Below are 72,089 nucleotides of genomic sequence, written 5' to 3' on the forward strand. Positions count from 1 at the left end.
AACTTTAGTGGGTTGGCTTTCTTAACTTGTGCGGGTTGGCTTTCTTAACTTTCGTGGGTTGGTTTTCCTAACCTGTGCGGGTTGGCTTTCTTAACTTACGTGGGTTGGCTTTCTTAACTTGTGCGGGTTGGCTTTCTTAACTTTCGTGGGTTGGCTTTCTACGTGGGTTGGCTGTCTTAACTTACGTGGGTTGGTTTTCTTAACTTTAGTGGGTTGGCTTTCTTAACTTTCGTGGGTTGGCTTTCTTAACTTACGTGGGTTGACTCTTGTAACTTTAGTGGGTTGGCTTTCTTAACTTACGTGGGTTGGCTCTTGTAACTTTAGTGGGTTGGCTTTCTTAACTTGTGCGGGTGGGCTTACTAAACTTTCATGGGTGGACTTCCTTAACTTTCGGGGGTTGGCTTACTTAACTTATGTCAGTGACCCTACTAAATTTGTGTGGGTTGGCTTTCTTACTTTCGTGGGTTGGCTTTCTTAACTAAACTCTTTTTGGGTGGGCTTTCTTAACTTTCTTTGGTGGGCTTTATTGGTTGGGGTATAAGTTAACAGTTGCAGCTAGCTCAGATGGACAGGTGGAGTTTACACACACTGGATGAGAATGCTGCATGCTGAATGTGAGTAATAACAGTACAATGATTCAGAAATCCCTGTCAACATGCATTCATTAGAGAACAGTTTAATATTCAAACTGACCATTTTTATTTTTCTGGAAATAGACACGTATTACAAATGATTCCAGGAGCATGTTCCACAAAAGTTGGGGCAGAGGCGCATTTCGCAAGGCCTTTATTGCAGACCTATTCACTGTCAGACTCATAAACGTGTACTTCATATGTTCACTTTTTCATCAAAACTACAATACAATTTGTCATTCTTCCAGTCCAGCTTGTTTAAATTACAGCTTTGATTTCAGATTTCCCCCCTGTGTTGTCTCCAGGTGGATAAAAGCTGCCTCGAGGCCTCCAGAATTTCAGGTGTATGATTGATAAGAAGAAGAAGTGGTAAATTTGTTTGGGAGTTTACCAGCAAAGCCTTTATTGAAAAGGGTGCCTCAAGTAAAAGACTAAAAAAGTCTGCTAACCCCACAGATAGCATCACTGACCCAGGCTGGGAAGATGTTTGTGCAACACATTTAATCTAGCAACTATAAAAGGTAAACTTTACCTACTGAGTCAGAGGAATGTTGCATTTTGTACTGCTGGGAATGTGCTGTTCTTATTTACAACTGATCAACACGGTGTTTGGAGTCATGCTGGGTTTGCAAACCTGAATTATCTCACTGAAGCAGCGTCAAGATGCTAGAGCACAGCAGGATACTTAGGAGCACTTGTGCTTCTAAAAACTTTTGGCGAAACCTGAGTCACTGAACAGGTGCACAGGGAAACAGTGTTCTGCTACAGGCACATTAGAATCTATTAAGAAAAAGGTGGTTAACTTGTGGCGTGATAGCACTGAAGGCCCAGGTTTGAAATGTAAGGCACTTGGCTCTTGCATAAAAATGTATTCATGAACCTAAATCACTTTAAAAGGGTTTGAGGTCTCTCTGAACAGCTTTGAACAGCTGTACCATGGAGTCCATCCATGCTTCTCTCTGCTGCTTGTCCCTGATTTTAGCCAGAGTCTGAGCGCTGTACACCAGAGTCAGAACCGTCCTCTCAAAGTCCTGCGGGCTCAGACGCTGCCGGCGCTGTGAGAGCTCCTCTATCAGACGGCGAATGTCAGAGAGCTTCTTGGGCAGGACGTCGTCACAGATGACCTCCAGTTTCTCCACGCTCCTGAGAGAGGCCAGCTCCTCATCTGGGATCCACATGTTGTGTCCGTCATCTTCGATCTGCAATCCAGCCAGCAGGATCTGAAAGACACAGGCCCATTAAAGAAATATACAGGAACGCCGTCCATGCATGGCCTTCCCATCAAAGGAATATCATACTGCAGCCAGAACTCCAAAAATGTCAGGGTGACGTGTAAAATGTAGATCAAAACAGAATGCAGTTATTTGCAAATCTCAAAACTCCATATTTTATTCAAAATAGAACTTTAGAAACATTTTTCCCACTTATCTTTGCTACTCTTAACCCATTGTGTTTTCTGGTACATTTAACTCATTTTTGTCAATTACTTTTGCCACTTCTAAACCACTTTTGCCCTTTTTGTCACTTCTAACCTATTTTGCCACCTATTTTTTACGATGTGTAACCCATCCTTTCTGCTTTCTCCCAATTCTAGACCCTTTCTTTGCCATGTTTAACCAATTTTTGCCTGTTTTTTGCCACTTGAGTTTTCACATTTTTACCCATTTCTGCCACTTCCTCTATTTTACCACTTTAAACCCATTTTCTCACAATTTTCTTTGCTATTTTTGCTTCTACTTTTTCTAGTTTTACCCATTTAACTTCTTTTTTTTTTTTTTTTTTTTATCAATTTAGCCTTTTTTTGCCATTCTTGATCCATTTTGCCACTTCTTTGAAACTTTTGTTGCCTCATATGACTGTTTTTTTGGATTTTTTTCCACTTTTGCTACTTGTTGATTTCCATTTTTGGACCATTTCTGCCACTTTTGCCCCATTTAGCCTCTTTTAACTCATCTATGCTCTTTTTTCCCCACTATTTTGCTACTTGGAACCCATTTTAAACACTTTTTTTAGCCACTTCAGCTTTTCTGGTGTCTTTTCATCCATTTTTTGAACCATTTATTCCTCCTGCTACCCCTTTCTGCCACTTTAAACCACTTTCTGCCACTTTTAGCTAATTTTTGCTACTTCTTTTTGTGACTTCATCCATTTTTGCTAATTGTCATTCCTTTTGAATTCTTTTGCCATTCATTTCTTTTTTTGAAACTTTTCCTAACCTGTTTTAATAATAATGATAATAATACATTTTATTTAAGGGCGCCTTTCATGACACTTAAGGTCACCTTACAAAAAGTACAAAAAAACAGCATAAAAACAGGAATAAAAACAAACAGTAATACAATAGACAGTGCAAAAGATCAGAGGGAGTAGGAGAGTTTGAACAGATGGGTTTTGAGTCTGGTTTTAAAGAGGGGTAGGGAATCAGTGTTGCGGAGGTCAGGGGGGAGTGAGTTCCATAACTGGGGAGCCCAGCGGCTGAATGCTGGCCCCCCCCCATGGTGACGAGGTGAGCAGAGGGGACAGAGAAATGGACAGAGGAAGAGGATCGGAGGGTACGGGTAGGGATAGAAATGTTAATGAGGTCAGAGAGGTATGGAGGGGCGAGGTTGTGGATGGCTTTGTATGTGTGGAGCAGGATTTTGTATTGAATGCAATATGTGATGGGGAGCCAGTGGAGCTGCTGCAGGATTTTTTTTTTTTTGCAAATGTTTGCCACTTTTTTCCCCATTTTGAACTATTTTTGCCATTTTGCCCTGCTCCTTTTTACCCTATTTTCCCCCTTTTAACCCATTTGTAATACCTTTTTTTGCGACTCTAAGCTCATTTCTGTTGCGTCTTTGACAATTTTTGACCCATTTATTCCCCATGCCCTTTTCTGCAACTTTAAACCCATATTTACCACTTTTAGCTCATTTTTGCTACTTCTTTTGCAAGTTTCTCCATTTTTGCTGTATTTTTTATTCATTTTAACCTCATCTTTGCCATTCTTAATCAATGTTTACCTGTTTTTGAAACTCTCCTTGCCATATTGGACCCAATTTTTCCATTTTTGTTAATTTTTGCCACTTATTTTTTCCCATTTTGATCCGTTATTGACCACTTTTTGCCCTACTTAGCCCCTCTTGACCCATCAAAACAATTTTTTTGCCCTATTTTGCCAGTTTTAACCCATTTTTACCATAATTTTTGCCACTTTTACCTCATTTTTGCAACTTATATGCCCATTTTGTCTCTTTTTGTCACTTTGTTTTTTTTTTTGGCCCGCTTCTTTTTACCACTTTTAACCTCTTTTTTTGGTCTCTTTTCACAATTGGTCATTTTCTTAATTCAAGTTGCCTTAGTTTACTTTGCCCCGGCATCCTGAAATTTATACACATTATGGACTAGATACAAAGTCTGACATTACTTTCTTAACGGTTTAGTTCACTGTGTCCATCCACATTGTTAGCATTACTAATAAAAAGGTAATCCTGTTGTAAGAAAAGTGTTTCTATTTTCAGAAAAGGTTATGATGTGCTCCAGCATGAATTCATAAAATTCGTATTGTGTTGCTTTGATAAGAGCAGTTGTTATTCAGGTTAAAAATAAAATATTGTTATCACGACAATGGACCATGATTTTGCTGACCTCGGTGAGCTCCTAGTTTGGCCTTGTCCCCTTTATCCCCATTTATGGGTGACCTTGCAAATACTGAGAAACTTAACTTTCCTTTATGCAAAGAAAAGATCTTTCTTTCTTGCTAGGAGTTGACAGGGAGACTTACCAAGATTTAAACAAATTTTCTCTGAATTCACACAAGAAAACTTTGGTTTGTCTCAAACTTGACAGAAAAAGTCCTCAGTGTTTAGAATGAGTTGGCCAACTCTACTGGAATGTGACGGCTTATACTAAACCAATACAACTCCCATCTGAGCCTACAAGCATCTTAAAGTTTCAGACTGTAATTTCCATGACTGTTTGGCATGAAATAAAGTGCTGCAAAACAAACTCAATAAAGGGGTTGAGTGGGATTGGGGGTCAGCTATATTTTTTGTGTCTGTGGATTATGAGATTTTCTAAATTCCTGTTGAATTTTTCTTATACATATGCCCATATTTTCATCAATAAAATCATATTTCTGCTCCTCAAAAGCAGCCGTGCAATCTGTGTTTAATCTGGAGCTACCAGCAGCATAAAATGGACCGAAAATGTGTGACCTGGAGACTTTTTTTTTGCACATTCCCAGCATGTTTAAACTGATTTCCATTAATGACCTTAAAGTATTCAAACCACAGGATCTAAACTAACCTCAAAAAGCAGGTTCACGTCCTCCATGGATTGCTGAAATGTTGGGTTGATCAGTGAATAAGTCCCACGCTTTATCCTATATGCTGAAGGATACAGAGCTACAACACACAAAGACAGGAAATTGGATTAGAGGATCTCCTTTGTATTCAAAGAATTTGACATGCATGTGGGTGGGCTTGGGTTGCGTAAACACAGATATATTACTGCTCAAATATTATGCAGGTGAGATAGAATCTGGCTCCAGCTGCGTGCTGGGTAATTGGTCTTTGACCGAGTCACACATGCTTCTGTATTTACAAGTGGCGATGGCTGGTACACCCTCAGGTGAGGGAGCTGAGCTTAGCAGTCAAGGCAGGTGTTGCTGACCTGATTTGGTCAAATTTCAAAGTGTGACTACAGATATGTGGTAGGCTGTAATCTGAGGTCTCCTGATACAGTTTGAATGAAACCTCTCACTCTCAGCTATGGGAAACAGTCACTGGTGCCAAATTTCAATCAGTGAAGGCACAGTTAAGTCAAGCTACTGTTAGAGCTTGATGAGGCGTTTTAATTGGATTGCTGTCCTTGTCCCGGTACAAGTGTTGGGGAGAATTGATTTATTGACAGAAATATGCCACACTCTGCTACAGTTGTTGGCAATGTGCCTCCTTCAACCCCCACACCCCCCACCGGTTGACCAAGGGTGGTTGTATTTTTCAAAACTCCAAAGTAGGACACATTAGTTTTACTGCAAACCCACATTTTTCATTAGAGCACCTTGAAAGTGCCTGAGCTGATGAAAAAAACATGTTCCTGAGATCAACCAATACTTTATTTGGACAGATGTGGTAATAGAAGAGAATATGAGAGCAGAAATTATATAGCAGAACCCCCATATCAGGCCTTAAAAGTTTGCTTAAAGTCTACATAAAAGTTGGGTAAACCTTCCTTTTACAGTCCCAAAATCATCAAGAATATATCTGGTTATAAGATAGACATATAAGAGTATTATGTGTTCATACCACTGGCAATATGGGGGTAATAACATAGACAGTACAGCCGACGTTACATAGAAAAACTTACAGTCTGTGTTTTCATTTAATAAGGGAAAAAGCCATCCATCTACACTATGCCATGATCTAAAAAAAACAAGAACAGATGAGAAATTGAGTCATTGAGATCAGTCAGTCTGGAAATGTTTACAAAGTGAGTTTGAAGGCTTTGGAACGCCATCAAACCATGGTGAGAGCCATTGCCCACAAATGGGGAAAACTTGCAGTGAGTGTTGATGCCATTTAAAGACATTCGAGAACAGATGAGAAACAAAGTTGTTGGCTTTTATCAGTCTGGAAAGGGTAACAAAGACATTTCCAAGGCTGTGTGACTCCATTGAACCAGGGTGAGAGCCATTGTCCACAATTGGGGAAAACTTTGAACCATGGCGAACCTTCTCAGGAGCAGCCGGCCAACCAAAATTACCCCAAAAGCACATCAATGACTCGTCCTGGAGGTCACAAAAGAAACCAGGACAATAAGGCTTTGGTACTTCACCGAACCACAGTGGGAGCCGTTATCCACAAATGGAGAAAACCCGGAAAGCAATGAGTGATGCCACCATAAAGAAATTCAAGAATAGATGAGAAACAAAGTTGTTGGCTTCTACCAGTCTTTAAAGGGTCACAAAGGTATTTCAACAGTGTTTGACTCCTACAAACCACAGTGAGAGTTACTGCCCATAAATGGGGAAAATTTTGAACAGTGGTGAACTTTCCCAGGAGCAGCCGGCCAACCAAAATTCGTCCAAGAGTGTATTAACAATTCATCCTGGAGGTCACGGAAGAACCCAGAACAAGGCTTTAGGACTTAAGCAAAACACATTGAGAACCATTATACACAAATGGAGAAAACTTGGAACAGTGGTGAACCTTCCTAGGAGTGGCCTGTCTACTAAATTTACTCCAAGATTGCTTTGATGATTCATCCAGGATATCACAAAAGAACCCAGAACAACATCTTAAGACCTGATAGCCTCACTTGACTCAGTTAAGGTCAGCGTTCATGGTTCAACAATAAGAAAGAGACTGGGCAAGAATGGCATCCATGGGAGAGTTACAATGCCAAAACCTCTGCTGACCAAAATGAACACAAAAGCTTGACATATTTAACCAAAAAATATCTTGATGAATCCCCAGACTTTTGGAAAAAATATTCAGTAGACTGACGAAACAAAAATTCAATTTTTTGGAAGGCAGTGTCCTGTTACATCTGACATAAAAAGATCATACCAGCAGTCAAACATGGTGGTGGTAGTGTGATGGTCTGGGGCTGCTTTACAACTTGCCATTACTGATTCATCCATTAATTCTACTTTCTACCAGATAATCATGAAGGAGAATGTCCAGTCATTGTGACCTTAAGCTCAAGCGCACTTTGGTTATGCATCAGGACGATGATCTGAAACACACCAGCTAGTCCAACTCTGTCACAACAAGTCTCAACAAAATGACGGCTTTGGATTGGCCCAGTCAAAGTCTGGACTTAGATCCGATTGAGATGCTGTGGCATGATCCTAAAGAGGGCGTTCATGCTTACAAACCTACAGTATGGCTGCATGAAAACAATTCTGTGAAGATGAAGGGGTGAAAATTCCTCCACAGCTATATGAAAGACTCATTGCAGGTTGTTGCAAATGCTTATTCACAGCACTGTATATTCTTATTCTATACTTTGAGGCTTTGTCAAAACTGTCTCTGAAACTTTTGCCAACAGGGACTTTCTAAAGTTTTTCCTGTTTCGTTTGGGCAGGACTGCTGCCAAAGGATTTCAGGTAATGCTTTGGGGATTAGTGGTTTCATCATGGTTTGTTTAAACATCCAAACACTGTAGCATAAAGCTCCAGACAATCTTTACATTCTGAATGGTGCCTGCATTGTGAAAGCAAAGCTGGAGCCGTGCCTGGCAGCCACCCAGGCAGGAGGCAGGTACATGGGGAGATGAGTCGGTGCGTGTGGCTTTGGCTGGCCTAACAAATGCTATAAAGCTGAATGTATCTCGGCTATGGGCAGTGGGGCCGATCATTATTGCAGAATTGGCGAGGCAGCGCAGCATAGACGCTGCTGTAGGGCTGCAAGACAATTGGATCAGAATTCAGATGGAGCTTTGTGTTGATACTATACACCTCATTGAGATCTGTGCGTGTGATCGGTGCTGGCTCACACGCTGAGCCAGGCGCTGGACTGCAGCGGCACATATGGAAAATAGCATAATGTTAATAGGGAAGCTCAAAGAAAAGCTTGTTCATTACACCGTGAATCCCCTTAAAGCTTTTATCAATTTTGCTTTCCATTTTACTCACACCAGATTGGTCCTGGGGTCTCCCACATTAAAGTAATATGAACATATAAAAAGTGTCTGTGAAGCAAAGGTAGTCATAACAAAACAAGGTCCAAAGAAAGTAGTGGGTTAGTTTACAGCCTTGGTGACCCCCTGCCTTCTCTCCAACTTGTTTTTATGCCGGCTTTGTTTGGACTTGACCTCCCAAAGACTTTCCATTACCAGAGGGAATATCTGGAGTCACTCGAGGCCGTTATGCAAAAATGAGAATGCAAATATGGTGTTGTAAGATCCAGGTGGTTCATAAATCATTCTGGAGACACAGATATGTCCTTCTGACTTTATTAAGAATTTAGCCTTATCTGACTTTTGCATTTTTAAGCCTGTGAACTGAAAATTGACCCAGAGAGTACTGAAAACTTTCCCTACTTATTATGTAAGAAATCACGCCTTAGGACTGATGGGATTGGAGTTATACATGGTCAGATACTTTTGAAAATTAACAGCTTTGCACCTTTGATTCGTATCAGGGAATTTAAATTAATCTAAAATCAAGTTTTATAAGTTTCAAAAGAGAATAGCTATCTGAGAGATGTATGCTTCTGCAAGGTGTGTTAGTGAGAGAGTACAGTTGAGGGTCAAGAGGAAGGGCTGGGGTTTTTTCTTTGTCAGTGTGATTCGTAGGAATGATGTAAGCAAGAGACTGCCATGAGACTTAATGACCTCCGACCTTCAAAATCTAATCAGTTCATCCTTGAGTTAGAGTGGACGTTCATGCAAAGGGTGAAGAAAATCCCTCAAAATATTCTTGAGTTATTGGGTTCAATTGCAATAGATGAAGAGGCCCAATGCGGCCACCCTCAGAGGCAACAACTGCAAAGGTTTACGATAACTGGCATTGAGTCTTTCATATAGCTGTGGAGGAATTTTGCCCCCTCTTCTTAGCAGTATTGTTTCAATTCTGCCACATTAGAGGGTTTTGACCAGCCAGTTAAAGGTCATGCCACAGCATCTCAATCTCAATCTCATCTCAACAATTTTTGCAAGCAAGCATTTGCAACCAGTCTTTCAGAAGTAGACTTGCTGGTGTGCTTTGCCACCATCATTGTCCTGCTGCATAACCAGAGTGCACTAGAGCTTGATGTTATGAGAAGTGGCTGGACATTAACCTTCAGGATTTTCTGGTAGAGAGCAGATGTTATGGTTCCACCAATTGCGCTTAGCAGCTCCATACCAACGAACTACCACCACCATGTTTGACTGTTGGTCACACAGGATGTAGCGGGACAACTTTCAAAAAGTTCAACTTTTCAAGTTCAAACTTTTGTCTCGTCAGTCCATTGAATATTTCCCCAAAAGTCTTGGGCATTATAGCCTTTGTGTTCTTTTTAGTCGGCAGTGGTTTTGGCACTGAAACTCACCCGTGGATGCCATTTTTGCCCAGTCTCTCTTCCAAGTTTTCTCCATTTGTGGGCAATGGCTCTCACCATGGTTCGATGGAAATGGCTGTGTAACCCTTTCTAGATTCATAGATGTCAGTGACTTTGTTTCTCATCTGTTCTTGATTTCTTTGGATGGCAGCAACATGTGTTGCTGTTCCAAGTTTCCTCCATTTGTCCAATTTTGGTTGGCTGGCCACTCCCAGGAATGTTCACCACTGTTCCAAGTTTTCTCCATTTGTGGGTAATGGCTCTCCACATTTAGCCAATGTTTGTCACCCTTAGCCTCCTTTTGCCACTTATTGCCATTGTAACCAATTTCAATACTTTTTGCAACTTTTAACCAATTTTCACAACTCTTTTGCCACTTTTATACATGCAAGCCTCTTTTAACCCATTTAGCCACTTTCTTATGTCAATTTTAGCCACTTAAACTCATTGTCACCATGTTTTTGTCATCTATAACCAATTTTTAACCACCTACGTGATACTTTCTTTGCCACTTTTTGCCAATCTCTAACCCCTTTCTCCACTTTTTTGCCTTTTAACCCCTTTTGCCAATGTTTTTCCACCTCAAGTCCATGTTTGCCACTTCTAACCACTCCTGGCCACGTATTGCCAATTTAAACCCATTTCCACAACTGTGGTCAGCAGTGGTTTTGGCCTTGGAACTCTTCTATGGATGCTATTCTTGCGTAGTCTCTCTGAATCAAGAACACTGACAAGTGAGTCAAGTGAGGCCTCAGATCTTTAGATGTTCTTGGTTCCTTTGTGACCTCCTGGATGAATCATTGATGTGCTTTTGGAGTTATTTTGGCAGGCCCACCACTTCTGGGAAAGTTCACAACTGTTCCAAGTTATCTCCATTTGTGGATAATGACTTTCACCATAGTTTGCTGGAGATCCAAAGCCTTAGAAATGGCATGTAAATGGAAAATAATAAGGGACCAAGAATCGACTCCTGTGGTGCGCCACAAGTGAGGTGAGTGCACCACACTAGATAGAAAAGGATCTACCTGCCAAATGTGATGAGAGCTAGTCTATAGCAGCGTCCTTAATGCAAAGGTGCTCTTCAGGACGGTTCGGGAGGATGCCATGAAAGGTCATCGGGTAATATTGGAGCACAAATGACTTCTTATGTTGTTTTAACCTCTAAAAGGACCCGATTCAGGGACTTTAGCTTGATCCAGCACTGTTGTGCAGCTATTTTTTGACTGCCTCTCATCTCTTAGGAGAAAATTTACTCTCCTCATTGTGTGAGTGACTCCCAAATGCATGAGCAACAGCGGAGGAGGGATGCCTGCACAGTCATATTAGAAACACTCCAGCTTCAGAGGGGCATTGTCAGTGTAAACAAAACAGCACCCAGGGGAAAGAGTGCTCATTAGAACAAGGGTAATGCTACTAAAGGATGGAGGAGAAGTAGAGAAACAACAGCTATGAGGCTGAACCTATGCTGATTTACATTTGAAATTAATCATCTGTGATTTACATAGGAGATCTGGCTCATCCTCAGCAGGATGATAGATTTTTGCATGCAGGATAGTGTGTTTTTTGGCTGTTGCAGCAAGGATTTCAGGGCTTTAGAAACTGATGTGAAATATGTGGCAAAAACATGTAAGCTGAAAGAAAACTTTTCTGTGTGGAGAGTGAAAAACAATGTTCACAGCAGACAAAAAGCCAGGACAGAGAAAGAGAGCAAAAAAGGGCAAAGCAGGCCGGAGAAGAGTCCACAAAGCAAGCAAAGGTTAATAACAAGAAAAGCAGACAGACAGACAAGACAGATAAGGTTGAAACACTGGGGCTGGGATGCACAACAAACAATCCGACAGGGTATGAAGAGAGAGGGCTACAGATATATAGTCTGAGGAGCTGATGAAGGGCTGGGGAACAGGTGAATGTGGAGGTCAGGGATGATAATGGAGTGGGAAAGGCTGAGGGTCAGAGCAGGGCAGGGAGGGAAAAGGGCTCAGGAATGAGAGCAGAATGGAGAAAATAAGCTTGTAGAGCCATTTGATCAATGCATGTCTGAGGAAAATATCCGGCTGGATCTTTCACGTCAACTTTAGTTGAATTTTAAAAGGGGAGCCCACAAGACAGAACATTTCAGTGCTTTTCTGACTTATCTGCTTCGATTTTATGCCTTATTTCCATGACTGGTGTCCATACATCTGTGGAAATATGGATGATACCTCCTGGTGTCCAGTGCAGAGAGGTGGATAGAAACATGATTGAAAACTAGAACTACTGCCTGGTGGTACTATACCTCTCTGAGCCAGAAAGATGAAGTATAGTGGTGGGTTAAGAAAAAGATTATGTAGTTCTGGACCTGTTTGTCCTTCAGTCAGACCTGCCCACAGACTTGGTTGGGCCCCTAAAAGCCAGATAAATGGGCCCTCCCCAGTTGTGATTTATTTACTATATCAGTGCATCTGTGTTGGTCAGTGGTGTTAGTGCTAGCATTCTGGCTAACAGTTCTCTCATTTTGGTTCTGAAAAGTGTTTTTTTTAGCTACTATTGGGTCTGATGTTGAAATAGTTGAATCGTGCTAATTCTAACCTGTTTTTATCACAAATTTTTGCCACCTTTAACCAAATGTATTTTTTGCTGTATTTTACCTAATTCGGACACTTTCTTGCTACTGTCAACCCATTCTAGAGACTTGTGGCCATCTTTTGTCCACTATTGCCATTTTCTGTCACTTTTTGCCTCTTTTAATACATTTCTACCCTTTTTTCAGACTTTGAGACCATTTTTGCCACTTTAAAAAAAAAAAAAAATTTAAACTAATTACCACTTTTAACCCATTCCATTTTTTTCTGCCACTTTTAACACATTTTAGCTGATAATCATTCTTCCCAATTTTTTTTCAAAATTTTCAATTTTTTTCCCTAAATTTTTTTTTTACCATGCTCTTCCTGTTATAATCCATCTTACCAATTTTTGGAACTTTTAGCACATTTTTGCAACTTTTAACCTCTTTTTTGGCCAATTATTGCCAATTTTAATGCATTTTCCTTTTTCCAGTCTAAATCCATTCCACCACTTTTCTTTGTCACTCTTAGCCCATTTTTGCCACTTTTAACATCTTTTTGCCTCTCTGCCTTTAGCCCATTGTTGACATTTTTGTGCATAATTTAACCCATTTTCACTTTTCTTTTTTTTTTTTTTTTTTTTTTGGTCAATTTTTGCCACATTTAACCCAGTATGTTTGTCAAGAAATTTTCACCATGATTTTTGCAGCTTTAAACCCCTTTTGGCCTTTTATGACTGTTAACCAATTCTATAGACATTTTGCTATCTTTCACCCATTTTTGTCACAGTTATATGTTTGCCACTTTCCCATCCTTTAGACCATATTTGCCTCTTTTTTTTTTTTTTTTTTTTTTGTGTGTTCCTTTTTTGACAGTTATTTCCACTTTGAAATTATTCGCTATCACATTTTAGCTGATTTTGTTTTTTTTTTTGTCAATTTTGGCCCATTTTTGCCACTTTCAACATCTTTTTTGCCACTCTGCCTTTAGCCCATTTTTGTGCTACATTCAACCTAATTTCACAACTTTTTGCACATTTAAACCATTATATTTGTCAACAAATTATCACCATGGTTTTTCCTGGGTTTAACCCATTTTGGCCTCTTGTGACTGTCAACCAATTCTATAGACTTTTTGCCATCTTTCCCCAATTTTCACCAGTTTTTGCCACTTTTCCACCCTTTTAGGCCATGTTTGCCTCTTTTTTGCCTCTTTTTGACACTTACTAACACTTAAAATTATTCTTACAATGTTTTCTGCCACTTTATCACATTTTATCAGATCATTTTATTTTTAGCCCATTTTTGCCACTTTTAACCTCTTTTTGCCTTTCAGCCCTTAGCCCATTTTTGACATTTTTGTCCTACATTTAACCCAATTTCACAACTTTTTTTTGCCACATTTAACCCAGTATGTTTGTCAACAAATTCTTACCATGGTTTTTGCCACTTTAAACCCATTTTGGCCCCTTGTGACTTTCAACTACTTCTATAGACTTTTTGCCATCTTTTACCCATTTTGGCCAATTTTTTTTTTTACCACGTTTAACATATTTTTGCTACTTTTCAACTCTTTTAGACCACGTTTGCCACTTTCCCCCCTCTGTTTGACACTTTTTTCCACTTTAAAACTATTCTGACATTGTTTTCTGCCTCTTTATCACATTTTATCAGATAATTTTATTTTTTACTCATAGCCTATTTTTTTGCCACTTTTAACATCTTTTTGCCTCTTGACTCTGCCTTTGGGCCCTTTTGGACATTTTGTTCCTACTTTCAATCTACTTTCACAATTTTTTGCCACTCTTTAGCCCTTGTTTTTCACTTTTAACTATTTACCTCCTTTTTTCTACCCACACTTGTTGCTAGTTTCCATCTATTTTCATGGGGCTAATAAAGAATTACCATTCAGACCCAAACTGTCCATTAAAACCAAACTGTAATTATGTTGAATTTTGCTATCAAAATAGGAATTCTAACATGGGTCTTAATGGCACTCCAGTCCTTTACAGCCAGCCTCATGTGGACACTCAAGGAACTGCAGCCTTTTGCACTTTTTAGCCCCTGAGTTTACTGCGTGTCTGTCAGGTCCATATTTGGATGGTTTTATATAGAAATAGAAGTATAGAGTGAGATATATACATTTAAGTACTCAATATGAACATTAAAAGTCATTATTTCAGAGTAATGAACCTTTAAACATGGCAGCCTTTTCCCACTGCTCTAGTAAGCCTGCTCATTCCTCACACTTTCCTCCAGCGCTCCAAACAATCACTGTTTGGATGGGCAGGCTTCCCCCAGTGTCATTATGCACAGGCAGGGAACTTGTAATCTCCCACTAACTGCTTGCAAGGAGATGAGGGAACAACAAAGATCCATTAATTAGCAGGACTAAATGGTATTCCTGGCTGGAGGGATGTCTTGATGAGTGAGAAAAAAAGGAATGGTAGAGAACAAACAAAAACAATAACAAAATGGACGTCTGGATCCCTCCGGCTTACGTTAAAGAAGGGTGAAAAGGACACAGAGGAGAGCTAAATCTTTGCCGCGATGGCTCCGTCTTCTGCTTAGCATTTCAATTTACATCCAAATGATGTTAATATCTAGGCAAAGTGTACTTTTCAAGCTGGTTTTTGGCTGATTTAAAATTAACATTGTACACACAGACGCTGCTATCAGTGTTCCCACTGTGAGATAAATCTGAGAGAGGCTAAACTGCAATAAAAGGCACTTAGTATGGTCTGGAAGGCATGATAGGGTTTGGCACTGTGTGTATTAGTAAACAGGGGAGATAGGTGATGATCGGAGGGGCTGGAGAATAGTCATATTCATCCAGTTTTTCTTCACAATGAGCCGGGAAGGATCATAAAGCTTTAAAGCTTAGCCACTGACATCCAATCCTTTGATGGGTTTATCCGCCAAAATAAAACTAAGACAAATGCGGACTATTTTATTGTTAGATGCTTTTTCTGAAGGTCAATAGTTTAACGTTTTGTCTGTAATTATGTTGTTTTTGTTGAAGATTGCCAAAAAGAGGACATTTTTCATTAGCCCTACAAGTATGAGAAGTTATATGGGACTCTGTTAGGGTTTGTTGTTCTCAGCTCTGTGTTCACATTAACACAACTGTGCTTCCATCAGCTGCTTTTGTTTCACTTAGAGGTTAAGATATTATTCTTACATGTTTTGTGGTATATATATATATAAAAAAAAGGGATAGCTTTAAACACTTGCAATCACAATTCAAAAAAGTTGGGACACAGTGTAAAATGTAAATAAAAACAGAATGCAACAATTTCCAAGTCATATAAACCCATATTTAACTCACAATAGAGACTATAGAACATGTTGAAACTGAGACATTTTTACATTTCATGAAAAACATTGGCTCATTTTGAATTTGATGGCATCCATACATCTCAGAAAAGTAGGGACGGGACAGCAAAAGGCTGGAAAAGTAAATGGTACTTATTGTATATTTGATGAGTGGCATTGGGGCTAACATCCTGGCCAACAGTTACTTCATTTTGGAGCTGAAAAGTATGACAGGCTATTATTGGGTTCTGATGATGGAATCGTTTTTTTCATGCCACTTTTATTGAAACATTTTTTTCTGCTTATTTTTGCCATTTTATTTCATTTTGGCCACTTAGCCTAACTTTACATTTTGAACTGTCTTTGCCTCTTTTTAAATGGGTTTTACTATTTTTATCTGGCCTTCTTTGCAACTTTCTTTTTGCTGTCTTTACAAGGAAAAGCTCCCTATCAGAATATAACCCAGAAACTAATCCACTGCTGACCATAGATTAAAACTTGCAGGGAGAAGGAGAAAGTCTCCTAAAATAAAAAAAAGCCACAAAGGTGGTGTGAAAAGAGAAACAAAAATACTGAGTAAAGACACTCGGTACTGTCACACATCTCTCCTGAAACAGCTAGTAATAATATGAACAACAACCACCCAGAAAAGATTCTCAAAAGCTCTGCAAACTCTTCTCATCATAAACACACTGGAAAACACAAGGAGATGTCCTCACTATCTCTCTCACACTGCAGTCAACTTCCAAAAGGTCAGATACGTATCTGATTGAGAACCACATATGAAAGTGGCCTGAATCGGATTCGAAAAGGTCAGATTCAATGTGACTTGCACTGTTCACACAGTCAGAAAAAAATCAGATACAAGTCACATGTGGGCAGAAAAATCAGATTCAGGTCACTTTTGACTGCAGTGTGAGGCCTTGTACACACGTATCTGAGTATTTTCTAAAACGAATATCCCCCTTCATTCATTTTTAAAAATACTTTCGTTCACACCTGATCATTTACAAAAAACCTCATCCACACGTAACCGGCAAATCTGCCATTAAATGCTACTCTAAGCGATGTAAGCTGTGATGTTTGAGAACCAAAAACTCAGTTTCCCGGCGTACACATGTAACCACGAACTGGAGTTTTCCAAAATCTCCACTTTTGGCCGAAAACTGAACTGAAAACTCCGGTTTCACGTGGATGACAGGCCTAAACGTATAAAAATATATGCGGTTTCACAGATACCCGGCTACGTGTGTACAAGACCTGAATATAGCCAATGAGTCAGCACAGCATGCTGCAACCCAGGAGTATATATAAGCTTGCCACACCTGGCCACAATCAGTGGTAATCAGCCCCACACAGCTGACACTGCACCGACTGATTCACACTCACTGAGTGACCAGAGTAATCTTCCTCATTCATGCCAAATTTAGCCAAATTTTGCCATTTTTAACCAATTTTTGCCACTTTTTAACCACTTTTCACCATTTCCTACCAATTTTTTACAACTTTCATTGCTTTTTTTGCCTCTTTTAACCTTTTTGCCTCATCATCAAATGAAAAATCTTGAAAAACCATGACTCTCTATTTTTCTATTTCTATTGTGTGTCTGTCGCCAATGGCCTGCTTTGTCCAAGATACTTTTTGCAGCTGTAAATTGGAATCTCCCCTTGTGGGACTAATAAAGGAATGTCTTATCTTATCTTATCTTATCACTCGGCAGATAGAGTCCCACCTCAGACAAGAATGGGACAACATTCCTCATCCAAAACTCCAGCAAATTCCTAAACCTCACCTCCCAGACTGTTGTTAAGAGAGAGGATGCTACACAGTGGTAAGCATGGCCCTGTCCCTGCTTTCTTGAGATGTGTTGCTGCCATCAAATTCAAAATGAGCTGCTCTATCGTGAATAAAATATCAGCTGATGAGATTTGTAAGTGATTACATTGTTTTTGTTTACATCTTACACAGCACCCCAACTTGTTTCTGAATTAGGGTTGTACATGAATAACAGAATGTAAAAACTTTCCCAACAGAATTTTAGCAGAGTGGAGAGTGCTTTTAGAGAGACAACAAAGACAATAAACATGTTCTGTTTAAACGTGGACATATTTTAATGAAATTAAGTAGAAAAGTGAAATAATAGAAGAGTTTGTCAGTCGGAGTATTTCTCCTCGGCTTCAGTGCCTCGTGATCTAGCCAAAGATTTGAGATATGTGAGTGCTGAGAAAGGCATTTCCTCCACGAGTGATTCCAGTAACAACCAGCCCGTCACATTTCTAAAGAAAAATGTTCTGCTAATGTGGCCGTGGTACAAACATGTGAAGATAAACACATTCTTCCACAAATTAAAGGAAGACTGATCCATAATGCATTCTCTTATAGGCTGGTATCTTTTTAATAAGGATGCCAGTCATTTAAAAAGTCTGCAAGCCATTATTCAAATGAGGTTTTCCCATTCTGTTGACAATCAGGCCTCTAATGGATAAAAGAGACATAATGTATGCATGGAGGAGTCTGCACAGTCTCTCCAAGTCCACCTACCTTTCCTGTGATGCTGAGCGGCCTCCAGGTAGATCGACAGGCAAACAACGATGAGCAGAGCGCAGCCCTGCATGCTGATCATCCTCACAGTCTGTTTCTTTCAGGGCTCAGAATCACTGTCATTTACGGACATCAAACCAGAGGATTAAAGCGCTCCGACTGTTGGGGTTTGACGCTGTTTGCTTATGCAGGATCATTCCCACATCCACTGTTTTCATTTTTCCTGACGTCCCCTCCCTTAATCCTTCCTCCCGCTCTCTTATTTTATTTTTTCTCTTTGTGTGTTCCTCTCGCCTCAGCCAGACAGTCTGGGCTCTCATCTGGAAATCATCAGAGGGGTAGCGCCTGCTGCCTTGGCTGGACTTTTCTGTCCCTGGATGATTGCTCCGGCTTCTGAGTGACTCTCCAACTGACCGGAAAACTCTAGGTGACTGGATGAGAGGCTGATCGATGTACTGATCGACTGTCTGAGCATAACGCCATGCCACGAAGTTAAAACCAAACTAGTTTAAAAGCAAAGCAGATGTTTTCCTTAGAAATCAGCACAAGCTCTGAAATTCTAGAGAAATTCCAGGGAAATATTCCATAACTTCATTTGAAGAGGATAAAACTCCACAGAATTGTTCACTGAAGAATGTTAGCACATGAAAATTAGGAATAATTCCCCAAAAAAATCTCAGGCAGAGTTTTCAAACAGTCTCTGAGAATGGCCCTGAAAGTTTTAGAAAATATCCTGGGAAACCTGAACAATTCCAAATGCAAAGGAAAGTTTCTGGATATTTCCCCTCAAATGTAAAATTCTCTTATTTAATTTCTGATTCCTGAAAATACTCAGAAAACTTGATCACAGTCCCACAAATGCTTCTAAACTACCCATTAAAATTCCCAGAAAATATTTTTTTAATTCCCAGAAGGAAAATTTGAGGAATATTCTAGGAAGGTGTCACAAGTGCCCAAGACAATGAGAACATCTTCCCAGGAACTTTGCAGAAATACAAGGATCGAAAATGTCTCAGAAAAGACCCTGACCCCAAAATATGTGATTAAATGCCTAAAAATTCAAGGACATACAGTTTAAAATACAGCTTCTGAAATGTCACTGAATGTTTCAAAAATGAAAATATCCCACTTAGTTACGGAAAAGTCATGAATATTCCCTGGAATTTATTTCAGGTACAATTCTTATTAATGTTTGGGTAAGTGTTTTGAAAATTACCCAAACATTTTAGATTATATTCCCAAAATATTAAGCTAAAAATCTGTATTTTAATTTACAAATTCCCTGAAACATTTCCAAAAACTCCAAAAACTATTCTTAAGTCCCATGGATGTTTCGTATGTATCCAGAAAAAAGTTCTCAACATTTTAAGAAGACATTTTCAAAAGTAACTGAAATTTTGTTTTGTTTCCTGACAAAAAAAAAGAATTCCAGGTTATATGATGGCAAGGTGTCCATCAATCCTGAGAAACATTTCCCCATTTTCCCAGGAAAATCACTTAGAATTTCGTGGGAAGCTTTCTGAAAACTATTTCCTAGATTAAAAAAGAATTCCATTTAATCCTAGAAACAATTCTGAATATTCCATGTCTTTTTAAACTCTTAAAATTCCTGATAAAGTTTCTGAAAATAAAAAAAAAACAAAACAAACAAACAAACAAACAAACAAACAAACAAACAAACAATTAGAAACATTTTTTTTCCAATAAACCCTTTAAATTCTGAATATTCTGTGGCATTGTTTTAATTTCCCCAAAATTCCCACAGCTGGTTGTTTGGGAAAGTTCTTGAAATTCTTGGGCAAATTCCAGGAAATTTCTTAGGGAATTTCCAAAGGTCTTAGCAAAAAATGCCCAAAATTTCAATGATATTTTCTCTGAAATCCTTTTTTTTGTAAATATTTCATGCCAGGTTTCCATGGCGAACACAGGGGTGTCCTGTGAAACTGTCAAGAACTTTCATGCAAGTTCTAGGGGATATGTTGTTAATTTTGGATAATTTTATTGGAAGTTTTGGGGGAAATCTGCTGTGAAATTTCTCAGGCATTTTCATAGAAATTCTGGAAATTTTTCCACCTTTTTAAAATTGAAATCTTGAAAATCTATTTGGAATTTTGGGAAATTAGGTTTGAATTTTTTGGTGTTTTACATTTTACATATTTCCACTAAAACTTGGGAAATTTGTTTGTAACTTTTTGGGATGGTTATGACCTTTGAAAATTTTAAGGACAGACATGTAAATTTCAGGAATTGGTTTTTTTTTTTTTTTTTGAAATTTTGTGGATTTTTTTTTGGTTCAATATTAAATTAATTTTAAATGGAATTTTTGGCTACATTTTAATTGAAATGTTTTGGGCATTTTCATGAAAATTTGGGAAATTTATTTGTAATTCTGGGAAATATGATTTTATCTGGGGAGGGGGTTTCTTTGAAATTTTTTTGTTTTTTACACTTAATCTTGGGAAAATAATTTGTATATATTTTTTTGAGAATTCGGGTTGGGGCATCCTTTGACATTTTCAAGAATTTTCATGGAAATTTCAGGGAAAATTGGGAAATTTTATGTAATTTTTCCAGGATTTTGGTGATTTTTTAGGGTGGATTTGCATTGATATTTGGATATTTTTTTCTTTAAATGAATTTTGAATTGATTTTTTTATTGGAATGTTTATGCTCTATAACAAAGATTCACTGAAACATATTGGGGATATTTTTATAGTATATTTTAAAATTATGTTTAAGAATTTTCATAGAATGTTTGGGTAAGTTCTTTGAAATTTTGGGGATTTTTTGTGGATTATTGAAATGAAAATTTCTAAGAAATTAGTGAAAATTATGTTGATGCTTGACTTGAGTAATTCCTTTTAGTCCATCAAAATTTCCCCACCATACCTCTCATTGACTGACTGAAGATCCTAACAACTGACCAGCTGCATTTTCTGCAGAATCAGGAGATTTGACTTTTGATTTGATTTGATTTTTTGGTAAAAATCTACTCCCTGTTCAAAGATCAGGTCCAACTTCTCACAAATAAGTGGTCAACACTAAAAACTGCATTCCATTCCATACTCTTTACTGTGAAACAGCAATTTAACCACAGCGCTTTACCACCATCCTTCAATAAAACTCTTTGATTTCAAGACCAAGCCATACTCATTTTTTCTTTGACAGACATTGAAATCATCTTTCTCCCTCTATCAACCCTTTGTGTCCCAGGTGTTTGAATTCTTGGTCACTCAACAATGCCCATAACAAGCGTCTGCTTTAAAAGGCCTCTTTGATTGTCAGTACACTGTGCAGACACCAGACGACGTCTAAACCCAGACCGAGACAGAAGGAGACAAACAGCTTTGTGTCGACAGTCAACTTCAACAAGGACGTGAGGGCCACTCAGAGCATCTTGATTCTTTATATTGTCTCTCCTCCACAGCCTCTTCTGCTCTTTGTTGTCACAGAATAAGTGCAATAAACACACAGTCCCTGCTGTGGTGCCAAGCCATATAATAGATTGTGTAGGTGCTCTGGGTTTTTGGCTCGGTGTCTCAAGCTGCATCTGCTAACATAAAAACAGATAATATTCCAGTAATTCTCTTGTGTTTAAGGCGTTAAAAGGAAAAACACTCAGTAGACTATGGAGCAAATATTAATTATTCAAAATCAGGCTTCAGATAAAACACTAAAATGTTTATTCCAGCAATGTATGGCTGATAACAGCCCACTTCTCCTTATCTATGCTGTGCTCCTGGAATAACCAATGAAGTTTAGCTTCTGTTGTCAGCTTTTCTACTAAACGTTCCCTCTTGTTGTTCCCGAAAGGCCACTCGAGTTGCAAAAATGCTATCATAAACATCAGCACGAGACCACTGGATGCTGCAATTTCATTTCAGCATCGATTAAAATATGGAGTGGACACCTGGGGGTCATAACTTTTAATGTTGTTCTGGATACTTTTGGAGTGATTTGATGTCTCTGTGTGGAAAAATGACAACAGTAAGGCTCTTCAGTGCTCCATTTTTATGCTCCAAAAAACACAACAGTGATAAATAAAGAAAAATGAAAAATTGGGGGAGTTTCACAGTCAAAAAAGATAAAACAAAAAAACATCCATCTGCTTTATAAGAGACATAATCTGGTTCATCTGTTACAGTGCTGTAAAAAAGTCTTTGCTCCGTTCCTGATTTATTTTTTTAATTATATTTATTGGATCAACAAACGCTGGGATTGACTGGCAACCAGTCCAGGGTGTACCCCGCCTCTCGCCCAATGACTGTTGGGATAGGCTCCGACCCCCAACGGGATAGGGGTACAGAAAATGGATGGATGAAGATCATCAAACAAACTTTGATATTAGACACAGATAACCTGTGTAAACTAATTCATTTCTGCCAGACACATTCCTCAAGGCTTTGAACTTTGGACTTCAGGGAACCATGGTGAGAGTCATAGCCCACAAATGGAGAAAACTTGGAACAGCCATCTAAAGAGATTCAAAAACAGATGAGAAACAAAGACTGACATGAATCAGTCTTGAAAGGCTTATAAAGCCATTTCTCAGGCTTTGGGGCTCCATGGAACCATGGTGAGAGCCATTGTCCACAAATGGAGAAAACTTGGAAAAGCAACACATATTGCCAACATCAAAAGAAATTTAACAACAGATGAGAAACATAGTCATCAACATCTATCAATTTGTATAGGGTTACTAAGTCTTTATTAAGGCTTTGGGACTCCAGCAAACCATGGGAGAGCCATTTTCCACAAATGAGGAAAACTTGGAACTTTTGTGAACCTTCACAGGAGAGGCCGGCTGACCAAAACAACTCCAAGAGTACATGGACAACCCATTCAGGTGGTCATAAAAGAACCCAGAACAATGATTGTGCCACACTTTGAGTCTTTAACATGACTGTCAAGGAATTCTGGCCCACTCTTCTGTGCAGAATTGCCATAATTCAGCCACAGTGGAGGGTTTTTCAGCATGAATGGCCTGTTTAACCCTTTCAGGAAGTTCATCTTTTGTCTCATTAGTCCACAGAATATTTTCCTTAAGTCTTGGGAATCATCAAGATGTTCTTTTTTTTTCAGCAGTGGTTTTGGCCTTGGAAACTCTCCCATTGATGACTTTTGACCAGTCTCTTATTTTGTTGTTAAATCATGAGCACTGAACTTAACTGAAACAAGTTAGGCCTGCAGGTCTTTAGTTGTTGCTCTGGGTTCTATTGTGACCTCCTGGATGAGTCATTGATGTGCTTTTGGAGTAATTTTGGTAGGCTGCCACACCTGGGAATGCTCGCTACAGTTTCAAGTTTTCCCCATTTGTGTATAATGGCTCCCACCATGGTTTGAGGAAGTCTCACAGCCTTAGACATGGCTGCGTAACCCTTTCCAGATGGATATATTTCAGTGTCTTTGTTTCTCATCTGGTTTTGAATTTCTTTAGATGGCCGCATCATGTGTTGCTGTTCTGAGTTTTCTCCATTTGTGGATAATAGCTCTCACTATGGTTGAACGGTGTTCCAAAGCTTTAAAATTGAGTCCAATTCTCTCAGGTTTTCTTTGTCTAAAATTAAAATGTGTTTGATGATGAGAAACATTTTAGCATGACAAATATGCAAAATGACAGCAAATATATCAAATCCTTCAACACTGTCTGATTAGTCTACATGGTGCTGAATGGCTTTCTTGGCTCGGCTGCCATATGTTTGATTTAATATTTTCCGACGGCAGATGGGAAACAAAGGTACGATGCCCTTCTATGTTTTTTCCCTTCTTAAGCCTGCAGAACATAAAACACATTTACATGGATGAGGAAGCTGGAAGAACGCCTCCATGGACGAGCTATAAGTCTTGTCTTCATGTGACTCACATGAGAAACACATAAGGTGAAGGCAGATGGCGTTTTAAAGGGGTGACTAAGAGCCAAATGATAATCTTTCACTGCAGCTCACGTCTTCTCCTGTTTGTGTTCACGTGCAGCACCTGGAAGACAAGAAATGGCACCAAGCCCTGACTGTGTGGGGCTGCAGACACAAAATCCACATATTTTATTTTCATTTTTTTCTCATGTCTCCTTCCTGAATCGTCTATTTTTATTCTCTCTGTGTTTGGGTTTGGTGTGTTCTCTTGGCTAGACTTTTCTCTGCCTGGCTGAGCGGTTTAGTATCTGAGTGGCTCTCAAACTGACCGGAAAACGAGGATGAGAGGCTGACTGATTCTCTGATCAATCGTCTGAGTTTAATGAAATGCCATCAGCCAGAACCAAATAAGTTCTTAAAGGGAAAGACAGAGTTAATGTTCAGAAGATTTTTAATTAACTACAAATTCACACAGAAGTTCCTGAAAATTCCTGGGAATATTTTCAAAATTTCCTAGTAAAATTACCCCAAATCCCCTACTCTATGGGGACTTTAAAAATTTTTTATTCTAAAAGTTTTCTTAAAACTTCCCTGATATTTCCATATATTAATGACCCATTCTGAAAATTCAAATGAACAATTTAAATTATTTTATTTCCAAAGATACGCGAAAGATTTTCCTGAAAATTATCCTGTGAACCTTTCTAAAAGCATCTGGAAGTTCCCCTGGAATATTTCCGGAAGTTCTTAATAAATCTGGGGTAGGGTGTCCAAGAAATTACTCATGGAATCAAAAAAAAAAAAAAAAAAAAAAAAAAAAAAAAAAAAATCCCTAGAAAATGTGTGAACACTTCCCTGAAACTTTTTGTTAATTGATGGGAAATTTTCTGAAAACGTGCAGTATATATTTAAAGGGAAAAAAAAATCAAACAAGCTTAAACATTGAATCCTGGGCAGTTTTCAAAAGTTAAAACAAAAATAGATAAATAAATAAAAATATTCTAAAAATCCCAGTAGTTTTCCCCCAAAATTCCAGTATTAAATCAGAAACATTCTGGGGAATATTTAAAAAAAATACACGTAAAAGTTTCTCATAAATTTCCAGGAAATCCCTCAATGTTCTTGCTACAGGAAATGCAAATTCCAGGGAAAAAGTCCAGTTATAACAGTTGTTCCAGGAAGGTTTTAACAATTCTTCAATTCCAAAGCTCAGTTTTAATAAAAAAAAAAAAAGATTAACATTAGACTAAGGGAAAATGTATTTTTAAGTTCATGTAAACTAATGAACATTTTTACAAAGCTTGTAATTAAACAGTCCATGTTAAGGGTTTACTTAAATTCCCAATCTTCAAAATAACAAGTGAAGTTTCTGAAAGTTTTCCAGAATATTTTTGGAAAGTTCTATAAAATTATCTGAATATTTTTTTGTTTTTTTTGTTTGTTTGTTTTTTATTTATTTTATTTTTAAAAAAATTTTGAATTTTATTTTTTTTAATTTTTTGTTGTTGTTGTTGTTGTTGTTGTTGTTGTTGTTTTTTTTTTGTTTTTTTTTTGTTTTTTAAAGTTTATCAAACCTTTCCTGATTTTTTTTGGTAACTCAAAATTCATTGTAACTTTTTTTTTATTTCCAGAAATTGCAAGGAAAAGTTCCCAAAATGCTTTTGTAGTTCCACGGATAAAGAAGTCCATTAGAAAAGTGTTATGCCAATGTTTATAGTTTAGCTTTCTTTGTGTTGTTTTTTTTTTTAACTTTTTTATATTGACCTGCAAAGGGAGTGCAGATGTAAATTATTTTAAGCTAACTTTGGGTCAATGCATCAAAAAGCAACACTCTTTTATTAAAATAAATACATTAAAAATTAAAGAACAGTTCTGCTTGATCAGGATACACAGACTGTAAACTTGTTTATCTGTTGTTATTCAGATGAATTTAAATGATGATCAATCACAGAGAGCTGAATGACTTCCTCGGCTCTGCCTCTGCCATGCCTGTGATTCAGTATTTACTCTCAGCAGTCTTCCTCTGATCTTCCTCTGTGCTTCTGTCCACATACAGCCTCTGGAGGATGAAGAACACGGCTCTGACCTTTGAAAGTGTAGGGTTATAAACACAAACCCCTCATAAAAGCTCTGTTAAAACAGGTTCATGCTCTGACCATAGGGGGGCAGTGTTACAGCACACATCCTGACACATCCACAGCTCCAAACTTCTCCAAGATCCTGCAGCGATTGCTGCTGCTGCTGCTGCTCCAACTCTTTCTGTGATGCTGCTTGAATTCAGAATTAATTGAAATCTATTCAGATAAGGTCTGACAATATGAATGCAGCCACTTAACAGAGATCAAAGAGCTGTTTGGGGTTGAACCCAGGTGGGCACCCTCCAGACATCCTTTAGTTTAATTGCTTCTTTGCTGTAAATCACTGGAATGCCTCAAATATGCAAATCCACGCAAGGACACTGTACATTTGAACTTGCTTGATAGTCAAATTGCTTACGCACAAAAAAGCGTGCAGCTGCAGTTTTCAGTGTACAAAGCGGTGCGTTGGGATAAAGGCTAAACACCCGACCTTGATTGTGCAAATATAGAAAAGCTGAGGTGGTTAATGCTGAGCTTTTCTACATCTTTTCCAGTCCAGGGATTGTGACTCATGGGGAGTGTTTTGAGGAATAGCTCAAAGTCAACGCCGTGTTATAATACACCCAGTATTGCTTGTGACAGATTGCAGGAAGTGAAGCCTGGAAGCCACAGCAGGAGACGGCATGTAGTGGATGTAAAACATACTCCCATCCTGGAGGACAGCCTCCAGCTACAAACCGAGCAGTGTGTACAAAGCTGCTATAATGCAGTTGTGCCGGTGTGTTCACAGTCTCTGAGCGAGCCAAAGCCTGTGAGAGGTTAGGAGTTAGAAATTGTAATTATTTTTAATCCCAAACCAAAGCTCTGCTTGAAAGCTTTTCCTTTCGTCTGGCTTTCTCTGTAAATAAGACTTTGTTCTGCTTGATCCAAAAGGTTAAAAAGAGGTAAAAAAAAAAAAAAAAAAGTTGAAAAATATGTTACAAAGGAAGAAAAAGTAAGGAAAGAAAAAAGTAGAGAGAGGTTGCCAGAGGAAGGTGTGTCATACAGATAATGAGGATTTTTCTGTATTACCCAAAAAGGTAAAAATAAAACCAAAGTTAAAAAGATTTTTTAGCTCAGCAGAAACTATTAAGAACAGAAAACTTGAGAATAATTAGGGACAGGGAGCTAGAGAAACTTCTATCATTGGACAAAGTCTGAAAAATAAGTCTAAAAATAACAGAAAAGTTAGAAAAATAACACACCAAAAAAACGAGATTTAGGAGTGGAATGAATGGCATATGACTAGGAAACTTTTCTGTGTGACAGAAAAAAGATGTAAAAGGGAAATAGGCTCAAAAATCACACAATAGAGAAAGGTTTTTAAGGGTCACGTCTGCTGAAATGAAAACGTAAAAGCAGCAGACTTAGAGAATAAATGAGAAAATTACGTAAAGGAGTGCTTTTAAAAAGAAAGAAGACAACTGAACACAGAAAAAATTATTTAAGACATATCAAAAGTTGAAAAATAAGCCAAATTAGATATTTGGAGGGTAATTCACTGAAATAAACAAGAAAGTGGATAAATCAAAAAGGTAGGGAAAATCAACATGAAATTTAGACTTTGTTTGAGAAGTCAAACCCAAAATAGATTATTAAAATAATAGTGCTTGTTTAAAGTAAAAATGACTTTTACCACAGAAAAAGTGCTTAAAAACAATACAAGACTTGAAAAATAGCATGAAAAGACTCATAATATCTTTTCTTTTTAAGAGTGATGTTCACTGAATGAACAAGAATGATTATGAAATTATCAGCAATTCAACAACAACAGAAACACTTTTCAATAAATGCCCCTCAACAGTTTTTAATCAGATGTCCCCAAAATGGTCCATGTATGTCATAAATCAATAACACAAATTAATCACCTCAGTTTATAGCGTCAACGTCCCTGAACAGTTCCATAGGATTCAAAGTTCAATATGTAAGTTATCCCCCAAACTTCAACCAGTCCATAAATCAAACATCCTCCAAAGTTCAATCAGTCCATAAATCAAACATCGCCAAAGTTCAATCAGTCCATAAATCAAACATCCCCCAAAGTTAAATCAGTCCATAAATCAAACATCCCCCAAAGTTCAATCAGTCCATAAATCAAACATCCTCCAAAGTTCAATCAAAAACAAATCAAACATCCCCCAAAGTTCAATCAGTCCATAAATCAAACATCCCCCAAAGTTCAATCAGTCCATAAATCAAACATCCTCCAAAGTTCAATCAAAAACAAATCAAACATTCCCAAAGTTCAAACCAAATCAAATCAAACATCCCCCAGATTTCCATCAGACAAAAAAAAAAAAAAAAAAAAAAAAAAAAAAAAATAATACATCCCCCAAAGTTTAGTCCAAAGCAAATCAAATGCCCCCAAAAGTTCAGTCAAATTAAATCACATCATTGCCAAAGTTCAATCAGTCTATAAATCATTCTTCAAAGTTTGAACCGAATCAAATCAAATGCCCCTAAAAGTACAGTCAAAGCAAATCAAACATCCCCAAAGTTCAATCACAATCAAAACAACCCCCCCCCCCAAAGTTCAGTCCAATCAAATCACCAACTCCCCAAAGTTCAATCAGTCCATAAATCAAACAGCCCCCAAAATTCAATCCAAAGCAAATCAAACATCCCCAAAAGTTCAATCACAATCAAACCAAATGCCCACCAAAGTTCAGTCCAATCAAATCACATAATGCCCAAAGTTCAATCAGTCCATAAATCAAACGCTCCCCAAACTTTAACCACATTAGAATCAGATGCCCCCTAACTTCAATCCAGTCAAATTAAACAGCCCCCAAAGTTCAATCAGTCCATAAATCAATCATTCCCCAAAGTTTTAACCAATCAAATCAAATGCCCCCAAAAGTTAAATCCAATCAAATCAAACATCCCCAAAGATCAATCCAAAGCAAATCAACCCCCAAGGTTATTTACAATTAAAACAAACACCCTCCAAAGTTCAGTCCAATCAAATCACAAACTCCCTGAAGTTCAAGTCAGTCCATAAATCAAACATCCCCAAAGTTCAATCAGTCCATAAATCAAACACCCCCAAAGTTCAATCATTCCATAAATCAAACACCCCCAAAGTTCAATCCAAAGCAAATCAATCTCCAAAGTTAAATAAAAATCAAATCAAACGCCCCCCAAAGTTCAGTCCAATTAAATCACATAATCACCAAAGTTCAATCAGTCCATAAATCAAACAGCCCTCAAAAGTTAAATGCAATCAAATCAAATTTTTTCAACCCTCCTCCACCCCAGCCCTCTGTTATTCTGCTTCTGACTTAATCAGTGTCATTCTCCTCAATTCACCCTACATTTTGGGTGAATTTGGCCATTTATAATGTGTAATAAGATATGCTGAGTTAAATTTCACATATAAATGAGCTCATATTTGAGTTTTGCAGCACAGCTAATGGCAGCAAGACCGCTGTCAAAACAAGTAAGGCCAGTTTGAGTCTCACTTTAGTTTATTTCACACATTAAAAACCTGAAATACTGAGCATACAAGTATTAAAACCTAATGCCTAATCATCCAACCTCAAGCTGAATAATTACCTCATCTGTCCATCACGTTTCTGCAAACTGTTTCATCATTACCTGACTGTATAGAGGCACAATATATCTCAGTTTAGTCTTGGCATGTTTTGGACAGCTTGTGTTAAAATAGTTGGACCTGGTGGGTGTTGGGTGTCTGCAAAAACCCACCGAAAAGTACCTCCTTGTCTGCTCTGCACAGAGGAGAGGAGACAGCTACAGCAGCATTCTGGTCTAAATAAACCACCTGTCTCATTACTGTGACATCCACTATTTATTACCATATGATATCATTAGTCGCTGGTGTAAATAAGGCTTTTATTGTTGTTGTAAAGTGAATCAAATGAAGTTCATGCTGCTAATTTCCTCTTTTGTTCTCCAGTGTGTACTTTTCAACCAATTAGTTCATAATGACCTGATAAAGGGCCAGATGGCAGCCGCTGTTACAGCGTGCAAGTGTGCACTGCAAATATAAATAAGTGTTCCAGTGTTAATTATTATCATAGCCAACAACAAGAGGTTTATTATGAGGAATAAAATATTAATTAGTCAGAGAAATGTGTGACGTATGAAGTGTTTTAGACCATACAGTCTTTTCTTTGGTTTGTAAAGTCTTTATTGTCTTTGGATCATACAGTTAACCCTTTTTGGCTTTCTGATTGGTCCTTTGACTCATAAATCAGAGGAGAACTCCCACAGCAACTGTTGCGGGGATACCCCAAATCATAGAAACTGTGGCCTGGACCAAATCTTTAAACTTAGATATCCACATCATAATCTGGGAGAAGAGTTCAGGGTTTCTGTTGACATATCCTGTGCCTCATATTGTGCTATACAATTTTAATGAAGACAGGCCTGGACTCATAACTGGTACAGAATGTGGCTTGGCATTGACTTTCTGAAATAAGCATGGATGTCTGAAAGAGATGTCTGGATGGAAGCACATGCTGCTGTTAAAGCTGCAGGTACCTTTTAGTGGTGCCCTCATAGATGTGCAAGTCACCCCTGCCATGGGCACTAACACACCCACAGATCATCACAGATGCTGGCTTTTGAACTGCGTTGATGGGAATCTAGATGGTCGTTTTCCTCTTTAGCTTGGAGGAATATTTCTCCAGATTCCTGGGTTATTTTGATGACATTATGGGATATAGATGGTTAGTCTATGTTTGGGAGTGCTGATCATAAACCTCACATCATTAATGACTGACAATGCAAGGTGTTTTTGTGCTTTCCAAAACATTCCCAGTCTTTTCTTGTCCCTGTCCCAACTTTTTTGAAGCATGTTCCAATCATCAATTTCAGAATTTGTGCATGTTTCCAAGAAATCAAAAAAGTTTTTTTCAGTTTGAGAATAAAATATGTTGTCAAAGTTCTTTGTCTTCTACTTTTAATCACCTTTAACAGAGCGTCCCAACTTTTTCGGAATAGGTTATGTACATCAAAAACTGAAGGACTAAAATAGAAAATGGTAATCTTATCTTGCATCTGTATACTTAACCTCATTTTAAAAGAAACTATATGGACAAAAGTATTCGGCCACCTGACTATTTCCCCAGCTGGAATTGTAATGACTTGTATTCAAATACTTGTACTTAAATATGGAGTTGGTCGTCCTTTATACAAGACTTTAGAGTGTTATGTGTGAATTTGTGCCCATTCATTCTGTAGAGCATTTATGAGGTCAGGCACTGATGTTGGACAGGAAGGTCTGGCTTGCACTCTCTGTTCCAAAGGTGCTCGATAGGGTTGAGGTCAGGACTCTGTGGGCCAGTCTAGTTCTTTCACACCAAACCATGTCTTTGTAGACCTTGCTTTGTGCACTGGGGCACAGTCATTTTAGGGTAGAAAAGGACCTTTCCTGGACTGTTGCCATAAAGTTGGAAGCATAGCATTGTCTAAAATGTCTTGGTATGCTGAAGCATTAGGCTTGGCCTTCACTGGTGATAAGGTGTGTAGCCCAAACCCTGATAAACAGCCCCTTACTATTATCCTGAACATTCACCTGGCATCTGCTAAACCCAGATTTTCCTATGGGACTGCCGAACAGAGATGTGTGATTCTTCTCTCCACAGAGCACATTTCCACGGCTCCACAGTGCAGTGTTGTTGTGCTTTACACCACTCCATCCACAGCTTAGCACAGGACCAAGTGATGTGAGGCGTGCATGCATCTGCTCAACCATGGAAACAATGAAAGTCCGAAAACCAGTGTACAGAAAAGAGATGAGGCTGATAAACTTTAATATTTCAAATATGCTAAGTCTCAGTGTAATGGTGTTCAGGGGATGAATGTGGAGCATTTTTAAGGAAAGCACATCCAAAATCACATGAAGAAAACATGTCTTGGCCAGAGGGGCACTGCGACCAAAAGAAGGATTTTGATGCATAGCTGTATTCAGGATTAATTTGTGATCATTCTAGTAATGTCTTGTGATGATTGGCAAAGGGAATGTAGAGTTGCATGAAATTACTGTGCCAAAAACTCTGCAAAAAGTAGCCCAACTTTAGGCCTTGATGACAGCTTCACCTCATAGTGAAAACTCAACTTTTTAATAACTTTTTAATAACTTTTAATGTCTGTCTTGTCTAGAATAACCACAAAAATTTTAGAGTCAATTGGATAAAATCCCTCAGGGGAGTTTGGAAAAATAGGAAACCTGTCAATCTGCAAACGTGTTGCAATTTTCATGCGTTTAGCTCAGTCCTCTGAAAGACTTTCAGGTCCCTGTGTGATGGACTTGCAAAAAAACCCCAAAATAAGTAGATTTTACCGAGAAACAAATTCCTGGGAAGTTTGGTTAGTTTTGGAGCATGTAAAGGCCCCCAAATTTGGGATTCTTTTGGCAGAATATAAAATATATGTATAAAAACGCCTTAATTTTTTGGACCCCCCTCCATCCCAGCTCCTCCTTTATTCTGCTTCTGACTTAATCAGTGTCATTCTGCTCAATTCACCCTACATTTTGGGTAAATTTGGCTTATAAGATGTGTTAAAAGATATTCTGACTTAAATTTCACGCATAAATTTGCACGTTTGAGTTTGTGTAGCAAAGCTAATTGCAGCAAGACAGCCTATTAGAAACCAAAAGGCCTCAGACTGTGCAGCACTTACTTCTTAAAATTTGCCATCATTAAAGATTTCACTGAAAACAAGAACAACTGTGTTATCTTTAGTCTTAAATTATCTCAAACTAACTTGCAAACAGCAGGGTAGTGTTCAAGGTAAAGGATAACTTTGTATTCTCTGAGGTTCTGGTCTGGAAATGAGATGAGGCAATATTTGTGTGTAAGGTTTTTGAATATGAAGCCACATTGCAGTTTATCCTGAGGCCCCCCTGAGGGTTTTTACCATCCTGCCACAGCTACAACTCTATTACTGAGTAAAAAGTTTGGTTTGTGGTTTAAATTAGTAACAAAAGCCTTATGAATATATGGATCCAGGAAAAACACAAAGAGTGCTGATTTATGCTCAGTTTTGTTGAACATGGTTTTGTTATCTAGTTTGTACGCCTTAAATTTTAGGAGATTTGGGCTGAAGTGAGCCAGGTGAGGATGTCTTCTTGGCCTTAAATTGAAGTGAAACTCGCTCTCCCTGTGCCTGAATCTGCCTTGTGGTAACAGGAATAATGATGGATACGTATACTTCATTTCCTGTCTAATCACTGCAGCCCTCACGCTTGAATGTGCGTCAGCTGGCTTCTGCATGCTAATGAAAGGTGCTTATGGAGTCGTGGTGAGAGGGCGAAGACACAGACGGAGTGATAACACCTGTCACTGTGATCATGACCGATGCCCGCGTGAATCGGACTCACGATTTCCAGCCGCCATCATCAGCTGCCCGTGAGTAATGAGGATGTGTTGGCCGGGATGATCATCAGCACCTCCACATTAACGCACCCCAGAGAGGGAGCCGTCACGATGTGAGCCAGAGGCAGTAGTGGACAACGAGCTAGGCAGAGGTGAAGAAAAGACCTACGGTATTGATGAATATTAATTCATCAAGTGAACAGAGGAAACTGGCAGGAAAAGGATGGTTTAAACTTTATCTCCCCCAGTTTCGCCTGTATTACATTACATAAGGAATCTACTGTGTATTGTACATCCAATAAAGGCTAGCTATGCCTCTGCACAGGCCATAGCCAGAGGCTGGAGACATTATGGTTTCATGTTGTCTGCTGAGTCAGTCTTATAAGTGGGAAATCTTAAGATTGAGAGTCTTTCTTCAAAGTTTGTACGAACGTTCATCCTGACTCAAAGGTAAACTGGTTAGATTTTAGATGTCTACGGTAAAGCTGAATGGGTCCTTATTTATCAAAGAGGATACGACTTCTGCACTTACAACTGCTCAGGTATCTAGACTTGAAATAATACTTTAATAAGCCGCATGAAATGACATAGATTAAATTCCCCTACCTGTGTAGTGTAATCCACAGACTTGGACCTCCCAGTCTTAGTAAACTCTTCTGTGGACTGGACACTGACTGAGGCCCAGAGATGCCAGCTGGACTCCTTCGTGACAACGTCCCTTCAGCGCACTTTTGGGTATCATTAGCAAGACCGTGTTTCAAATGCTGTTCAGGAGAGCAGAGATGGGAAGTATCGGCTTTAGGATAAAGGAGTGGCAGTTATGCTTCCACACGCACCTGGCACGCTTTCTCGGGCTTGATCCAGCTCATGGTATGGGTGCCCAGGACCCAGTAGACGTAGGAGGCGGCAAGGTGCACCATGAAGGGACTATCTGGGAAGATACCTGGAGAGATGGGGCATGGGCCTTGATCATGACCATTTGCTAATGGTCATCAATTTAAAATTTGCTAACACATTTTAGGGGGAATTTGCTTTTAAATTTAGTTTTCTCAAAAAGTTCTGAGGAATTTATTTTGGATTTTTGGAGATTTTTTTTGACTGGAATGTTTCAACTTATCAATGTAATTTCACTGCAACAATATAGAAAAGAAATTTGGGGGTAATTTTAGGTTGCATTAAAAATATGTTGAAAATCTTTTACAAACATTTTTGGGAAGTGTCTTTGAAAATTTAAGAATTCTTCTGTAGAAATCAAAGAAAAGGACAATATTTATCTCATCAGGTCAGATAAGTGGGATAAACTAAAATTAATTCCAAATTAAAGCTCAGGTCTCAGGAGAATAATGTTAACAATATCTAACAAATGATATCAACTTTCCCAACAAAAACAAAATCACATTTTTGCAACTGATATTAAGATTGAATAATTTCAAGTTTTCACAGCTTTTCACATAAAGTTATACAACCAAACAAAATCAATATTTTGCCACAAATATTACAGTTTTCTTTCAACTGATAATTTAAAGTTTCCTCAACCAATAATACAGTATCTAGTTTTCCTAATGAATATCATGGAGTTATTCTAATAAAGAATATCCACTCTGAGGTGAGGATAAGCTGGTTAGGTTTAGGTGATTGTAGGTCAAAGGTCAAGGTTGTTGGGCCTCATGTTCATCCATTGCCTATAGCAGAGGTGACAAACTCAAGACCCAGGGGCCAAATCCGGCCCGTGCCACAGTTATACCCGGCCCACCAGATCATATCATATTTTTGTTATAACTCTCCCACCAGTATGAGGTCTGCAGATTTCCTCCAGTATAAAAATGTAAACTTAACCTTGAAGATTGAAAAGATCCTTGTTAAGTCATAAGAAGTAGAAAGAGTAAAAACAATTTGATAAAAAGTCAGGAATGTGGGAAAAGAACTTTTTGTTTTCATTTCCCGTTTTCTAATCTGCATCTCACAATTATGAATTAAAGTTATGATTTTGACTTTTTATAATTTGAACATTTGGATTCACAACTTAAATTTTTAAGTCATATTTTGACAGTTTAAATTCATGAATTTGAATTTTAATATTAACCTTTTCAATTTAAAATCTTCATCTTTGGACCTTTATAACTCAATATTTTAAATTTTATCCCATATTTACAATTTTGTTATTTCGAATTCTTTTATATTTTGACCTACTAAATGTTTGAATTTGACATTTTTGATTAAAAAATGTAACTTATTGTTTGGAATTTATCTCATATTTTGCATCTCAAACTCATAATACTGAATTTATCTCATATTTCACCTTTGAAACTCTTGACTTAGAACTTTTTTCTTACATCTTGACCGTTTCAACTCTTTAATATAACTTTAATTCCCAGTTATTGACCTTTTTGATTAATAAAACTTATTGTTTTGAATTTGATATCATACTTTGCATTTAAAACTCATAATTTTGAATTTTATCTCATATTTCACCTTTGAAACTCTTGGCTTAGAATTTTTTTTCTTACATCTTGACCTTTTCAACTCTTTAATGTAATTTTTATTCCCAATTATTGACCTTTTTGATTAAAAAATTTAACTTACTGTTTTAAATTTTACCACATATTTTGCATTTAAAACTCAGAATATTAAATTTTATCTAATATTTTGACCTTTTAAACTGATGATTTTGAATTTTATTTAGGACTTAAACTGTTTAAAATCAGGATTTTAACTTTTCACTATTTTATTTTAAAATTGTTTATCATCAATGTTACATTTTTGTCCCTATAACTGGTTACTGGTGAAAATGAGGGTGACAGTTTTTTGGGAAATTTTGACCCAGTTAGGCCCTGAGGTTGTCAGAATTTGGCCCCTGCTGTGACTGAGTCTGACATCCCTGGCTGATAGTATTTATATGAATTACACGGCCACAGAAAACACCACAGCCTTATTCTTGACTTACTGACCAGCAGTTAGATTTTGCCAGAGGTGTAGAACTGCCGGACTGTAGTTCTAGTTTTCTTTGTGACTTTTTGCCTCCTGAAAAATATCCCGTCTCCACTTCAGTCAACCTTCCAGCAGGGGTCCTGAGACTGTGCATCTGCCTCACTCTCTATCTGACACCTGTATCTCCTATGACAGCTCCCTTGACCTCAGCCCACAGAAAACTTCCCTGCACCTGGTTCACAGAACAAAGCCACTGCCCTGTGAGTCGTCATGTGGACGAATGAAAGATAGAGAGCAGAAGACCGGGTCTGAACCCAGCAAATGAGGTCAGCAGCAGGCCTGTCAGGTTCTGACTGTAGCCGGTGTTTTGGTGATGTATGTGTGGTAGCAGAGGGAGACGGGGTTGGAGGTGAGTTTTAGGAGGAGGGTTGAGGTGTTTGCTGTTGGCCCTGAAATGGAGAGCTGTGCAGCACATCAAAGCAGCTGCAGCTCGGAAACCCAGATGGCTAATGGCAGGACCAGACTGGAGCCTTCTGCTGATGATGCAGCTCTTTGGTGGAGAGCTGGTTTCACCCCATGAGGTATCAGAAGTTGTTCTGAGTGAGTGCATAAAGGGATAGTACAATGTCTATACATCTCTCTGTAGAAAACTGCTGACAGAAAGGCAGAGCATGCTGCAATTTAAAGAAATCCAAGAACAGATAAGAAATAATGTCATTGACATCTATCAGTCTGGAAAGGGATAGAAAGCCATTTCTGGGACTCCAGCAAACCACAGTGAGAGCCATTGTCCACAAATGGAGAAAACTTGGAACAGTGGTGAACCTTTCCAGGAGTGGCCAGACCACCAAAATCACCCCAAGAGCACACCAGCGACTCATCCAAGAGGTCACAGAAGAACCCAGAACACTCTCTAAAGACCTGCAGGCCTCACTTGATCCTCTTGAAAGGGACTACTTTTAGACAATTAATCCTGAGTGAATAAAAAATACTGTTTTTAAATGTTGAGTTCATGAATTAAGGGAAAAGAGACATCCAAACCTACCTAGCCCTGTGCAGCAAAGAAATTGAATTCTTCATGTTGAATCATGAAATCAAAATCAGCTTCATTGGCCAAGTATGATTATGCAATGAGGAATTTGTTGAGAAATCAGCTGCCCCGTTTCGCCTCTTTATTTTCTAACAGATTTTTAATGCCCCCCACCATCTTGCCACTTTAAATCCTTTCTTTGCCACCTTTAGCCATTTTTGCCACTTTTAACCACATTTTTGCCACCATTAACAATTTTCCCAATTTTTGCTACTTTTTGTTGTCACTACTTTTATTTTTGACCACACTTTTAACACCACCATTGCCCATTTCTGCTACATTTATCTCATCCTTTTTTCCCATGACCTTTTAGCCATTTTGGCCAATCTTTGCCACTTTTTACTAAGTTCTTTTGTTTCCCTATTTTACCACTTTCAACATTTTTACATCTTTTTATCCGGTTTGGCCAATTTTCCACATACTTTTTTTCACTTCTAATAATTTCTGCCACTTCTTGCCCATTTATCTCTTTTTGTCACTTTTAAACCATTTTTGTGTCTTTTTTGTCACTTTTGCCCATTTTTTCCCCAACTTTAACGAATGTTTGCCATTTTTTTGCTCTATTAGCCACTTATAACCAATTTCCCCTTTTTTGTCCATTTTTGCCTCTTCTTTTTATTTATTTTTTTTACATTATTTGATGTTTCTCTTGAGCTATTAGGACACCTTTTAACCTTTTTTTTGCCACTTTTTGCCTATTTTTGCTAATTATTGCCAACTTAAATCAAAATTTTGTTGCATTTCACCCCATTTTTCCACTTAAAACAACTTTTGCCATGTTTGCCATTTTTTTGTCACATTTTCTCACTCTTTTGTTTCTTTCTTTTTATTTTTATTTTACTTTTTTGTTGCTGTGCTTTTTTGCCCTATTAGGGCATTTGAAACACTTTCCCCCCCCAATTTTGCCAATTTTTTGCTACATTTTTGCCCCTTTCTCCCTATTTGTCCACTTGTAACACTTTTTTTGTGCCATTTTTTGGTCATTTTTCTTGGCTTTTCTCCTTGTTGTTCCACTTTTTTTTTTTTTTTTAGGATTTATTTTAGGGCATTTATGTGCCTTTATTAGATAGAGGAGGACAGCGGATAGAGTCGGAAACAGGGTCAAGAGTGGGGGGGGGGGGGGCATGCAGTAAAGGGCCTCAGGCTGGATTCGAACCCCCGCCGCCCGCGTACATGGGGAGCGCCTTTAACCACTAGGCCACCTGCTCCCCTTGTTGTTCCACTTCTAACACTTCTTTTTGACACCTTTTGCCACTTTTTGCAACATTTTTGACACTTTAAACCGCTTTTGCCTATTTTTGTCACTTCTTCCCCATTTTTCCCACTTCTAACCAATTTTTCTTACTTTATGCCCTATTTAGCCACTTTTAACCCTTTTTGCTACATTATTGCCTTTTTTGACACATTTTTTCTTTTTTTTGTTTTGAAAAATTATTTTTTGTTCTATGAAAGTTTCTCAGGATCTTCTATTTTACCTCCTAGCATCCTAATGTTTGTGCATACTATGGCTTAGCTATGAAGTCTGACACTTTCCTCATTGTTTAACTCAGTATGCCCATCCACCAATAAAAAGGTCATTCTGTTTTTTGAAAAAGGGGTTATATTTTTTTCAAAAGGCGAACTACATGATAAATAATTGAAATTCATTTCTTGCTACTTTGATAAGGGTTTAATCAGGTTAAAATAAAATATCATCATCACATCTTAACTTTACATTTGACCGTGATTTTGCTGACCTCCATGGACTCCAAGTTTTCCTAGGCCCCAGAAAGTTCTCCCCTTTAATCCTCTTTTATGGGCGACCTTGGCTGTGACACAACCTTGAACAGGCTGTTCTTGCATGAAACCTCAAATGTGGCTGAATTAAAAAATATCTGTAAGGAAGAGAGGGCCAAAATCCCTCCACAGCAGCCAAAAAAGAAAATGAAAATCAGGCAGGGTAAATAGTTTTTCTACAGCACTGTTTTGTATTAGATTACTGTCAAGATGAATGAAAATAATTGACATAAAGGCACTTACAAAGCAGGTTCTACAATAAGATTTATTTTCATAAATCCTACATACATAAATTTGTGTCAAAGTACCAACGTAAACTTTTATAGCTACATCCCAAACAAGAGGAACGCGGATGTTGTAGCCGTGAACAGCTGGTAACAAGAGAAGCATCTTTCCGACATGTTTCATCTCTCAGCTTGTGACAGGATTCGTGCTCCGTCTCTTCGGCGTTTGACGACACTCATGCTTAGACTTTTCTGTATCTGATTTCAAAACAACATCTGGAAAGAGGGAGGGGGGGAGGGAAGGAGCTCAGCTTGAATCTGCCTTTCTCTCTTCATTGTGAGCGCGTCTTTGTCACCGTCAGCCAGTCACAAAGCCAACCAAATCCAAATCTCCCCCTTGTTAAAATCTCACACTTCTTTCTCTCGGCAATCCTCTCAAAGCCGTCTACCACGGAGCAAAGTGCCTTGTTAGATCAGATGTGTCGCCGGTTTTTCCTGCAATATCCCCTGCTCACAAAGTCTGGATTACACAATTAAACCTTTTGCATTTCAAAGCTTAAGCCCTCATCAAAACACAAACGCACAACACTCAGATTTATGAAAACAAGCAGAGAAACCTCCACCTACGCACAGTATGGGCCCATACATGTGTCATAATCAGAAATGAAAACAGCTGGTTATTAGCATGACATAGTTTTGCTTCTATTTGTCTCTGATTTCTCCTCTCAGGTTATTTACTATGAATGCGATCCTTTCCCCCTCTCTGCTGTCTCATTCATTCGTCTCATTAGCCGCACCGCTGTAAAGTAAGCTCTCAAAGCTTTCAGCTATCAAGGCTTTTCCTGCAGAGAAGACTCGCTCTGGTTGCTTTGCTCATTCCTTCACATCCTCAGGACCAGTCAGCGACAACAAACAGCCCGGGACCTGCTGCAGCTCTGCAATGAAAAAGCAATCGCCCGGTCTTTATATCCTGAAGTTATCCCCTCTGCGGTTGTTGCTTTTCTCTGTTCGCAGGCTTGTTAGGGAATAACTAGGACCGGTGAATGGAACAAGTCACAATGTCATGGGCGGGAAGTTACGTGTTAAGTCAAAAATATTCGCATCATTGCCTCGGACAGCTGTGGGCTGTCAGGGCACAAAATATCTGCAGACATATTTTTAGTTGGATTGTACTTTAAATGGAATCACTGTCTTTATGTGGTAATAACTCAACCTGAGCACTTTTAAGGGAGTTCTGTTGCAGGCCCCTATAGGTCTTATGCAAATTGTACCATTATCAACAGCCAGAAAGAGCAAGACAGTCCGGCTGCAGACCACAACTCTTAGAAGGCCCCTCTTGCAGACCGCTACTGCTAAATGCCCCCTATGTCAGGACAGAAATACACTCCGAAACTTTCAAAATAAAATGAACATCCAGTAAAGTAAGGGTTAGAATACCAAAAGTTAAAAAAACCTGACCTTCTACGATGTTACAGCAGCTACATAGCTAATGCAGCTAGGTTTGCATTAGCTACATTTGCTAAAGCTCATATTGCTAAAGCTAGCACAAAAGAATTACATTTGCATATGCTAAATTTGCTAAAACTAACATAGCCTTTAGCAATAGTTTAAGCTATGTTAGCCTCATGAGCTACAACCCACATTGTGAACACAGCTAGGTTAGCTTTACCAACATTTGCTAAAACTCACATTGCAAAAGCTAAATCTATCAAAACTAGAATTAAAATTAGATTATGCTTTATTGGCTAGAGCTAATGCAGGTATGTTTTTCAGCTGAGTTAGCTACATAACAACATAACCTACATAGCTAATGCTGCTAGGTGAGCATTAGCTACATTTGCTCAAGCCATGACATTAAAACATAACTGAAAAAGTTACCTTTAATTATGCTATATTTGCAAAAGCTAACATAGCTATGCTAGTTTTAGTTTTAGCTACTTTAGCTACATAGCATTACAAGCTATATAGCTAATTCTGCTAGGTGAATTTAGCTATGTTTGTTAAAGCTCATGGGCCAAAGATAAAGCTAACAGCGCTTTTGCTAAAGCTACCATAGCTTTGCTAACTTTAGTTTTAGCCACTTAAGCTTCATAGCTTTGCAGCCTACATAGCTAACACAGCTAGGCTATCATTAGCTATGTTTGCTAAAGCTTACATTGCTAAAGCTAAAGCTAACAAATTTACATTTTCTTATGTCATATTTGTTAAAGCTTAGATAGCTATCTTAGCTTTTGGTTAAGCCCCAATATTTACAGAGCTATGTCAGCTACAGAGCTTACACAGCTAGGAAAGCAGTAGCTACATTTGCTAGAGCTAACAAAGATACTTTCACTTATGCTTCATTGGCTAAGATCAACATAAGATACCATGTGATTGCCATGGTTTTAGCTATTTTGGCTAAGATGCTAAAGCTGACTAGCTACATTGGCTTACATACTAATAACTATGTAGCTTGTGTAACTATCTAAAACAACAACAACAGCAAACAAAACTAAAGCGAGGCACTGTTCACATAACTAATTCTAGAATGTGTCTAACCAGTAGATTTGGCCTATTACAATTTTATGTTTCATCCATGAAAGTTATTTATTCTGTATTGTTCGCTTTGAGGTTATTCCATGAATGTTAAGACCAGACTATGGTCCTGGAGGACCGAGGACCAAAAGACTGTCATCTGGACGCTCAGACTCCATGAGCTCCTCACTACTTTCCAATCCAATCACCCCGTGTGCAAGGTCAAGTCTGCAGTGATCTCAGCCTTGCACTTAGCGGATCGATGGATTATGCTGCTAAGGTAGGTGGACTGTTCAACAGCTTTTATGCTCTCACCATTCACAGACACAGATTTGACTAAACGTTTGGATCTTAATTTGGCCTGATAATGCACCTGAATTTGTCAAAGTCGGACTACAGGCTTATTTATCTATCTTGTTATCTTGAAGTTGGCAACCTTCCAATATCCTCAGTCTTTTTTAAGTCTTTATTTCTATTTTTTTGTCTGAATCTTAGAGTGTATGAAAGGCATTGCACCAAGCTTGATGCAATCACCAAATAGGATCTAAAATCCCTTCTAAATAAAGTTCAAACATTCGTACGTCAGTGAGCATTTTCCACTCCTCTTGTAACTTCTTGATAGTCACACTCTAAAAGCACAACCACTTGTCGCAACAATTGATCGGCTCTTTGGCTGTATGAAATGAAGGATGTAGACTCATCTTCTGTCCAGATTCAACTACTTTCATCTCCATTTGTGAGGGCAACACTTTGGATGCCTCAGAGCAGAAAGTGTTCAAAAATGCTTCGCCACTCTCCGGCGGTACGTCATGTTACCCATGAGTCAGATATAAGCACCTTTGCCTTTGGCGTACTTGAACACCACTTCATATGAACCACTGCTTTGAAGTATATTCCACCTTTCCACCTTTAATATCAAAGTTCGCCTTGAAAAGTAACAAAATGATTGGACTAGAAGCTTGTTTTACTAGCCCTGAGGGCTCCTGCTAGCTTTCCACCTTGGTGAGCATTTTGAGTTTCTAGGTCATATTAGTTATGGATTCATTTGTGAAGGAAGAAGAAACATTTTGAAGATATTGTTACAGTTTTATTAACTCCAAAGAGAAGGTCTCATATCTGTCTTTGAAAAATTAAGGAGATGGTTAGCTTCATTTAGCATTGGTGAGTGCACAGCAGCTAGCCTAGCTCTGCCAAAAATAAAACTCTATACTAATAATTTAAAGATATCAGAATACAAGCAATGACAACTAATCTACAATATAAACTGTCTAGATAGGCCCTATGTATGAACCAGGCTGATCCCACTTAAAGTTCACGAGAGCAATCACAGGTGGGGTCACAGTGACACCCATAGACAAACCCACCTGGGAACATGTTTGCAGCCCACAAATAACCCATGGCTTAGGAGAGATGTTGAAGCATGCAGTTGAAAATATGCACTAATTATGGACCTTTATTATTCACAATTGATGCATCAATGCTGACAGCCCTAGTATTAATTAGAATCTAGATAAATGTACAGTGCTTCCTTTGACAGTCCAAAGACATGCTTGTTAGATTAACAGATGACTCTAAATTGCCCGTAGGTGTGAGTGTAAGCATGCCTGCCTGTTTGGCTGTATATCACAGCCATGTGATCGACTAGTCCACCAGTCTCTCATCCAATGACAGCTGGGACTTGCTCCAGCTCTCTGCAACCCTAAATAGGATATTTGGTATAAATCAGGGGTGTCAAACTCAATCACAGCAGGGGCCTGATTCTGAGTTAAGGCCTTACCTGTGAGCCTAACAAGGTCAACATTAAACTATAAACCGCAATCCTAGTTTTCACCACTAATGAATAATGGGGAAAAAACTTAGCACTGATGATACATGACACTGAGTTTTAAAACAGTCAAAATAATCAATTTAAAGGCTCAAATTCTGAGATTAAAACTCAAAAATTCTGTTTTTAAAATATAAATACATAAAAGATAGATATATAAGATAGAAATCTTGAGTTTGATGGTCAAAAAATGAGATAAACTTTAAAAATCATGAGTTTTAAAAGTTGAAATATGAAATTAAATTTGAAACCATAAAAGTATAAATATGAGATCAAATTTAAATTATGATTCTAAAAGTTCAAAATAAGGGATTCAAAGTCAAGGTTAGGAACTTAAAATTTCAAAATATAAATTAATATTCAAAATTGTGAATCTGAAAGGTCAAAATATGAAATAAAATTCAAAATCATGAGTTTAAAAGGCCAAAAGTTGTTATAAAAGTCAAATCCATTGATTTTAAGGAAAAAATACAAGATAGACTTTTTAGTTATAAGTCTGAAATGTCAAAATAAGGGATTAAAGTCAAAGGTATGAGTTCAAAGATAAAAATATAAATTAAAGTTTAAAATGGTGAATCTAAAAGGTCAAAATATGAAATAAAATGTCAAAATTATGAATGTAAAAGGTAAAATGGTAAAAAATACTGAATTTTAAAGGTCAAAATACGATACAAAAGTAAAAATCATGAGTTTAGATGGTCAAAAAATGCCATAAAATTTGAAATCATGCATTTCAAAAGTCAAAATATGTGATAAAAGTCAGAATGGGAAGTCTTAAAGGTCAAAATATGTAATTAAAGTCAAAATTATGAGTTCAAGTCAAAGTTGTGAAATGCAAAATTGAATATATGAAATAAAAACACAAAATTTCTTTACCACAATCCTGACTTTTTATCTAAATATTTTTAACCTTCATGATTTCAGAGTTTTTTGACTTAGCAAGGATATTTTAAATTTTTAAGGATATATTTTCATTTTTACACAGGACATCTGCAGACCCCGTACATAAAAGTATAACATGATCTTGTGGGCCGATTATAACTGTACCACGGGCTGGATTTGGCCCCCAGGCCTTCAGTTTGACACCCCTGGAATAAATAATACAGCTGCTGCCAAACAACTTTTACCTTCCTCTCAGTTATAAGGCCAGTCTCCAAGACTCCAAGACTTTTTCTAAAATTTTGTGAATTTTGAATAAAAAGTAGAGAAAACTTATTCCGGCTTGACCTTCACCATGTTTGTCTGCAATAGAGCCACATTTGATGGCAAAAGAAGTTTCAAGACTTCAGTTTTCAAAGTCAGGAATGAGGTTTGTGGTGACTGTTTTGGTCATATCGCTGCTCTAAGAACAAAAAGGTTAATCAAAACGGTAAATCTTATCAAGAGATGAGGGAGATCCTTTGTCCCAGAATGTTAAACTTCCTTTGTTTTTGGTGTATCCCCACTGGCACAGGAAGTAAATAGATAATAGCAAGTTGAATAGAAGTGGTACTGTGTGCCTAAAGTTGGTGCACTTTGGGTGTAATTACAAAGGGCTGCTGTATTTCTAAGTTAATATTTCATCTCTCTTCAGGGTTCCTCTGCCTGATCAGCACAGCGATAGGAAGGAAGGATAAAGTGCTGAAGATCAGGGTGTCCTCAAACGCCTCTTAAAATCCAGTCTGAGAGTCTGCTTGCCTCTACATCTTCTCTTCCTATCTCCACAGCCTTTAGAGTCTCTTCCCCCTCCTCTGATGATCCAAATTGATTTTAAGGGCAATTGTGCAGCATAAGCTTCCCTCTGACTTTCCCCTTCAGCGTGCTCTCCTTTAGTACAAGGGTTCGGGAAGGACCTGGCAAGATATATGACACAAAAATTCAGAATTTATTCAATCAAAAAATACTCAAACTGTGCTTCTTTTTCCTCGGGATAATCGTTTGAATTCATTTTAATCTTTCTGTGCCTGAAGTTTGCAGTGAAAAAGAGCTGCCCTAGATGTGTCTCTCCTTCCCAGCAGTCATTTCTGTTATTTATCTCCCCCTTGCTTTCTATCTGTCCATCTTGCCGACTCATAACTTATTCCATTATGTCTCTCTGTTTCGTCTGTGCTCGCTCTCTTTGCGCCCCTCCCTCAGCTGTTTTAGGTTCTTTTCATTTTCTGTCAATTTCCCTCACTTTAATCCTTTCACTCGGCGTCAGGCGTGATCCAGCCTCAAGGTCAGCTTTTCAAGTATTAATCATAGACAATGCCATGCAGATGGAACAACAGTGGCAGCGACCCCACCTTAAGTAGATCGTCATGCTTAGAAGTCGAACACCATGCTACCTCACCATGGAAGTCAGGACCTGGCCTATCTTTGGGGTTACACGGGGTCATTTTGTATTTTTTTTTTTTGCACTACTATCTCGAATATAACACCTCCTGGTCCGCTGCCCCTCAAGGTAGCGTTCAAGGCCCCTCTGGCGATGACTGTTCTGACCCCACTCCTCATCTACATGTGTGCAGTCGTGCCTCGCGAGGGATTTGTGACCTTGCATAGAATGTTCTGTTTGTGAACACAGCGAGAATGAGGCCACCGGTGGGGTTGTATGGATTTTCCTTTTTCCTCCCTCTGTTGATACTCCCCAGCGCTCAGAGCGAACACTGACCCTGGCAGATCGCTGGTGAGCCGGGGCCCCCATTGATCACTTCGCTCACAGTAAACAAAGTCCTCCGCGCCGACTACACCCCCTCCCCTCACAGCATCTCTGAGCCTGCGATGGGACTTCGGGGCACAGACAGGCAGCAGTGCACCCATAATCCTACATTACCCTGCTGAGGTTTGCTTTGTGCTGATAAAACTTTACTGCAATATATAAAATAAATCACATAAAGAATATTTATTAAATCTGTTATCAGCACGGAGAACAGCCTCAGAATCCCAATAGATTATGTTTTTTTCCTGTGTGATAGATAAGAATGAGGCAGGGAGTGGAGTAGAGAAGCTTATTTATTTAAAGCTCCTGTGAGGAGTTTTTAGCTGGTAGTTAAACAGAATTAAATTATTACTTATGCCTCCATATGAGGCACAAAAGTAAACTACACTGTCAGTGACAAGAGGGAATATTTCTCTATTGTTCTTTCTGATGACTGTCACCTCTGCTGCTGGGTAGGTGTCAGTAAGCACATTACCGAAACAAACATTCATTCTGAGTTACATGTTTCCAATTTGCAAGATAAGCAGGTAAATTTTGGGTCCCATTCCCCACTTTTTACTAAACTCAACAAATGTCTGATTATCTGACAGCTTTTAAGATTATCTTGCTAGATTTACCAATGGTGTAAGGCACTCATTCCCAAGGTACCTATGGTTCACCATGGGAGATTCTTTGGGGTTTCCAAATGAATTTTCAGAATTTTGCGCTACAGTATTTAATGCCACGTTCCAGGTACTGACCTGCCTCTAGTTGAGCTGAAACAGTTGGGAACCAGTTGTCGACACCTCAGCACCACCAGCAACGTTCAACCTACCTGATCATTGCTCTTGCACAGGGATTACCGCCTCAACCAACAGTGAGGGTCCCACTGGGTTTGCCCCGCCGCCTTCATGTGACCTGCAGCTTGTCATCAGGAGTAAAATCTCTGCACGGATCTTTCATCCGTAGGGGTTTACATGGGATGTAGTTTAAGGGTAGGGGGGTGCAAACCCAACACCCGAGGCTCTAGAAGCAAGGGACATCAACCCCCTGTGTAGCTGCATTAGCAACAGCCATAACTGCACAGGGCGATGGGTTCACTGAGCAAGACAGTGTGGTGTTCCCAATATCTAAACATGGAGACAAAAGTCAGAGTCTTTCAGTCCTTGGTCCTCCTGGTCTTACTTTACCCTTGTGAGGCCTGGATGTTGACTGATTGCCAGAGGAACTGCCTGGACTCCTTTGTGACAACTTCTCTTCAGTGCATCTTTGGGTAATGTTGGCAACCAGACATCCTGACCAGACCTTGGCATCGTCACAACTTCTGTTTGGTGCATCTTTGGGTACCGCTGGCAAGACTGTGCCTAATGCTGATGTTTATAGGCACCTACGCTTCTACAGTACAGGCACCTAGGCCTGATCCTGTTCACTACATACTGGGTGCCCAGGACCCTATGGACTGGTCCAGATGCCAGGGCTGCCCAGGGGGCTGGGGTGACTGTGTGCATCGTGAAGGGGTCAGCTGGAAGGATACCTGGAGAGATTGGACATGGGCATGGTGCAGGCCTGGAGGATGGCCATCAGGAGGCAGTTCAGGACTAAGGTTGACAAGACCAAGTGCCAAACTGGCGTATGCTCCCATACTTGACCTGACCTGTGTATTTAATGTGACATTTATGTCTGTAGTAGATACTAAAGCCACATGTGGGGCTCTACCCTATCACATCCATGCCTCCATTGTCTATACTGTCATCGGACACACCCTGGACTGGCCACCAGTCAATCGCAGGGCTACATTCACCCTCTCTACCATAATAAAATGCAAAACAAGACTCTTTAAGTCACTGGATGGCAAAAGTGACAGTTACTGATGCTTGGCTAATAGAAAAGAAACACATTGTCTAGACCAGACAGCTACTGCCCAACAGGTCAAGCATGCAAAGAAAGTCTATATGACTGAGGTGAAGTGGCTTCTTTCAGGCTTCTAAAGCATAAAGCACCAGGTCAGGACCAGACTGAGTCAGGAATTACTGTTATCAAAGCTAGCACTGGCTATCAGCTCAACCCAACTGGCCAAAAATGGTGCAGAAGGCAAACTTCATCAAAAATAACACAGAAAACATTGACTTCTGGTCAGAGGAGCCACTCCAATCCGAAATTAAAAATGTTAAACATGTTTAATATTTCTATTTAAGGCTGAAATCTTCAGTAAAAAGTCCAGACAGTATAAGCCAGTAAAAGCACAGGATTGCACTTTCAAGAAAAAAAACGTCTTTGTCATACAAGGGGGCGGCTAAAAAGCAAGTTTTGCCAAGCAAGCAAAAAAATCAATAATTTTCCAATTATGTATTTTAAGTGTGAATGATCCACTTCAATTTAAACTCCAGTTGATAATAAATATATTTTTGACACTCAGGAGGGGCTGCTAGCAAAGCCATCACCAAAACAGGGCTAGTTAGTCAAGCTAGCTCAACACCAGCAACCAGTGTTAACTTACCATGTGATTTTTCAGGTGTTTTGTCTTCAGGTAAAAGTAATAGTAAAAGTTATATAAAGTGCTAAAGACATAAAGCACTTCTATGCCTAAAACATTGAGTGCTACTCTTATCTTTTTTATTGTAGCTACAGGAGAAGAAGCTAGCTAAGTAGTGCCATTAGCTTTGGTAGTTTTCTAACTTGTTTGAAGGTTATATAAACTCTCTAGAGCGCTGAATCAGGGTGTAAAACAACCATAACTATTTCAGAGTATTGCCTGTATTTGTTAAATAATAAAACACATACATATTTTATTGTACTGCTATAAGGGGAGTCCTTGGCAATGTTCAGAACTCTTGTTACTGGAACTGCTATCACTGATTAAAACAACTTCATGTTATTGAACATGACATCACAAGGTTTTTTTTTTAAACTTTGCGCAGCACTGTTGAGTTGACCTCTCTGTACATCCTCCAGGGCTCCTGTTGTGTGAGAAACCGGCAGCCATTGATTCAAGCCTCCCACCTACAGGTGGGCAAACTCCTCCCTGAAGACACCACACTTTGTCCAACACATAAATATTTTATTGTGTTGAGCACAAATGCAGAAACACCAACGCCTGCTCCGTATTCAGAACACTTCCTCTCACAAGGATGAATTAGCATCAAAGTGTGGGGAAAGTTTCTCAAAGATTGGGGAAGAACTGCTGATAACACTCCACATAATTAAACTCCAAGCAGATACACCATAATTAAAACCCGGACTATCAGTTTTCCTTGACAACATGATACAAACCTTTGTGTTTAAAATAATACGGGGCTTTGTTCTCTTTGTGTGAATCTATTTCTGGTAGGGGAGAAAATATACTGTCTTTATTTTCCACCGTTTCCTGATTGCAAATGAGGTGACATTGTTCTTTGTATGCTCAATTACTTCCTGGGTCGCTTTTTTCCCCCTTGTCTTGCAGTGATGTCCCACCGTGATCAAGACGAATCAGCCCTGCACTGAGAGAGAGAGACCAGGCGCTGTACCTTTCACATTATTTGCACTCACGACTCTTTGCGCTTGACAACATAATTACCAAAGCCAGGGCTCAGTGCAATTAAAAAGCCAGCGACTGCTGACAGCGAGGGCTCGCGTACAGGGAACACGGCAGGGATGAGACAGGATCTCAACAACTGCGTTCTTATAGGACCTGTCCCAGTGTCTCAACAACACTGACAGGAGTGCATTGAGGAAATTGAACCGCGCTAAAGTTTTGCCATCTCTACGGTAATGATACGGTGATCCAGATGTCCCTGAAATACAATGAGACTCTTCTCATTAGCATGTGATGAGAGAGGAGCAGGAGGGAAGGTGGGCAGGAGGGGTATATGGGGGGATTGTGGAGAGACTTTTTATTTTATGAGTTGATGAAAGAACTGGGGGTCATGTTTACCTGTCTGGGATTTTAAATGCTCATCCATTCTGGTGCTAGACCCTGTCAAAGAACTCAGCCCACTAGCTTCGGCCCTTCAAAGGGCCTCAAGGCCAGATTGAAGGACGTGAGCCAGATGGTCAAGCCTCACAGAGAATTGGATTAATGATGCATTCAGAAGCACCTCATTAATGTGTAAAGGTAAACATTTCAAAGTGTTTTAACTAGAAGGCTGCTCAAAAACAGTTAATTAAACTGGAGTGTAATGTAAGCTCACATTTGTAGACTTTTTGAGTTGTAAGGATCACACACAGGATTACACCAACCTGATGTGGAAGAAAAAGTTAATAGGAGATGGTAAGTTAGACAGGAGGACAGAAATAAAGTTTAGAGAATATTTAAAAATGCATTGAAATGTCCATATTTGTTTGTTGAGGTCTTACACTACCTTAAACATTTCCAACTATTTTAGTGTTAAAAAAAATGTAAATGATCATGTCTTGTTACTCTGGCTGTTATGACTGAGCCAATGTGGCAGACATTACTTTATTACTGTTGCCCCTGTATGTACGTGAAAAACTGCTACATAAAGAAGTAGTAACTGCTATTTTAAGCTAGGCCTCTGTTGCTGCATCTTATTCCTTTTGATGCTTCTTCATGATAGACCATGATTTCTCCAAAATTCATCAGTGTATTTACTAACAGGGAAATTGATGTTCTCTTTAAGGGAGAAAAACTGGGAAAAGTGGACTTCAGTTTCCACTACTGCATGGAATTGCTCACTGTGCAAACCAGCAAGGGCATTTTTAACTGATGTTCTCACTTGACAATTAACAGCTACCTGGTCAGTTAGTCACTTACAAACTTGCAAGGCTAATAACTAACTCACTAGCTAGCTAACTAACTAACTGGCTAACGGAGTAACTTAATAACTAACTAAACAATAGTCAAACTAACTGACTCAAGCTAACTTACTGTGTGACTATCTGACTGGTTATCTAGCAAACCAACCAACAAACAAACTTACTAATTAGCCAACTGTCTGATACTGACTGGCTGGCTAACTAGAAAACTAACCAACTGACTAACTATCTAACTAACTCACTAGTTTGATTGTTTTGGTGACTGACTCACCAGCTAGCCAGCAAACTAACTAACTGACTGACTAGTTATCTAACTAACTTACTCACTAACTCAATTACTATCTGGCTAGCCAACCAACTTACTGACTAACATACTAAATAAGTAAACTAGTAACTAACAAACTTACAGACTAACTCACTAGCTAGCTATCAAACTAACTAACAGACGTACTTTCTAACTAACCGGATAGCTCAGTGTCCATGTAACTGACTCTGTTTCAGGAGATGGAATTTTGAATCCTGGACAGGACATTGAATATTCAGAATGGGCACTTGGGCAAGATCCTTAACACCGTGAACATGAACACCATGGTCCCAGGTGTATGTCTCTTTTGACAAAAGCTTTGGCTAAATGATGTAAACTTACAACTAAATAACTGACTAACTGATGAGCTAGCATCTATCCTTCTTACTTTCTGACTAATTAGCTAGCAAAAAACCTAATAGCCTAATAATTAACTAACCAACCAACTAAATGACTAACTAACCCAACCTTCTGATTTACTAACTTATCAGCTAGCTAGCTAGCAACCTAATTTACATATTTACTAACTGACTGACTGACTTGCTAGCTAGCAAGCTTACTAACTTACTTACCTACTAACTTACTAATGTACTGATTTACTAACTAGGGAGCTATCAACCTTAATCACTAACCAACCAACTCATAAGCTGACTGACTGATTAGCTAGCTGGCTAGCTAACAAGCTTACTAAATTACTTTCCTACTTCCTGAATGAGTTACAAAATAACCAACCTACTGATTTACTAACTAGCTTGCTAGTTAGCAACCTAGCTTACCTACTAACCAGCTAGCTAGCAAGCTTACTATCTTACTTACCTACCCCATTTATGTACTGGTTTACTAACTAGCTAGCTAGAAACCTTTCTTACTTACTTAATAATTGACTGACTAGATAAGTAAATGATTAGCTTTTGCTGGCTAACCCACGTACTTATTAAAAAGGATTATTTTCATTTAATTCACTTGTTCAGTTACTGCTGCATGTGATCAAATCAACTAAAACACAGACACACATACAAAAACAGAAATATAAACCTGCCTATAATGATTTAACATGATTTACTAGTTCAGCCACAATTCTCAGCCACATTTAAGTCATGGTGTAATACAGAGCTGACTGTTTTGACCCACCATGTTGCATTCAGTCTGTAAATACAAACAAGAGCATCGAGGCACTGAACCAGGAGGCAGCTACTGGAACACTGTGATATTGTGTAACAGTCCCGGATAAACACAAGCAGGACAGTTAGATTAATTTAACAGGTCAGATGACTCAGTCTCCAGCTGATAGAAATGTCCCATGGGCTGAGAGCTATTTAGATAAACATACAGAAGCCTCTACATGGATGCATGGCTAGTGGGAAATAACTGTCACCTGCACTGTGTGTTAACTTTGAATAATTGTCTCCCTGCATCTATTTTTATGGTAATATGTGCAACCCTTCTGTGCATTCAACATAAATCTAAAACATAATTTTTGCTTTTTAATGAAGAAAAATGACCAACTTGTGGCTCCACAGCTTGTTAGACAAACAAAAATGACTGGAGTTCCTGTTGGGCGAGGTTGCTCCAACCTTTCCAAATGAGCTCTCCATCACATGTAATCAATAATTGTCAACCCTCGTTCCACTCAGCAGCTTTCAACTGGTCCAAACTTTGCACCGTTCTGCCGTGTCTCACAGTGCCAAGGCTGAGGATTAATCAGGTGTTTTGCTCTTACTGAACAGTTTGACTTCAAACTCTTGGAAAGTGATTCACCCAGCCTGTTCTCCGAGGCACAAATGAATGAAAGAGGAAATACTGGAAGCATTTGTGAGCATAACACCCAGTGTTGTACCTGAATGTTGTAAATGAGCCTGTTTATTCAAAGTGCTCCTATTTTCAGAGAACATTTGAACTGAGCAAATTCAGTTTTCAGCTCACGAACAGAAACTTTGGCACTGTTCACTCTGGAGGCAGTGAATATGGAGGCTAATGTTCAGGGACATATCGAGAGTTTCGAGCAAACATCACCCAGGTCATTCTAATGAATATGATACTTTAAGAACTCTTTCAGGGCTTTTCTTCAAACTTTGCACCAATGTCCACTCTGGCGCAAGGATGAAGTGATTATACTTTTAAGTTCTATTTCAAAGGTCAACATTTTTGGGCCTCATTTTAATGCCTTTCTTGTGAAGGCAGTATCTCAAGAATGAAGAAGAATTATCCGATAACTTTGTTCCTGTAACAACACTGATACTTCTGAACAGGATCCATGACACCAGTGGCTGGGCTTCACACCAAGGAGGTCTATGGTAGACTACATCCTGGCACTTTGGGTCCTCACTGAGTGTTTTTAGGAATCCAGTAGCGGTTTGCTTGCTGCCTTTGTTGACACCTCGAAGGTGTTCGACTCGGTGAGTAGAGATTCCATCTGGAGGACTCCCGAGCTCTGTGGGATCCTACGTTCACTCGCCAAGCTGACGTCTGCCCTTTATCCCTGTACAGAGAGTGCTGTTAAATGTAGTGGCTCCATCTCTGACTTCTTCCCAGTTGATTTTAGGGTGTGGCAGGGGGGCCTCTTTGCTCCTATTCCAACTTAAGTACCTGTATGGCGAGTAGCAGGGGCAGTGGACTGGGACTGTGGAGTGTCATTTGGTGACAGATCACAGATCTGGACTTTGCAAATGATGCTGTGATCCTTGCGGAGACGGTTGATGTTCTTGTGGGGGGGTCTTAATTTGCTGAGTGAGGAGACTGAAGTGTTGGGAATGCGCATCTCCTGGATCAAAACAAAGATCCAGGCTTTCAGGGATGCCTTGGATGCTGTGTATGTGAATGGTGAGAGCATCTAAGTTGAGGAGCAGTTCACCTACCTTGGCAGAATAATCCATCAATCTGCTGACTGATAGGCTGAGGTCAACCACCAACTTGGCCTTGCATATAAGGCAATGGTTCACTGGGCAAGGCAGTATGGCGCTCCCAGTCCCTGAGCACGCAAACAAAAGTCAGGCCTGCGTCAGGCCCGGATAAGGGCCATCAAGACACCAGAGCAGGGCCAAGGTTGATACAACAAAGTGCACATGTACCCATACCTGACCTGACCTCTGACCCATTTTTAACAAAAATATTTTGGAGGTTGTACTTCAAAGGCTGATTGGGCCTCATATTCATCCCTTGCTTGAACAAAATATCTCAGGAATGCTTTGACGGAATTTCTTCAGCCTTTGCATAAATGCATTTTCTGAGTCTTCGATAAAGTTGGATCATTTTGAACATCATAGGTCAAAAGTCAGTGTTATTGGGCCTCATATTCATACCTTGCTTTTGAACACAATCTGTCAAGAATGCTTTGAGGGATTTACTCTCGACTTAGCGCAGATTTCCAGTTTGACTAATGGATGGCCTGATTAGATTTTGGAGATGGTAGGCCAAGGGTCAATGCCAATGGGCCTCATGTTTATCCTTTGCTTCTAAATGCAAAACTCCGACTCAAGGATAAACTGGAAACATTTTGAAGGTACATATTCAAAAAATACCCCTGTCCTTATTCTTAACACACCACCCTAGTTTCACTCTCAAGCCTTACAATCCAAGGCCGTGGAGGCATATCATAACCAGGCAACAGTTCTGGTGAGTGGCCTTATTTTGAGTGAATATATGAGTTTATAATGAAAGCAAGAAGGGTTTTTGTTTTCATCTATGTGAAATGTATTTAAGGCCATTTTATTTTAAGCGTGATCTTACACAACACTGAAAACACCTGTTTGGGACTCCACCGCAAAGATAACATGCTTGTCGTGCTTTTTCAAACATTTCGAAAACTTCATCACAGAGACACTATTTTACAACGGCAGAACAATCCAAAAAGAGACAGTCAACCCTGAAATAACATAAATATTCCCTCCCTGTGAGCACTGAGCCATGTTAGAGATGTAATGGCATTTTCATTAGAAAAGTTTATTTGTTTATTGGCAGTTTTCTGTACAAGATATGATATTTGTTTGATTATGGAAATGCACAGTTGCAATTTGGGGTTGTAGTACAGCTCAGGAAATGAAAAGGAAAGCAGCGAGGCACAAAGAACAAAATGCTTTGTAAATTAAGTCCGTCATGGTGTTTAATCAACCTTGTGTCAAGAAAGCAACTTTCTGTAGTTGTCAGCATCCAGTGTTGATTTTTGAACATCACTGCAGACTGGGCTTACTTTTAAACATTAAAGATATACACCTTTCCCCCAATACTTACTGCAGAGTTTTATAAACAAGACTTAGATGCCATCAGTTTACTTTTAACCAGTTCATGACTCAAGGTAAATCTCTGCAAAAGCAGCAGTCAGGACCTCAGACCATGCTGAGAAAGTCTGAATAAATGATGCCCTGCTGCTTCACTTAAACAGAAAAGTTTCTCCTCTCTAGAAGTAGTTCTAAACGCGGCATCCATTGACCTGCACCGAGAGTTAATCGAATTCGTCAGAGGTGAACGTGGTCAGCTGAACAGTATACAAAGGATTAATTGAGAATGATGAAATGTCAAACAGAAACAGGAACATATACATAATGAGATGAAAAGGCTCACTGCCTATGTAAAGCTTGACCTAGACTCAATTACCTTCTGTCTCAGTTCACAGCTACTTATGCTACAGTGTACTGTAGCTGCCAAAAACCATAAAACCCGTCCTTTGTTTTAACCTTTATTTATTCAGGAAGTTTATGCTGCGGGAACGCCCTCATTGCACACACCAAGAGTCGCACAATCACACTTAGTGGCTGCCCAGTGCCACCAGTCTGATTAGTCTGCTGAAGCATATGGGGACAATCTTAGAGGACTGATGCTTGGGTAAAAATACAAGGTTGTTTGGTCACATGTGTTATTTTGCCCAACCAAAACCTGACAAAACTTACATGGAAGATACAGGTAATAAAATGGACATTTATCAGAGTTCTGATACAAACCTCATGTAAAATATAAATCATATTTATCTTATTCAAATATGTAGTGGAATGATGCCAAAACTCCCTCTGGATTTGTTGTTCTCAGCTCTGCATTCACACTGAAAAATGGCATGAAATGGCTCTCAGCATACATATTTCATATGTGTAATTTTCCAGAGAACCACTTCCTCTTCAATCATTGGCCCTGCCACCAAGAGGAAGAGAGACAGCCCTGCCCACTGAGGGTTGCTGTTTCAAGGGACATATTCAGTCCCTATATGTCGGTCTGCATACAAAGCTTCTAAAAGGCATGTAAACATGTTAGTGGGACTCAAACTGCACTAAATCAAAGGTTTGGAAGATGGACTAACAAAGTTCAATAATATAGTTGGACTTGATTTACTCTTGCATGTGCTCACCTTAATGAACCAGACTGTTGCATGTACATGCTTTACAGTCTCCATGCTGGACTTTGATCTGGAAGCTGGACAATATCTATGCTAACCATAGCAGCAGTCACACTGTCATTTGTAAAAGTAAAACAGACATGAATACTGAGACAAGGAAAGTAGTCCAGTTAAATCACCTAATAAAGCTATAACCCTAGCCCTAATTAACTGTGCATGTTAACATACTGAATGACATTGGAGGAGACTAAAGGAGAACCAACAGACTGCTAGACTTCAGGTTTTCTTTTCATCTCGGAGGACAAACATATGTAATGTAAAAAACAGGGCAGTTTGTTCTACTATAGATAAGATCTTAAATAAACACATCATAAATATCTATGTGGCAGTCATCCTTTTAGGACCACGGATGTCTTTGTGGGAGTCATCTTCTGAGGACCATGAATGTCTATGTGGGAGTCATCCTCTGAGGACCAGGAATGTCTTTGTGGGAGTTATCCTCTGAGGACTAGGAATGTCTTTGTGGGAGTTATCCTCTGAGGACTAGGAATGTCTATGTGGGAGTCATCCTCTGAGGACCATGAATGTCTATGTGGGAGTCATCCTCTGAGGACCAGGAATGTCTTTGTGGGAGTCATCCTCTGAGGACCATGAATGTCTATGTGGGAGTCATCCTCTGAGGACCATGAATGTCTATGTGGGAGTCATCCTCTGAGGACCATGAATGTCTATGTGGGGGGTTCATCATCTTAGGACCATGCATGTCTATGTCGGAGTTATCCTCTAAGGACCATTAATGTCTTTTTGGGAGTCACCCTCCTAGGGCTGCATCTCTTTGCCAGATTCTTAGCTAGTGATAAATGCTGAGATATTTGTGTCTACACAAAAATAGTGGGCTTGCTAATTGCCAGCCCTTGAGCTATGTCATTAGCACCCCTCAAAGGGAAAGCACCTGACAGAACAGCCGCCCATTAGCCTCTGAAAAGGGATTTTTTCCTTTAGCAGCAGAAGGTGTCCTTCTCCAGTACCTCAGACAGCACAGCTCTGTAGCTTCAGCACAGCTCCTAAGTTAAACATCCTCCCTTTCACTATTTGCATCTGAGTCATCACCTGAGAGCCACCTGTTTCCTGTTCTGGTGCTCCAGAGCTCTTCAGTCAGCATTTTATCCAAAACTTCTGAGACTTATGAAAGTCTCAGTCCAAGCAGAGGATTGTTTAGCAGAACATTCACAACAGTGCCACGTATAATTCTGTGTGCGATTTAGCCATGGTGGTTAAACCATCGACCACATGACCTCACTCCTTCCACGGCACTTGTTTGAACCACATTCCCTCCATCTGCCATCAGTCAATCTTGCCAAATTGTTGAGGATTTAAAGCAATTCAAAACCAATAACCACAATTCCAAAAAAGTTGGGTTGCTGTGTAAAAAGTAAATAAAAGCAGAATGCAATGATTTGCAAATCTTATTAAACTCATCTTTTATGCGCAAAAGAAACTTCACCATGCATGAGCTCATTTTGATTTTGTTGGCAGCAACAAATCTCAAAAAAGTTGGGACGGGGCAACAAAAGGCTGGAAAAGTAAGTGGTGCAACTGATTAGGTTAATTGGCAACAGGCCAGTGACATGACTAGGTATGAAAGGAGCATTTTAGAGAGGCAGAGTCTCTTAGAAGTAATGATGGGCAGATGTTTCTCGATGTAAAATTGCAAATATGGTGAATATCCCGCCATCTTTAGTTTATAATATCATCAAAAGATTCAGAAAATCTAGAGAAATCTCTGTGCATGAGGGCCGTGGCTGACGGTCGATGCTTGAGATCCTCGGGCCCTCCACAAATCCAAGTTAAAGCTGTCTTTAAAGTCTTCTCTGGGCCAAAGCACATTTAAAATGGACTGGAAAACTGTTCTGCGGTCAGAGTACAGCGTAGTTCAAATCCTGCATCTCCGATGGTATGGGGTTGCATGAAAAGTGTAAAGAGGTTTGCCCCCCCTTCGGAGAAGGTGTTGCATATATCAAAACATTTTTGGAAAAGAAGACCCAGAACCATTGACCAGCTAAGTCCTGCATCAGACAAAAGTGGGACAACATTCCTCTCCCAAAACTCCAGCCCTCACTTCCCAGATGTTTCCAGACTGTTGTTGAAAGAAGGTGCTAAACGATAAACGTGGCCCTACAGGCTTTTGAACTGTGCACTAAGTTCTGACCACAGAACAATTTTTCATTTAGCCTCAGTCTATTTTACATGAGCTTTGGCCCAGAGAAGATGTTATGGATAGCTTTAAACTGCATTTGTGGGTGGCATGGTGAACTGTACTGACAGACAATGATTTCTGGAAGTCTTCTGAGCCCATGCAGTGATTTCCTGTACACAATCGTGCCTGGTTATAATGCAGTTCCAAGATTCTTTGAATCGTTTGATGATATCATGTACTGTAGATGGGCCATGTTTTTGAAACTGTTCCAAACTCTTTAGCCACAGCGTTTTCACAGATTGGTGAACCCATGCCCATCTTTACTTCTGAGAGACTCTGCCTCTCCAAATTGCTCCTTTTATATCCAGTCATGGAATTTGGGCAGTAAACATAATGACATAATTATTGGGATATTAAGATATCTGCTGCTACTTCATGAGAAAATCATATGGCTTACCAGTTCCTTTCAAAAATGACATTTTCAACAACTTTGCACCCTCTTGGGAGATGCTATCTCTTCGTTTAGTCATCTTAGATTCTATTTCTAATCTGACACCTCCTCCTACTCTTCCTGCTGTCACTGTCCTTTACCTCACTTCATTATGTTAGCTCTTTTTTAAGCACAGACCGTGATCAACACTTTAAGTTTGAAGGCTAGATTTCTGTGGCTGGAAATAAGGTAGGTAAGTGGCACCTACGCTTCAAAATTTGACAACAAATTTGATGTCCACATCGCCCCCATTTGTCCACGGTGAGGTAAATAGCCTTGTTATGGTGATAAATGTGACTTATATAAGTCACGGTGTGAGACGGGAAGGCTATGAAATGTTTTAAAGTCTAGCATGCACCCCATTGGTCTCACAGATGGGAAAGAAGGCCGATCGGGTATTAGCTTTAATAGCCTATTTACCATAATGACAGCTGGTAATATATCATGTTCACAGGAGTCAGAAATCTGCACAATACTGACATTTTCCAATCACTGTCATACATCCATATTAAACTTCATAATGAAGGTCAGCTGTATGAATAAGGTTGAATTTCTTATTAAATTAACCTTCAAAGGCTAATTTGTTTGTGCATTCAATATTCAAAGATCCCCAGGTTGATTGCTAGACAGTAAGAATGTGCTGAAGAAAATGAGAAGAAATATGCCTGCTGTTCATTGTCCCTTCCACTTAGAAAGATAATAACCAGATGGCAGGACCACCAGGAATAAATATGAAGTTATTTAAGAAGTAATAATCCTAAAAGAAGGAAGATGGTTGGGAAAATGGCGTCTCATGCCGTCTGTTTGTGCAACTCTCAGAGGAATTGTGAGTAAAAATTTACAAAGCACCTTGAGGGAAGCATTTCAAAAGGATAGAAAGACCTTCATGTGTCCTTTAAAGATGCCTGAACTGGTAGTTAATATTTTTTGTAATGGAACAATCATATAACTGGAGTCACACTAATCTATTTCTGTGTTTTGTCTTTTTTTATGGCTGCTGTTTTGTTGCTAATGAACTCCTGACTCCAATTTCAAAAGAGCTGGCTTGTTTTGCAAAATCTGAATTAAAACAGAAAACAGTGATTTGCAAATCATTTCCCACCTATTTTCAATCAAAGACAGCACAAGGACAAAATATTTCATATTTAAACTGATTTAAAAAATTAAATATGCCCAAAGCACCCAAAAATTCACCCAATTCCTCTTGGTTTGCTGTTTTCAGCTCTGTGTTCACACTAATGAAATACTGTTTCCATACAATTTCCAGTTAACCCCTCCCTCTCCATTCAGACACCACTTAAAGGAAGACAGCCCTGCCCAATTAGGTGCACTGTTTCACACCAGGAACATTCAACACATGGATAGGTTAACTGGTGATAGTACCATTGTCACATGAGAGTTTCGACCCCTCAGACAGGACCGCATTAAAACTGGCATCAGTCTGTGGTTACGACAACTTGAGCAAGGGAACACTTAAAAAAAAAACACTTTTAGTCAACACAATATATATTGCTGCTTCTACAAATGTAAGCAGAATCAGATATCAAAATCAAGAAGCTGCACCTAATTCTTTGGGCCCAAGCTGGTCAGAGATGGACTGACCTAAAGTGGAGAAGTGTTCTGGTCTGATGAGTCCACATTTCAAGTTGTTTTTTGGTCATTAAGTCCTCTGGATTAAAGAGGAAAAGAAGCATCCAGATATTTATCATTTCTGTGATGTGTATGGGTGTATTAGTGGCCATGGCATGGGTAACTTGCACATCTGTGGAGGCACCATTAATACTGAAAACTACATCCGGGTTTTGGTGCAACATGCTTCCATCTAGAAGACGTCTTTCACAAGGACGTCTGCTTTTTTCAGCAAGACAAAGCCAAGCTGCATTCTTCACCTTACATGAGCATGGTTTCACAGTAAACTGGCCTGCATGCCATCCTGTGTCCAGAGCCAGTTTTTCAGATCTGGTGATGCTTATTTTCAATACAAAACCAACACAGTCCAGCGTTGTGAGCGCTCAGCTTCCTTGGCATATTTTGACTTTTAAAACTCATGATTTTGACTTTTATCACAAATGTTGAACTTTAAGACTCATAATTTAAAATTTGATCACACATTTTGACGATCTAAACTCATGATTTGGAATTTCAACTCATATTTTGACTTTTAAACTCAGTATTTCATAACTACACCTTTAAAACTCATGATTTTGACTTTTATCACAAATGTTGAACTTTAAGACTCATAATTTAAAATTTGATCACACATTTTGACGATCTAAACTCATGATTTGGAATTTCATCTCATATTTTGACTTTTAAAACTCAGTATTTCATAACTACACCTGTAAAATTCACGATTTTGTCATTTCATTTCATATTTTGACCTTTAAGATTAACAATTTGAAAAATTAGTTTATATTTTGACATTTCAAACTCCTAATCTTGATTTTTAATCCCTTATTTTGATGTTTTGCACTCATTATTGAAAAATCTATCTCATATTTTGTCTTTTTAAATTTGTGACTTTGACTTTTTATTTCATATTTAGACCTTTCAGATTATTAATTTTAAATTTTAATTTATGTTTTTACCTTTGAACTCCTCCCTTTGACTGTTGATCCCTTATTTTGATGTTTTACACTCATAATTAAAAAAAATCTTATATTTTGTACTTTAAATTTGTGATTTTGAATTTTTATTTCATATATTGACTTTTCAATTTATCCGTTTTAAATTTTGATTTATATATTTGACTTTGAACTCCTGATTTTGAGATTTTATTTCATATTTTGACCTTTCAGATTATCAATTTTAAATTTTAATTTATATTTTTACCTTTGAACTCCTGATTTTGACTCTTTATTTCATATTTTGACTTTTTGGATAATCAGTTTTTAATTTTAATTTATATTTTTTACCTTGAACTCCTATCTTGGACTTTTAATCCCTTATTTTGACCTTTCAAACTCATAATTGAAAATTTTATCTCATTTTTTATCCCATAAATTCAGGATTTTGAGTTTTATGATAAATTTTGACCTTTTAAAGTCATTATTTCACATTTTTTTTACATTTAGAAATTTAGATTCAGAATTTTAAATCTTAATTTATATTTTTAATTTTTTTACTTGGCTTTTAACCCCTCATTTTGAACTTTAGAATCATGATTTAAATTTTTACCTCATACTCATGGTGTCAAATTTTATTCCATATTTTGACCTTTAAAACTTAAAATTATATATTTTGACCTCTTTTCTATCTCAGATAATAGCCTTTAAAATCAGAATTTTGACTTTAATCTCAGATTTTGAGCCTTTCAATGTATCATTTTGACTGTTTTTAATCCCTTAAGTTTTCTCCCCATAAGTCATGGATGGTGAAAATGAGTTTTACGGTTTATGGTCAAATGTTGACCTTGTCAGGCTCTCAGGTAAGGCTGAAACTCAGAATCCAGTCCCTGTTGTGACTGAGTTTGACATGGATTTACAAATCACTGTTTTCTCTTTGCATTTTGCACAATGTCCCTACTTTTCTGGATTTGGGGGTTATTTGTAGCTTAGGGCATTTTATAACACAGTGCCTCAACACAGACCATAACAATGCTGATTTATAGCATTAGCTGGTAAGGCAGCATCTCTGTAATGGCATTGAAAATGTTTCTTTGTGCAGCTTTGTATCCTGTTTAACAAACCTATCTACATAATACATATAACAAGGACAAACAAGTACTTTTCGGCTTGGCGGCCCTTTTTTTTTGCCTTGAGCGTTGTGTTTAATTTCAAAGTAGTTCAACATTTTCTGTCAGAGAAAGTCAATTGATAGAAGCTCAATTGTTCTGAACAGTACTGCTGACAGAGCGCATGCACCGCCTCAAACAAACAAATTCTCAGAAATCCATTTCTCATTTGCATATTGTCCATTAAAAAGTGATTAGCAGTTTCGTAACCCACCAGCCCATCTTTAATAACACGACATAGTGACTGTAATAAAAGCACTTCAAACTAATGTGATTAAAATAGCATTATTATAAATTAAACACTAGCCTGCATAGTGGTGTTGAACCTCAGTGAAATATTGCCAACAACAAGCTCCACTGGCATCACACCAGATGTGTTATGAAACAGCTGACTTCACTAAGGTTGCCAAGAATAAAAATTCTACCCTGAAAACTCTCCATTAGTGGCTTACAACAAAAGAAGCCTTGCACATCCAACTCCTGACATTTGTCTATTGTTCCTCAACTTCCATAGGAGTACAAACACCGAGCTAGGATGCAGAATTCATATTCATAAAGTGCACCGTATAGACAGAGGTGCTGAAGAGGTTAATAGAGTTCACGTAATCTATTCTTCTCCAAAGACTGGGAGTGAATTACCATCCAAGCCCCAAGGAAAACGTAAATTATGACGTACAAATGTTTTAAGTGAGTAAATACTTTACGTCACCCTTTCATCACCTGCGCTTGTGGTTGCAATCTCATGGCAACATTTAGACTACCCTCCCCATGATATGGTTGCATTGTGGTTTCCTCTAATTCTGCTGACATGTACAGGAAAAGGAAGACAGATGCAAACAAGCATAATCAGCCCCCCTGAGAGGCCTTGGCTGATGGGTTAAAGTAGTGCCCCGGCTGCCAGCAGCTATTAGCCACTGCGGCTAGTGCCAGCTCTGACAGAGCATGGGGATGTTTAGGACTCAGAGATAATTTGAAAGGGGCACTATAATTGGCTACCATCTCGCTGACAGCTTTGAGTGGAATTCCCCCAAGCCTCCATATCGATGAATCTTCCTGATTCGAGCCCTGAACCTCAGTACCTCCTGCAACATGGGTGCTGTTTCAGAAGTGCTGTGGTCATTGCAGGAAGTTGCCTAACCCTCAGGTCTTCTAAGTAACTTTGAGAGAAGATGAGGGATGACGGTGTGCAGCAGAGATGCCTCAAAACAGTTTAGGTGTCTCTAAACTTCCTTTCGGATACAGCTTCAGGGAATGTTTCCTGATCTCAGACCAAAAATTGGAATGGGAAGTGCTAGACTTGTTATTCCTTCTGATTGCTCTAAAGCACTGATCATCAACCGTTACCCTAACCGGAAGTTTAATACGATATTATTTTGAAAGTTTAAGCTTATATTTCAGTTCTGACTGATGCTGTATCTCACCGCAGTGGTCTTGCAGTGCATTTACCTGTGCGTAAATGCACACCTTGCTTCTTCACCTGTCCCTTTCCTGCTGGCAGTGCTACTTTCTCACAACTTTTCTCCCTCATCATGTCAAAACAAACATTTAAAGAAAACTGTTATAATAATTTGTAGGTCTGCACCAAAGGGAGTTGACAAAAACAAAAAAAAAAATCCCTGGTAGAGTTTTGCTGCTATGTCTGAGAAAAAGCCCGGGCCTGAGAGGGGGTAAGGTCCTGCTATGACCCAGTTATGGACCAAAGCAGAAACTAGACATTATTTGCTGAAGAACCTGGTATTACATGGAAGGATAAAAGAGTTATTTGCCCTGAACTATCATCGCTATATTGGCACCACATGCCCACAAGAGTGGCTCAAACTCAAAAGACTTTATACGAGCTGTTCCCCTATTATTTCAAGCTGAGACAACTTAGCACTTTTGACTTTGCAGGTGTAGAAGTTGCACCATTTTTGGGAAAAGTTGTTGAAGCAAGGCCTGATCAGAGAAACTGTCGATTCCATAAATTGTTACTCGGCCTGCTCTTGAGAAAGCCCCTGGCTGTAGTGTAAGAGGACCCTTTACAGCTGACACCTTGGCTCACCGCACAAAAAATGGTACACTTTATTCACAGAATAACCATGATAAACAACACTCCCCTGACCATTTAATGGCTTGATCAATGCTGTAACATACAGCCTGTCTGACAGTGCCAGGAGGATTCAGTCCTCCTTTTAGTTGTCTGCATAAAACAAAGACATAAAAAAACACTGTTTTCTTTCAACCCCTGGAGGGCAAGGTTTAAAGCTGTAAAATTTTGGTAAGATAATTCTTCTTAGTTGTTCATAGGTTGATCTTTTCATTTTAAAAAGTCCACAGCAGGCTTAAGCTGTGCTTGTTAGAGTTTGCTGTTAGAGGAGTCTGCTGCTGTGCAGCTGTATTAGTGTATCAGTGTCTGAAGGACATTAATGTGCTTACTGTGCAAGTCTTAATGAGGCAGCACTCTGCCACTGAGGCCACAATGGTCCTTGATGATTAAGCTCGTGAAAGTTCTCCCTGTCATGTTGTTGCATGTCTTTAAGAGAGCTCTCTCTCAGTTGCTATAAGTATCTTTGTTCTAACAACTGCTTTTTCACACCACAAACCTCAGAAACTCCCATTAAAGTTGAAGTGAGGACGGTGTTTAAATTAAACAGAATGGATAACATCAGGTACAGAGAGCAATTCTTTGTCCCTCTAACTCTGACCTAACTCATCTCCACTAAGACATACGATAGGACTGGGACCTGCTGTCGTCAAATGCCAAGAAGAGATATGATGATAATGCATGGCAGCTTGGCAGATCCTGACATTATTCAAAAGGAAAGATACAAGTGAAGACATCAGCCTGTCGTAATGGACTCTGTCTGAGCCTCAAGTGCTACCTGCACTATTAGTCACTCAGTTCCCTCCATCACTCTGCCAGAGACAGACAAACAATGCCTTGAGAAAGTAAATGAATCAATAGGAAAAACAAAGATCTTTCACAGATTTCACTGCACCACCGGCTACAGAGCTACTCACTCTATCAGAGCACACAGAGGATACGCTGTCCTCATTCATTTTGACTAAGAAAAATGGGAGAAAGAAGTCCTTTGTAAGTCTTTGTGAGAGCACACAGTTGGAAAGTTGAAGAAAGTTTTAAACATTTGTTGTAAAAGAACCTTAGATTTTATGTTTTTTTGTCATGTACAGATATGAATAGGATAATAGGCACAATGCTTTCCAATCATCAGTGTCTTAACAAAGGAGTAGCCCACAAAGGGCCCAGTCTAAGAAGTATCCAGCCGATGAAGGCCCCAGTCTACGAAGGGCCCAGCCAGTGAAGGACCAAGCCTATGGAGCTAGTCTGTGGAAGTTGTCTATGAAAGGCATAGTGTCGTAGGGCCCAGCCTACCGAGGACCAAACTGATAAAGGACCCAGCCAACAAGGGACCTAGCCTACAAAGAACCCAGCCTATGAAGCTAGTCTTTGAAAAACCCAGAAGGACCCGACTGATAAAGGATCAAGCCTATGAAGGCCCCAGATGAAGAAGAACTCAGCAGTCTACAAAAAACCCAGTGTATGAAGTGTCAAGCCAACAAAGTACAAAATTCATGAGGGACCAAGACTTTAAAGGACCCAGCATACAAGGGAACCAACCAATGAAGGACCAAGTCTATGAAGGACCAAGCCTACAAAGGACCCAGCTTAAGAAGGACTCAGCCTGTGGACCCATTCTATCAAGAACTTTGTATGAAGACCCCAGCCTACAAAGGACTTAGACTAAGAAGGACACAGCTAGTGGACCCATTTTATTAAGAACTCAATGTATAAAGGGCCCAGCCTACGGATCCAATCCATGAAAGACCAAGCCTACAAAGGACCGTCATATGCTTGGTCCTCTGTCCTGTGCAAGATCCAGATTGATGAAGAGCCAAGCCTATGAAGGACCCATCCTACAAATGATCCAATTGATTAAGGACCAAGCCTATAAAAGACCCAAGCTAAAATAAAGGATCTGACAAATGAAGGACCAAGCTAATGAAGGACCTGGCCTCTGAAGGACCTAGCCTACAAAGGACCTAGCCCATGGATCCAGTCTATAAAGGTCAAAGCCTACAAAGGACCCAGCATAGGGACCCAGCTTATGATGGACGGAGCCTACGAAGAACCCAACCTGTGAAGGGAAACCTACAAAGCCTATGAAGGACCCTGAACAAAAACTCAGTCTACATAGGGCACAACCTACAAAGGACCCAGGCTTTGAAGGGAAGTCTACAGAGGATTCATCTTATGAGATAACAAGCCCACAAAGGTTCCAACCCAAGGACTCAGCCTACGAAGGATTCAGCATACAAAAGACCCAGCCCACAAAGGACTGAGCCTAGGGACCCAGCCTATGAAAGACCCAGCCTATGTAGAACCTGGCCTACAAAGGATGCAGCCTTAAGAGAAGCCTACAAAGAACTCAGCCTGCAAACCTAGCGTATGGACCCAGACTATTAAGGACTCAGTGTATAAAAGATCTAGACCGATTAAGGGCCTGGCCACAAAGGACCGAATTGATTAAGGACCAAGCATATGAAGGACCCAGCCTATAAAGTATCTGATCAATGAAAGACCAAGCTAATGAGGGACCCAGCCTCTGAAGGACCTGGCCTACAAAGGACACAGCCCCTAGATCCCATCTATAAAGGCCCAAGTCTACGAAGGACCCAAAGGTACAAAGACCTGATCGATGAAGGACCAAGCCTAAAAAGGGCATGATAGATGAAGTACTAAACTTATGAGGGACCCAGCGGACATGTGACCCAACCTATGGATCAAGTTAATAAAAGACCTGGTGTATGAAGGACCCGTTCTTTGAAGGACACGACCTATGGACATAGCATAAGAAGGACCCAGCCTATGAAGTACCCAGATCACAGATCCAGTCCATGAAGCCAAAGCCTGCCAAGGGCTTGGCCTATGGACCCAGTCTATTAGTGACCTAATGTATTGAGGAGCCAGCCTACAGAGGACCCAGCCTATGAAGGACCTAGTTAAGGCCCCAGCCCACAAATAACTAGATTGCTGTATTTTAAATCAGCAGTTAGGTACACTAGTTAGTCAAGATGAATCAGAAACCAGATAAACATCAGCTACTGACATTGGAGCTTGTTGTTGCCTTTGGACAGATATCTCTCTGCAGAGCAAGTGTTGGCTGATCTCAGTGTGTAACTGATATTCTAGTACATCCCTAATTGTTGCCAAGTTTGGATTTTCTATTTCTATTTCTATGAGGCATAAATGTTGATCACCAGTAACTCATGTGTACAGACACTGCCAGAGAACACTGTTATAACCACATAGATTCATGGATTTGTGCTGCTTTTTACACCAAATTTTCCCCCTGCTGTCATCATGTCACAGTAGAAACCAATATTTGGACCAGGCAGCACTTCTACCTCTTGTCAAAAATCCAATTGTGGTGACAGCAGCATAACTCTGCCACTTACGCTTGATTTTTATGTTTCTATGTGACAGAATTGTAACTCAGAACAGGCTGCCACAGCCTGCAGCTTATAAACTTCAGCTCTTGATTTTCTCAGATGCCTTTCTGCAGAATATTATTCCATTGGCAAGTCTGCACCCGGTGATCACAGTCCTTAAATCACAGCTGTGCCTGTTTAAACATGTAGAAGGACAGCAGTTATGGCGACTAAAGCTCTGGGAAGCAAATTAAATAACCATCAAAACGCTAACATATTCATTGTATGCCATTTGTTTACATCAATAAACTACTGAAATAACCTTTCATCTTTGCAAAAATCAAATTAGCAAACAAAGCTTCTAATTGCACTTTGCATCAACCTATTGATTGAAATATTAACCTGCTGCAAGAAACAGATTGCACTTATGCTTATGAATTGATTACTGGATGTGAGGCAGTAGCACAAAGGTTGGAATGATGATTACCTGCATAACAGTCTTTACAGCTGCAGGGCATGAGCTGAATATGGAATTAGAGCAAATGACTATGGATTTGTTTAGTGGAGAAAAAGGCTCCTGGATGATTTATTTTCAATCAACTGATTATGTATATAGCTGAGGTTTATAATTTATTGTATTTATTTTTATCATTTATGTTTATCTTCATTTAATAGGCTGTGAAAGCATATGCTGTTCTACATTTTAATGCTTAATATCATCAGAACTGGGAAACAACAACCATTAGTGAGCTGCTTTTAAACTATAACAACATAAAATATACATTAGCCATTGGAGATTTGAGTAGGCAAACAGACACAGAGCTCCCCATATGGCTAGCATGTCAGGTGTCTTTAGCTGTGTCTCAACTTAGGGATTGCATTCTTCAGTGAGAGCCTGTTGAGGACCTGGCCTACGGACAACCCAGGTCAACAACCCAGCTTATGAAAGGCAAAGCCTATAAAGCAGCTATAAAGACTATGGAGGACCCAGACTATGTACCCAGCCTATAAAGGGAAGTCTAAGAAGGACCCAGTCTATGAGAAACAGAGCCTATGAAGGACCCAGCCAATGCCAGACCCAGCCTATGAAGGGAAGCCATGAACCCAGCCTTCAAAGAACCCAGGTCAACAACCCAGCTTATGAAGGGCAAGCCTATAAAGCACCTATAAAGGGCAAACTATGGAGGACCCAGCCAATGTACCCAGCCTTTAAAGGACCCAGCCTAAGAAGGACCCAGTCTATGAAAAACAGAGCCTATGAAATACCCAGTCAATGCCAGACCCATCCTATGAAGGAAAGCCATGAACCAAGCCTTCAAAGAACCCAGATCAACAAATCTGTCTATGAAGAATGCAGCATTTGAAGGACCCAGCACAAGGACCCAGCCTATGAAGAGTCAAGCCCAAGAATTAAGCCTACAAAGGAACCACCCTACAAAAGGCCCAGGCTATGAAAGGTAGCTAACAAGACTGAGCCTTTGAAGGACAAAGTCTATGAAGGACCCACCCCAAGGATCCAGTCTATGATGAATGCAGCCCACAAAGTACCCAGGATATAAAAGACCCAGCCTAAGAAGGACCCAGCCTTTGAAAGGCTCAACCTATGAATAACCCAGCCAAGTGATCCAGCCTATGTAGGACCCAGCCTAAGAAGGACCCAGCCTATGAAAGGCTCAACCTATGAATTACCCAGTTAAGTGATCCAGCCTACGTAGGACACAGCCCAGTGACCTAATCTGAAGGACCTAGGCTATGAAAGGTAGCTAACAAGACTGAGCCTATGAAGGACCTATGATGAATGCAGCCCACAAAGGACCCAGGATATGTAGGACCCAGCCTATGAAAGGCTCAACCGAATGACCCAGCCCAATGACCCACCCTACAAAGGGCCAAGGCTATGAAGGGCATGCCAAAAAGAAACCAAGCTAAGGAAGGATCCAGCCTACAAAGGATACAACCTTTGAAGAGAAGCCTACAACCTACAAGGTAACCAGCCCACGACAGACCCAGTCAAAAGACTCAGCTCATGAAGAACCTAGCCAAAAACGAGCAATATTCCATCCTTACTGCTATTTCAAAGTGCTGCCAATAATCTTATCTACCTACCAAGAGGCACTGGAACTAGCTACCATGGTTAAAGTCACTTCAAGGAATATTCTGTTCATTTAACATTATAATTGGTAGCTAATTGTATGAGCTGAAGTCAGACATTACATTAAAAACTGTATTACTATGGCTGCGTTATGGTCTAAACACAAAATTTTACCAGCATCGAGGGCCAACACATGAGAATATCTGTCATTTGTTCAACCAATCATTAACTCTGGTGCACCCTAAGTGAGGGCAATGACTTTCAGATCTGTTAGTTAGTTAGGTAGTACATCCCTAATCTTTTAAAATTCCCTTAATAACCAAGAAGAGAGCAACAGGTGCTTCCCTAAAGTCATTTACGTTAAATCTTCCAAAGCACCAAACATAAAACTGTTGCATTGAAAATATGCAAGTAATTGCAGTTCCAAAAATGTCCACTTGAGGCTGACTCCAGAAGGAGATGAATATCCATTCAGGCCCATGCAATTATGTCATCTTTTACATCAGAAACAAAGATGTTTACAGCCTGATACAAAAAATGTATTTGGTATCAATTGCTCATTTATGTATTGGTTGTCACTGTCAGGCTTTTTTTTTTTTTAATTCATTAACCCTTCTATTTCTTATTAAGCCTATGCAAAAGTCATAAAATTAGGTAATTAGAGGCATGGCTATTCATATGTGACAACTGTTGACTTTGAGAAATTGTATACTGCTCTTCTGCTTGATTTCACATCTTTATGTGTTATGATGGCATCATTTGGGAACAAAAACATCACATTTGTTCACCAACTTGTGATCTGGCTCAGCAACAAAATTAACATGGACATCAAAAACATTTCAAAGTCCCTGAAAAAGAATATGAGACTGCGGCACAGTAGCTGAGTATGGCGAAATATTGCACAGGCTGTCTAAGTGCTCAGCAGCACACACCAACATGGCTGGTGGCCACGCTCTATTCGACCTGCTCAGCCGTCATAACAGTAATAATGAATCCGCCTTAACATCCAATTAAAATGCTCCTAATAGCATTGTGGTTGCATTGATTTCTCAGCAAATGGCCATCCAGAGGAGAACATTTGCACCGAGGCATCTAGAGGGATTTGGATCGGGCTCATCGCGCATTGGCTCCGAGTACAAACAAAGAGGGATTGATAAGTAAATAGCCCATTGGAGATTTATGCTTGTACATGTTTATGAGCATGTCAGGGAACAACTGCCTGCCTTTAAATGTTGGCTGCTGCCTCATACAGCTGCTCAATGGACTTTGGAGGCGCTGATGATGATTTAAATTTCCAGCCCGGCCTACTCTCTATCTTTCTCCCCTCAGCAACAACAAAGAGGAGACTGGCAGGGAGGCAACTTACATGCAGCAGTTAGAACTG

At 39.2% G+C, this 72,089-nt stretch overlaps 1 protein-coding gene across 1 annotated transcript; it reads right to left on the bottom strand.

Annotated features, from left to right (window-relative positions):
• Positions 1–776: 776 nt before the first annotated feature.
• Positions 777–18,309, bottom strand: LOC121505680 (protein FAM180A). Its single transcript, XM_041781185.1, has 3 exons — positions 18,060–18,309; positions 4,920–5,017; positions 777–1,852 (listed from the first exon to the last, which is right to left on the bottom strand). The coding sequence occupies exons 1-3, from the start codon at positions 18,139–18,141 to the stop codon at positions 1,523–1,525; spliced, it is 510 nt and encodes a 169-aa protein (XP_041637119.1). The 5' UTR covers positions 18,142–18,309; the 3' UTR covers positions 777–1,522.
• Positions 18,310–72,089: the final 53,780 nt, after the last annotated feature.

Source organism: Cheilinus undulatus, linkage group 23 (assembly GCF_018320785.1).
Source record: "Cheilinus undulatus linkage group 23, ASM1832078v1, whole genome shotgun sequence".
NCBI lineage: Eukaryota > Metazoa > Chordata > Actinopteri > Labriformes > Labridae > Cheilinus > Cheilinus undulatus.

Excerpts from the sequence above, each read along its gene's own strand:
- LOC121505680 (XM_041781185.1), bottom strand. The coding sequence starts at position 18,141 with ATGATCAGCATGCAGGGCTGCGCTCTGCTCATCGTTGTTTGCCTGTCG. Across the intron at positions 5,018-18,059 it reads CGCTCAGCATCACAGGAAAG|CTCTGTATCCTTCAGCATAT; the intron begins GTAGGTGGACTT and ends TGTGTGTTGTAG. Across the intron at positions 1,853-4,919 it reads ACGTGAACCTGCTTTTTGAG|ATCCTGCTGGCTGGATTGCA; the intron begins GTTAGTTTAGAT and ends TGTGTCTTTCAG.